Raw genomic sequence first — 72,089 nt, 5'->3', positions numbered from 1 at the left:
GTCTGCTTTTGCCCTGGCGAAGTGAACTCTGTTATGTGTCGAAGAGACGGTAAGTACGCACGCACGCTTAATTTCTTGTGTTCTTCCTTCGATTAGGTTAACAATGAAGCGTTGCAGCTTCTTGTTGTTTGCTCTGTTTGGCTGGTATTGCTCATTTCTTCATTAATTAGCCTAAAGTCTGCATAATGGCATAAGATAACAGTTCTTTTTTCTGGGGCCATCCATGGTGCCCCAAAAAAGCGTGTAGAGGAAAAGGAAGAACAGTTCTTTTCAGGGGAGTCGGCATAGTTAACAATCTTGCTTTTCAGGAAGTCGGTATGCTTGTTTCTTTAATAGACATAGCAACAGAGCATTGAAGTAAATAAACAGCAAAAAGATTGTATCTCTTGGCCATTGGAGATCATAGAAGTTTCAGTCAGAGAACTGCAAAATCTGATTGATTAGCCCCTACATTAGTTCTCTTTTCTGTTTAATTACTAGCTCTCCCTATTTTATCATCCCTTTATCATTCTTCAATCAAATGACTAGATAAATATGATTCCGCGTTAGGAGATGATGGTTAAAAAGATGATGAATATCATTTTTCTCAACTCTTATAAACTAATTCCTGGTAGATAATCAACTAGCTGTGCAGAAAGGATAACAACTAGTGATATGCTACCCAATTAATCAATACTGAGAAGAGAAATGATAAACAAAAACTTTATATAATGCTTGTACTGAGCATGCAGGTGGAACCTATTGTCAGATTGATGTTGAAATTTATATAAAAAAATACCATCCTCTTCAAGTTCATGCAGGGATGAGTGTAGTTAAATATCTAGTCTTTTTCTCTGTTTATAAGTTGGAATGATACTTTAAAATTAAAAAATGAAAAGGAAAAAACAGCTGTCATCTGATGAAGAGAAAAATCTTAAGAAATCTGAATTATAAAAAATTTCCCCCTTGACGTGGTCGCATTTGTTGACTGGTCAAGATCGCCCAATCTTGTTTAATTTTGGAGCTCTAGTGGGCAGTGACGCCCTCAGATAGAGATGCTTTAATGCCTTACAGCCTAACCCTGTCAACATTCAAACAGAGGAAATGGTGAGTATTCAACATGTTTATTGCTTGAGATTGATTAGTTTGAGCTGATAATTCGTAGACAATAAATACTGTAAAGTCCGCTTCATACTTCTCTCTACCGCTTGAAATCTTTAAGTTCCAAAATATCTCTTTCCCTGTCACCTGATTAAGAAAACAACAATTGACAACATTTTTAGGTTGCTTCAACCAGAAGTAAACCGACCAATCCGGTGCACATTTCATCATCTAGATAAGTCTAGAGTCTCTAGACCATAATTTTCTCTGCTCATTTACTTTGGGGGCCTGTGAATGGAGACAAATGAGTTCTGTATTTCCTCAACTTTCTGCTCAACCAATCACAGCTTAGCCAAAAGTCATCTACTCCTATAATTTTAGCACCGCCCCAACTTGCCCGGTCCGGAAGTCCACACAAAATTGGAGGGGTCATGGCCTCCTCAGACTTTCTGAGATTGATTCACCATATTCATTATTGGTTCCCCCCCTTCTTATTTTTTAGGAGATTCCCAATCCGTTTTATTCAACTTTTGCCCATTCTCAAGGCAATTATGACATTTTGATGTTATATGATTGTTTTATGTTTATGTATGTATGTATGTATATACTGACACCATATCATATCATCATGATGTCACCATTGAGAGGATGGTTTCTTTTGCCCAAATTTATTTCTTAGCATAGAGTCCAAAATTGTCCATATCAATGGAAAATTACAACCTATAAAAAGAATACAGATTTAGATTTCTTTTGGTAAGAATGATGTGAAATTGACTGAGACATTCAAAAAATTAGACAAGTTATATAGTAAAATAGCAACAATTCTTTTAGTATTTAAATGTAACATAGGGTGAGGATCTTCTTAGGGAGTTGTTGAAGGAGCATATCTTTTTGCTGATGCTTGAAACTTTCTTTTGTCTTTTCCACCAGATTCAAATTCAATCATAAACCAAAAACAAAAACAAAAGGGAAACCATGGAATTTTCATCCAAATGCTTCCTTCCTTTTCTCTGTTCTCCTTTGCTTCTTGCTTCCTTCCACCACAAATGAACCTCCAAAACTTTCTTTATGTCCTAAAATCCTTCTCATATATGCATTTTTTCTTCTTCTTCACCACTTTTAGTCTATCACTCACATCCCTGACATAAAATTTCAAGCCTGCCTACCTCGTACTTGTGGCAATGACCCAAATAAAATGTCAACTTCACAGGCTTGTTGGAAATGAATCATACTGAAATTCTAAAGATGGGTTTCTTGCTGTTTGTGACTAGAAAATGACATAATTACCTTGATGTTGGAATGTCTGATTGGTTTAGCATTTCATTGATTCTGCAGAGTCTGCTGCTTCATCTTCCAGTGGTCGTTTAGTTTTTCTGTCTAGTCTACCTTCAGTCAGGTCAAAAAAGTGGAAATCAAATCACTTCCTAGAAAATGAAACATTTAGCTTTGGAAGACTTAAATGCACCATTAAGTCGACGACTAAGAAAACAAGCATTTATTTTTCTTTGTGGGCAACTATTTCTAATGACTGCTAGATGTCTAGTCCTACCTGTCTCCAGTTTCAAAGTCAATGTTTGAAATAAGAATTAGTATGACTTAGAGGGGTGAGAAATCATGATGATGCAAGGCGGATATTAAGCTATAATAGAAAAAAAGAGGACCTGTTGAGGAAGTTAATGTAGAGTCGTCCTGTTTCTGGAGTGTTCAATAAATTGAATAGTTAGTAAATGGGCAGATATTCTTTCATACTCTTTATACCCGTAGCTTTGGTAACTGAACAAAGTTTCTTTGGAAAACAGAATTTTTAGCACAGAAAATGGTGGGTTTTGGGTTTGACAGGTTTCTCCTTTTTTCCTTTTTGTCAGCCTTTCTCCAACCCATCCCACCCCATCTCTTTCCTCTTTTACATTTAGTAGAAAATATATTCTACCTGTCTTATAGTTGATGCCTCTACTACTTTTGATCTTACAACTCATCTTCCTTCTTTGCTTTATGCTTCTTTCCTTTCAAGTATTCGTATATTGATTTCATCGTTTACTGTTGCAGATCGGAAAAAGGATTGGTGGCTGCAGGCTGGAATAGGTAATGCATGCATCCATTTTCATCCTTTACCTGTCCTCCCATCTGTAGTGTATCACAGCATTTCTGCATTTTGGTCATCAACCTGAGCTTTTTGGCACTCCTTTTTATCCAGGTGCTGGCACAGCTGCTGTAACCGTGGTTATAATTATGTGTATAATCTTCTGTATCTATCAACAACGCAAAAAGAATAAATATGTGCCCTCATCCTTGAGATCTCCAAACACCTCTTCTCATCCATCTTCAACAGTAGGTTCTGAGATGGGAAGTACCTACTTTGGAGTTCATCTCTTTAGCTACACCGAGCTTGAGGAAGCCACCAACAATTTTGATTCAGACAAAGAACTCGGAGATGGTGGATTTGGTACCGTATACTATGGTAAGACGCCCTCCCTTCCTCGCTAAACACATACAAACCGATTACATATTATCCAAAAATCTAATTATTAACACAGGACTAAATACGCACTGATGTAGAAGTCAGCCACAATTTAACATAAACATCATGTTTTAAGTTTTTTTATATAAAGTTCTGCGATAAATGATGTATTTATGCACTGATTTGGCATTTTTTTGAGTAGGCAAGCTTCGAGATGGGCGTGCTGTTGCTGTCAAGCGTTTGTATGAAAACAACTGGAAGAGAGCCGAGCAATTCATGAACGAAGTTGTCATCCTCACTCGCCTACGCCACCAAAATCTCGTCTCCCTTTACGGTTGCACCTCTCACCGCAGCCGTGAACTCGTGCTTGTCTATGAATACATTCCCAATGGCACTGTCGCCGATCATCTTCACGGCGAACGAGCAAAACCCGGTGCACTGCCCTGGTCTACACGAATGAACATCGCCATAGAGACAGCAAGCGCTTTGGTATATCTACATGCATCTGACATCATCCACCGCGACGTGAAAACAAACAATATTCTCCTCGACAACAATTTTTGTGTCAAAGTTGCAGATTTTGGACTGTCTCGTCTCTTTCCAACACATGCCACCCATGTTTCTACTGCTCCACAAGGGACTCCTGGATATGTCGACCCAGAGTACAACGAATGCTACCGGCTTACAGACAAGAGTGATGTCTTTAGCTTCGGGGTGGTCTTGATCGAGCTTATTTCATCCATGCCTGCAGTTGACATCACACGACATCGACAGGAAATCAATCTGTCAAACATGGCTATCAACAAGATCCAAAACCACACTTTACACGAGATTGTCGATCCATCTCTTGGGTTTGAATCAGATTACAGTGTAAGAAGAATGATATTTGCTGTGGCGGAGTTGGCATTTCAGTGTCTGCAACATGCCAAGGAAATGAGACCATCCATGGCAAAGTTGCTGGAAACACTAAAAGAGATACAAAATACGGATTACATTAAACATGACAAGGTGGAAGACCAGTTAGATATATCTGCAGATGATGAAATTGTGTTGTTGAAGAGGCATCATTCGCTGCCAGTTTCTCCAGATTCTGCTCTGAATTGGATTAGCACCTCTTCAGGATCAACTGGCAGTATTTAAATTACACTCCACTTTTCAGGAAAAAGAAAAAAGGTTCTGCACAAGTAAATCTGCTGAAAAATGATATCTTGATGGAGAGTAAGAGATGTAGATATATATATATATATATATATATATTATGTAAGAGCTGTCATGGGTTTATTTGGGTCCATGTTTTCGCAAGTAGATTGATTTATTCTTTTCTGCTAACAAAGAGAAAGAGTGCCAATAGAACATATCCTATTTTGTTTTATTATTTCGATTGTGCGCTGTAATTAAGAAATTATGAGCCATTTTTCTGGAATTTGTAGTACTCTAGTCCACATGAACCTGGATCACCTCGTATTAATCTGTATCAAACAATTGAGATTCAACTCAAGATATGGGACAATGAAGTTTGTGTAGAATAATAAGGGACAATGAAGTTGATACCCTCTCTTTTATATATATAAAAAAAACATGTACTTAAAAAATCTCGTTTTCAATGGGCTCTAACATCCTCAAACGAGAAATCAGGATTCTCTACAAATTTTTTAACTCGAATTTTTATGGGTGGAAAAGATATGTAAACCCCTACTCTATTTAGTGATGAAATCACATTATTTATAGAAAATATTTAATATTGTGGGAACTACAAATAATGTCTAAACCTCTTCAAAAAACTTGCTTTTTATGTGAATAATAATGATTCTCCCCATGTGTTTTAAAGGCAAGGGAAGTGTTATTATTATTATTTTTAATATGATAGTACTCTAAATTTTAATGAATGCACTCACTCATTACAAAGGAAAATCATGGTTACACCTGGATACCTAGAGTTACTGATTGTCTCAAAATTAGACAAGGGAAGTGCTTCACCCACAAAGTGTTCTCGTAAAGTAAATTCATAAACTGATATAATTTAATATAATATATTAAATTATAAAATTATTTTTATTAAAAAGTAAATTTATATTTGACGTAGCATATTAATTTTGTTTTTTGTTTTTTTAAAATCTGCCATTTTCAAAACTCACTAGTTTGAGGAAATAGTTGTATAGTGTACAGCCTCAACTGGACTAACAAGGAAACAAGCAAAGACCAAATTAGACTGACCTTTAAGTGGGTCATGCCCTCTCTCTCTCTCTCTCTCTCTCTCTCTCTCTCTCTCTCTCTCTATATATATATATAATATAACGGCTAAACACTAAATGAAAAAAATATATGAAAAAGAATGAACAAACTTTTGTTACATTGCTTTCTTTTCAAACTGATTTGACAATTCACTAATATATAGATATTAATTAATTTACAGAACCTGCGGCTGATTGAATACTAAACTATAAAAATGCGCAAGGCATGTGCACTTTGGGGGTTCCCTTTGCACCTAAACTAATTAATTAACAACATGATCACACCTCATTATTGGGTGCTATATATATATTATATATTGCCTATATATGTATATTTTTTATACACACATACATGCACCTGAGATCTATGCATATAATCTATCTATATATATATCTTCAACAGTAACTGAAGAAAGACTTTGGATTCATTACTTCTCCATCTGATGATTCTGAGATATTGCTATAGTTCGTGATAATGGGATTTTCAATTGGCATGTTATAGTCTATTGCCGAGTCATGACTGCACCCACTCTGTACTGATCCACTGCCTAACCCGCCGTACATGACCATAGGATGATCAACAGGTCTTTCGGGAAGGAAGCTATACCCCGTGTCATGGTGAAATGGTCTCAGTACTTCTACTTGATGGTTGGGATATTGCTCGATCGTTTCACCTGTATATAATTTTTCATTTGTTTGTTATTAGAGAGATATTAAACGTTCTTCATCTTATATTTTATCATCTCAAATCGCATATTTATATATATATATATATATGTAAGACATTTTTTAAGTAACTTACACATGAAATCACTCAAATTATGTCATATCAGTCATATCAGTAAGTGTGACTAAGGATAACAAAATTTAGGATAAAGAAAAGAATTGCTAGATTAAAGAGAATGCAGATACTTGTAAAGACAATTGAATATATATATACCTTGCGTTAGTAAGTTAGCAGTCTCATCCACCTCTTGCAAGGAACTCCAATTTTCATACGCTACCCTTGTCAAGCTCTCAATATTGGCCTGCAAATACCAACAACAACAACATCATAAACATTGATTTTAGGCCATTAATTAGCTTGCCACTATTTGAGATTTGCATGCATGCATGAACATGATGATGATGATGCTTGCAAAACAAAAGACTTGGAAAAAATGATAAACCATAAATGAAATAGATCATATATCGATCAAATATACCCTGTTGATGTTTATGTTCAAATCCCTCGACGTTGGGTATATAAGTTGCCCATCAATTTCAGCCTTAACAACTTCGCATATAGGATTCAAGAAGATGGCAAAGTTGTTTTCCCTTAGAGCGTACAATTTGTTGCCCAAAACGCATGTCCTAGCATGCTTTAGTGTTGCATCCCACATTTTATCAGACATTCCAGCACCCAAAATCTGTTGGCAAAACAATATTCATTCATCATGAGTAAAAATAAGTTCATTATTTGGAAGCATGCACGAAGGTTTTAAATATACTTCTTTCGATTTAACTTAGGATAAATATGAAACATACGCTTCTAAGTTTTTGGGGGTCGACAACGGACAATTTCAGGAAGTCTTGTACATTGTTAATTCCCTCAGATTGCAGCTTCTTATGGAAAGCTCCCTCTTTCCCAATCTTCTGTAGGCGCCAAACTTCATCCGCCAACTTTGGTGGATGATGCTTCTTGTACACTTCAAAACAGATTAACATTTCATCAGTTCATGCCTTTATATTTTATGTCTATTCATTTTAAATTATCTTACTGATGTGACACATTTTAAATGTTTTTATACGATAATCACTTAAAAAATATATATACAATGTTAATAAGACAAAAAAAGAGACCTAAGATAATTAAGTATTAATGTTACCAAACACAACAGACTGCCGGCTAAACGTGCATGTAAAGAAATGAAATTACAAGAGCAAACTAAATGACAAGGCAAGGTTTCTTATATTGCATCGGATGGCTTTGATTGATCAACAACAGATGGTGTCTTATATATCTATGGTTTGAAACATTGCAACTTGGGCAATTGTGAGTTGGGACCATATGTCGAGCATCGATCTTTCCCGACAAATATATAATTTAGAAGTATTAAACGCAAAACTATTGGCTTTATGTTGACAGAAAGTCCTTGTTTGGTTTGGAGGAGTGAAAGTTTCCGTTGTCTTTTATGATTGAAACATATACAGCTAATTAATGGTGACTTTGAAATGCATGGAAAAGCAAAGGAAGTCATGTCTTCTATATTTTCATATCCTGAACTAAAATTATTGTAAGAAATAAACGATAATTAAGAAACTTACATTCTCCACGATGATCTTTGACGACAAAAGCTTCAGTCATGGCTTCATAAATTCTAACACCTTGAGAGTTGCTTCCCGGAGCAACTTTTGCACCGATCCTGAATTTCCGGCTCCGGATCCAGCTTGAGTTGTCTGTGAACTCTATATCTCCAGCAATAGTAGCGATTCCCTTCCTCATGGTGATAGTTACCTCTCCGGCAAGCAATGGCCTCTTGCCAGTTCTCTCCTTTACGATTTTGCTATCATATTCTTCAGCAGTCCAAGCATCACAATCACCAAGAGGAAAGTCCCCGTCAAGAACAACAATTTCTATTTTGATTGGGTGAGGAAAATGCACAAGACCCATTTGATGATCTCCGGTAACACTTGTGTCTACGAGGAGGACTTGAAGTGGGTTGTTTTCAATGTCCACAATCTTACTTCCAGTGAATATGGGAAGTGAAAGTTTCTTACTGAAAATCAGTCGGAGACTTGATGCAGGCTCCGGTGCTTGGATTCGCAATGAAGGTGATCTGGTTATAGATAATTGAGAAAATCGGTTTAGACCATTCTCCACCTCTTCTTTCACCTGAAAATTAAGTCCATGCAATAATTGAGTAAAATCTCGCAGAATAACTTCACAAAAGGCGGCCAATTAATACTTAAAAGTATGGTTTTTCTTAATCAATGCAATATCCATTTTGGTAGGGGGTTATGTTCACCCACAAAAACTTATTCATTTTATTCATGATTAGAGCTTAGAGTTCTCCATGATAACACTATCGAAAATCTGGAAAAAAATCAATATCTCAAGTAGTTTTTACCCAAAATTTAGGGCCTGGCCTCAAGTAAAAAGAGATGAACACATGATAAATGATCTCACATCATATATTGTCGTTTATATCGATTTTTTAAGTGTTCTACTCCACGTGTTCATGCATCTCTCTCACTTGAAACTGTCATCATGATCTGAGTTTGAGGGGATGCACATGATCATTCACAGTTCCATACAGCATATATTCATGCGAGAGACATAAACGCTTTTTTAAAAATATAGAAGCAAGTTATATAATTGCACATGTAATTGGCCGGCCTCTTGTAATTGCGGTGAGCTCCTACTTAAATAAGCCGCTTGTGGAGTGTTTGTTCATTAATTTTTATATCCAAAGGTTCCCATAATATCAACAAGATTCTCACTGATACATTAGGGCCCGAGTAATTAGAATGACACATATAAATATTAGCTAAGGTCATGATCACATACCACTCTTCTGAGCAAAGGTTCCAAGCTGTTTGAGAAAAGGTTCTGCAAGGAATTCACCATTACCACCTCTCCAATAACACTGTCAAAGATCATAAACGTTAGAAGTTTCCTTTGCAGCTTTGCAACATAACTAAGAAATAACTTCCTCTGCAGCTAAACTATTATTAATCAGAACGGGAAAATTGCAAATTGTAGGTAAGAAAAGCCATATGAATATACATACGAAGCAAAAGAATATCTGGGTTTCTTCCTTTTCTCGCCAGCTGCAGCTAGCTGATCATCTTCCTTGGACGATTCGGATTCATTAAATAAGCGTTTCGCCGCCATTTTCTACAGAACTTAACTCCAAAACGAGTCAGTGAGAGAGAGAGAGAGAGAGAGAGAGAGAGAGGTTGGAGGGATGACTTTGATCAACTTGGGGAGAAGGCCATAGCTCTATATTTATATTCATAAGATGGGTGGAGTACTCAGAAGGTGAGTAATTCAATAAATAATTGATGTTTTAGGAAAAAAAAATGAAAAAAGAAAGAAGCTTCATGGAATCATGGAGGAAGGAGCTGGGTAAGAATGGCACGCAGTCACGACGTGGCCTTTTTTTCGGATGTAATGACTTTGACGTCAACCTTCTCCAAAGTCAACTTCTCTCTCTCTCTCTTCCTTTCGTTTTGTGGGGGCCTACTGATCATCGGCTTAGATTCATCCTGGACGTTGGACACTCATCCTAGCTACCAGTATACTACATCATGTGCACGTATCATGATCAGCGCGCGTGATATAAATATATATAATATATATACACATGAGAAATAGTTTAGTTAGAAAGTGATTATACAAAAATAAATTTATAAAATTACGTAATAACTTGATATAATATGTTAGATTGTAAAGTCATTTTTATCGTAAAGTAGATCTAACTAATCACATGATTACATGAAGTCACGTCAGTTTGTGAATTTACTTTTATGTAAATTTTTTATGTATCACTTATTTATGCATATATAATATATATGTGTGTATAAATGTGTGTATGTATTATATTGATTTGTTTATGTCAATTAGGTTATGGAGAGAAGTAGAAGCTAGCACACAATTGTCAAGGAGTACTTCAGTTTCTCGGAAGGGTCGACTCATGATAATATTTGTGGAATTAGTGGGGTTTCAAAACTCACCAACCCCTTTGTTTTCAACTATTTATATTAATTAATCTATAAACCTATTATTATACATATAAATTTATTTAAGTGGGGGTAATTTCAAAGATATATATATATATATATATATTTAATTAGCCTCATGTCTATGTATTAATAGAATTCAATATTATTTATGAAAAAAAAATAATTCTAAACTACTTAGTTTTTTTTTATGTTTAATTAGAAAATACATTGATACTGTCCTTATTTTTATTCTAGATTTTAACGTTATTATTTCAACATAATCACTTAACAGAAATAATGCCAAAATCTCCTTTGCTATAATTTCTCTAACTGCCATTACCTGTCATATTCTTCTTTTCACATAATTCCAAATTTAATTCTTTCTCAATATTTTGATGTTGATCTCTAATTAATTTGCTGCAGATGGGAGAATTCTGTCTTACATACGTTGAAGGGTCTCGATCAACCAACTCGGCCACTTGGTAATTCAAATAAATATTTCTTATGCCGCGTGGTCGATTGTAAGTTCTTTGATCTTTCTGGCTATGAATATTCTAAAATGCTTTCATGTCCACAAAAGAAATTCCACAAGATCAGTAAATTTACAAAATACTGATATAATCTAGTTTAATATGGTTCATTAAATTGTAAAATTATTTATATTGCAAAATAGTAAATCTAACGATGTATCATATGAAGCCATATTAATTTGTAGATTTACTTTTATAGAATCTCTAATGAATTAATATCACTTTATGAGTTTACTTATACTAAGATCACTTCTTTAACTTAAGCATCAGAATTCCACCGTCACCCTATACCATCATCTTACTTCATTATAAGTATCTGTATAGTTGGTTATGTGAAACACGTCCTTAACAAGTGGTAACAGATCAAAAGTAGAATATTGATATATGGAAATTATATTCTTAAGTTGATGAATAGAGCATACATAAGAAAGTATTTATATAGTATAATTTGATTTGGAAGATAAATTTTAAAACTTGAACGTCTTTACAAATCAAATCTTAACATTTAAATATTTTGGATAGAAGTACTTGATAAAAGAATAATTACTCTATTCTATTACAAATTACGCTACATCGCAACTAATTAATTTATCTGAAAAATACCAACAACATGAGTTACAACAGAAACAAGATCCTACTAATATCTGTATATTAATAATGCAACCAGAAATAGAAAACAAGCTAGGTGTGAATAGAGTTCGATGATCTGCAGCTAGCGCTGCACGCAGACTGCAAACGAAAGAACATTTCGAAGCAGTTTCCATGCACATTCTCAAAAGCAACGAACCGTGTGGAGATCGATCATCATGTACAGGAAAATTAATTAATTTATAACGATATCCACTTAATTCCTTAGTTTTTGATTTTTGAAGAGCTTAATTCTCATCATCATGATCATAAATGCATGAGTTTAGATCAGTAGTACTAATTCCAGTTTTGCAGTTTTCACTGCACATGATATTGATGCATATTGCGCCGCGTACTTCTCGATCGATCTCATGGCCCAAAAGCTAGCTACATGCAGGACAAAGGTAACACGGTTTATCAAAACATCATCACGGCCGAGTGGAAAAGGATGGAGAGAAGATTCCAAAAATATGGATCATACCCCACAAAAAATGTTGTTTTCTGTTGTATTTTCCATCAATCAGTAGTAGTTGTCGGAATATTGAGTTTATTAGGAAGAAAAAACGAGTCATGAAAGGAGAAGCTAATAAATCTCATATGAGGAATTAATAAGTGTTTTTTCCAAGTTTAGAGTAATTGACAAATAACGTATTATATCAAGTCGTGTCAATATCAATTTTTTTGTAACTAAAACATTTCTCGTAATAATAATTTTGTCATCCCGGCGTGCGGTGCCGCAAGAACCTGCTCATGAATTTCACAAATCATGAAATTTTGCCAGGCTTTCCAACGAGAAGGAAAGGTAGGAAGGTAGGAGGCAGGCAGGCATGCAGTTACGTAGCAGATCAAAGGAGGTTGATGTTGATAGAACTGATACTTTTCAACAAAGTGCTTCTGCTTTTCCCGGAAAAAGACCCAACAGAATCAAAGATCTTATGTATATTTTAAGGCTTAAGAAACAGGAGAAAATAAGTTGTGAGTGGGCCGGGAGAGCTCAGCAGACTGCAAATAAACGAAAGAACTGACATTTCAGAGCACAATTTCCATGCATATTCTCAACAAAACTTGCAATATTGGTTATTATTGCCATCTACGTATCAGTGTCTTGCCAATCATGTGGGATCAAATAAATCAATGAAACGCGTGCAGATCCATGTGCACCAGGCTCGAACTCATCTCGAGACTACTAGTACAATCATTAAATCTCCCTAGGTCCCGACTCACGAGGCATTGTTAATGGTGGGTCATGACTAGAGACTAATCCCACTAATTTGCACCAACTAGCGGAGAGACTGCAGGCAACTGCACGTTGTGCCGTGTTGTTCGGGGACCATGAAGATCAGCCGGTCCTATAAATGCTTTGGACTCAAAACTCAAAAAGGACAAAGGGGGACGAAAAGGGTGAGTTTTCCATTAATTAGTAACACACGGTTGCTCACGCGGTTAAGAAACATAGAGAGAAACTTCCAAATTATTATATGAATCAGATTTCCCTACAAATTAATGTCGTTTTCTGTTGTATTTTCCATAAATCACTAGTAGTTGTTGAAATGGACTACGTCTAGAATAGAAAGTGATGGACTCATTTTGAAGATCATTACTTGAAAAATGATCTAGACAACCAATTAAGTCCACAAACACCATTAAGTGCATGTTTGGGAATACGGTGGAAAATATAACTTATAATTTTAAGACTTAAAACTTATAATTTAAGTAATAAGTTCTATTATTAAAAGTTATTTACTGTTTGGTAACTATATGTTTAAAATACTTTTAAACATGTTACGTTTGTTTAGAAACAAATTAAAAAAGTACTTTACGAGGTAGAAATGACGATTATCCGAATTTTTAAAGATTATAATCATATTCTGGAAAGTTTGAAAGTTGTAATTATCTTAAATTTATATAGATATATTCATCCATTGACAGTCTTTTTAACATTCGAATTACGTTCTGCATTATCCGGAAAAGCTCGTTTGAGGAAATTGATGCTTTTCCTCAAACATACTTTTTAGTTTATTTGAGATTAAAAGTGCTTTAATATCTAACACCCAAACGACCTAATTTTTTCATTAAAGAGTTTTTAAAAATATTTAAGCAATTTTTAAGACTCCTAACGCAATCCCAAACAGGCCTTAAGAGTACATTGAAAGAAGAGTAATTGTGTGTGTGTGTGTGTGTGTGTGTATATATATATATATATAATTTTATACACCATACTACCATCTCACTTGTATCCCACTAAGTAAGATGTGACACATTTACCACCATTGAATAATCATTTATTATATATTTTTTTATCATCAAATGGTAATAAATACACCACATTATACATAGTGAAATATAAGTAGAATGATGGTTTGGTGTATAGTATTACTCATATTAATACTAGTTAGCGCTAGCCTTGTTGCACATCGTGTCTTGATTGGGCTTGAAGAGTACGTACCCTTGATGGTTGCAAGTCTCTATTTTATCCTCTAATTAAATACAATATTACAAATAAAAATGATTATTTATAACAAATTATTTATAATTAAAATGAGTATTATTTACAACGAAAATGGCTGGATTTATTATGGTAGGAAGTTTTCGTTTTTGTAGCAAATGAATGACTACAAACAAGCGTTTTTTTTGTAGTACTGTATATTACTTTTCTCGTGGTTTCTCGGGTCATGACTAGTGAGAAATTATCTTCTACATTCCCTTTGAAATTAATACATCCAATAGCTAGCTAGGCTCTTAATTTTTGGTTACACCTTGTTGGTATTTTTAATTAAATAACTAAAAAATATATATGTATGCTCGCAGTTAGTAGCAATGGATGGGTAATTGGTTGGTTTTTGAGATCGAACTAAAGCATGCACGCACGTACGCTTTTGCATGCAGTCTGATGATGCATGGCGATGATAATCTTGGCAGTACCCTAGCTTGCTATTATACCAGACTTTCAAACGAAAAGGAAAAGTACATACGAGGCATGAAGCTACGTACGTCCTTGCTAGAAAGCAGAAAATGGGAGTACATGATATTGATGTTTTTAACAAATTAAAGTGCATGTTTCTATGAAAATGACCAAAACAAACAAGAATATCGTATGCATATATATTTTATAAAGCAAGCAAACGAATGAACATTTGGAAGTAGTTTCCACTCATATTCCCAGCTAAAATGGATCGAGATTTCTGATAAATTCTACATCTAAATACCTAGTACTACAACTCAAAGAGAGATAGACAGATCAGCATGTAGAAGGTACTGTTTCGGATAAAAAAATGTAGGAAATCTCAATCTAATAGCTAGCTAGATACAATATGGAGATCTCATTATATTGAGAAATGCTTTAGTAATAAAAGAATTATATAAAAAATCTCACAAACTAATGTGATTAAATGCGATTTGTCATATTGTAAAGTTATTTTTATTATGAATAAATCTAATGAATTACATGAAACTACATATATCAATTTGTAAGATTCTTTTTATGTAATCTCTCTATTGCTATAGTACTCATCTATATTTAATGTTGGTATTGGCCAATATGTATTATTCACAGAAAATTAATAAGTAATGCTACATACAGTCGTCGAATGTGCAAACGCCATCCAATTAATTGCTTTAAAAAAGAGTATGGTCCAAGATTAAAAAGTTAATTTTTTTTTCATGTGAGTCTCCTATTAATTTATTTTTTTTAAAAAGACTGCATACTACTTGCACAACTACAACTATAAATATCATTTATCTTTATAATATAGCATGGAAATATTGGCATACAGCTCATATGATCATTATCATTATAAAAATTGCAGACTAGACAATATTGCGCGCATGTGTCGCGTTCTCGAGGACCAAGAGCGCGCCACCTCGACCTACGGTTTGGACTCAAAAGGTTGGGGGGACCAAAAGGGTGAGACTGTGAGTTCCAATGTGCATATATAAACCCTATTAACCATTGTTTAAATATTCATTTATATATATATATATATATATATATATTATATACACAAAGCATTCTAACACACGGTTAAGCTTAGAAAACAGACCCACCGAAGTTCAAGAAGTAACAATAAAATATAGATCGGAGAAGAATGGAGAGAAATTTTCAAAGATGGAGACCCATAAAATGTCTCTGTCTCTAGTATTTTCCAAGAATCATTAGTTGTCGGAATGGATTTACTAGGAAGAAGATGATGGCCGATTTAGTCATGCGAAGACTATTAATTACTTGAAAAATCACACCTAGTACTAAAGTACTTATATTGTAGAGCACACCTAGTACTAAATTATTTTCTCAAACCTGTATATTGTAGAGCACATGACCAAGTACTAAATTACTTATATGACATAATTTAATTTAAAAAATAAACTTTAAATTTTATAAATTAAATCTTATAATTTAAATAATATAGATAGTATACTTTGTACACCAAGAGAGAGTAACTTTTTTCTCTGTGTACCTTTTAGATCGGTTGTTACGTGTCGTCATTAGATTCAAAGGCCCCTAATAATGGTAAACATATGCTTTGCCCGGCCTTTTAATTAATGGACAATGCTAGGATGCACTCCAAATATGCATATGATCATTGTAAATGATTTTTTTTTTCTTTTATATATTTTTTAAACATTCTTAACCATTAAAAAAATAAAAAATACAAATTCACTAATAGTCATTTTTTTAATTATTAAGAAAAATAAAAACAATATGATGAGTGGGTACATTTAGTAGGCACATTTGAGAGTTATACTAGCATATTCCTTAATTAATAATATATTATTTTTCACCGGATTTTGTATGCAAATTGACACTGTTGAATGAGAAATTACCCTTTTTATCTTTCCTTTGAAAATTTGTCTAACAGTCTCTCTTGACCTTGCCTTTTCTATATTGGACTAATTACACCATAATCTCTTTTATTTGGTTTGACCATATTTAATTTGGGCTAAATCATATCCATATTTAGTACCATCGTCTTTTAATAAGGTTTTCGCTTCCCAAATATGTTTTCACCCCTCTTTATTATTGTCGTAACTAATTTGAGAAATGAGATTCTTCTCTCGTAATATAGAAAAATTTTAATTAATCACCTTAAAATACTAAAAAGATAATCATGACATGTAATATAAGAGAAGTGTTACAGTTACAAAAAGATCTCATTTACATAAATAAATTTATAAATGAATATTATTTCGCATAATCCGTTAGATTATTTTTATAGTAAAAATAACTTATTACATTAAGTCACGTCAATTTAAAAATTTAATTATATAAAAAAAATTTTGTGAATAAAACATTTCTCTTGAGACAAACTTAAGTAGTAAGAAATTAACTCCATCTAAACTTTTAAAAGGGACAAAATTAGTAAATCTAAATTAAAATGCCCTTACCATAACAAGGCAGACAGTAGCTCATTGTGTGATGATGACTGCACTCAATGAGCCAAAATAAAAAAATAATCATGACAATGTGTATGGTACATAAAGTCTTGTCATCGAGTGGGCACAAATGTAGCCTTGGCCCCAATTGTAGCGCTCTTGATGCAGAAAAAAGGCCCGAGGAAGTAATAAATCTTTGGACAGAAGTTGAACCTTGGATCACTGATTAATTAAGATGAGATCCATCTTCACTTCTATCTGCAGGAAAATGGTAGTGTGCATGTTAAATGTGCACATTAAATATACACATAAGTATAAATGGTTTTTCTTAAATATTTTATTAAATATCGACAATTTTTAAGAAAAAATTAAAAATATATATATAAATTTACTAATAGTCACTTCTTTAACCATTTAAAAAAAATTAAGAAATTATAAATACTCTCCTGCGCTCCTTCGACTATCTTCACTTCCTTTACCTCGTGCTTTAACTCCCGCGCGTAGCATTCCCAGGCCAGTACCTGCTCACCGTGGACTTTGCACAGTCCCAAGTTCCTTGCCCATGGGAAACTTCATCTTGAGGTATTATGTGGACATCATCACCCTCAAGCTGCTATTCAAAGTTGAGCGGCCCAATATTACGTTGTACAATGAGGGGGCCTTTACTACCAGGAAGTCAACCATCGTTGCTGAAGTGCTAAAGGACTTTCCAGCCAAGACTAACAGGATGATGGCCCCCATCGGTTGGACAATATCTCCCATGAAACCCTTGAGCAGCATTAGGGCCAACACAGTCAATTAGGGCTTATCCTCATTCTAATAAAGGCCTCCCAAAACAGGATGTCTGTCGTGCTGCCGTTTTCAATCAAGACTCTCCACGTTGTCAATCAAGACTCTTTGCATTGTGAAGTTGGCAATCTATACGGCTACTACCAAGTCATCATCATGGGGGTGAATGATGCCTTTTTCGTCTATGTTATTGAAAGTTATGGCTGTTTCCCCCATGTGTTTCCTAGTACTGGCAATGACCCTCCTCGTGGCAAACACTTCCTCATAACGGGCTATTCAAGCATGGGCCCTCTAAGCCGACGAGGTGGAGCCTCCCCCCACATATCCTTCTACGATCATGTAGATCTCTCCTACTAGGCTATTTGCCCACACTAGACTCTTGCGCCGCGGGCTGTCAACTTCCACTTTTGGCCCTTTGTCCCCTAGGGTTTTCACTCTGCCGGGCTATTTGCCCCATTCATCTGCCTGGCGTCAATGGTCTAGTAGACTTCCAAGCTTTTCCATCCTTCATTTTAGTATATAGCAGTACTCGGTAAGGTGCCAATCTGACCAATGGTAGGTGTAGTACTTGCGATTCTCTTAATCTCGCAAGGGTTCCTCCCGCGGGCTATGGGTTCGATTGTATTCCACAGCCATACTTGTATGCGCACGTGGTCAACCACACGCTTAAGTCGGTGCTTCATTCCTCGACTTAACTTCTAGTTTTACCTTTTTGTTTGATTCATGGTTTGCTCCGCCTTTCTGCCCTTCAACCTTCTTGTTTGCCTATTCTAGCTCAGTTCTTCGGGGGGCTGTTAGGGCTCGGATGGTATCCGCAACGTTGATAAAGCCATTGGTCTGATCTATGAACTCTCTCAACATCATGGGGGTCTTCTGTGCTATTTTGGTCATGAATGGGTTCCACGGCCAGATTCACCCCATTAGGGCTGCCAGGGTGATCTTTTCATTATAGTCATTCATGGTCATGCGCTCCTGATTGAATCGAGAGAGGTATGACTTTAGACTCTCACCATCACACTATTTAACCTTTAGGAGGTAGGAGGTCAAGCTCCTCCTCTTCCGATCATAAATTGCATCAGGAAGAGGCAGGCCAACTCATTAAAGCTATCTATGGACCCTGACGACAAGGACCCGAATCAGGCCCTCAACGCCACTTTTTGCGTTAGTGGGAAGGCTCGGCACGCGACCTCTCCAGGGAACCCATGAAGAGTCATATGCACCTTGAATGTCTTTAAAACGGGTCCCTAAATCCATTGTACGCTTCCATCTGGGGGACTTTAAATTTGGGCGGGAGAGGAACGACCATGACTCCCACATTGTATGATAGATCCGTGCTAATGATCAACTAATCCACAAAGGATGATGCACCCATTCATTTGGCCATTTCTGCGTACTTATCTCTGAGCTCTCGAAGCTCAAGATGCATCCTGCGTTTGTCTTCTTTGGCCATGGCGATTTTGGGAATGCACCGTGATTCAGTATGCTCGTTGTGGCTGCGTTCTGTCCCTCACACCAGCTCTTCATTGGCTCGCCTTAGAATTGAGTTTTCTTGTTGGAGCATTCCCACCTCCTCCATCAACTTCTTTATTGTGTCTCCCATTTTGATGAGTCTTGCTTCCATCACTTTGAGCTGTTGTTCTTGCCTTTGCGTGGTTTGGGACCGCATCATTGTTGGCATACGAAGGACACGCTTCTATATGAAAAATTCCATAGATGACACCACTGTTGATGTCATGTTTCGCTACCCAACCTACACCTGCAACTATGGAGAAATGAAGGCTTTGGGGTGGTGAGAAGCATCTCCTATGCTTAAGTCAGTATGTAGTTCTCTGTCTGATTGAATTATATGAGCTCTAGTGTGGAAAGTATCTAGAGAGTTTTTTCCCTTCACAAAGGGGGTTGTATATATACTTGATAAGTATGGACCCTGACAAGCTAATCGCAGGGGTGTCGTTCTGTATTCAAGTCGCATTTCCCTTGCCAACTTCTTACTGTGCAACTGATCGTCCAGATCTGATCGTGGTGACTACTAGTAGTCCAGAAGGGTGCTTCATTAAATGCGGCGTGGTCTCACATTGTGGCATGCTCGTCTCCGTCCTCTATTAATGTGGCATGGCCTTGATCAAGTACGCCCACCCTTCAAGCCTATCCAGCCGCTGGGGTTCGAGGACAATGGTTGTCCCTGACTTAGCGTATAGGGATTCTCAACCAGTAGTGTGTTAGGCATTCTAACTCTCAACCCCTAACTAGCACGTGTCGCTTAGTCGCCTCCTTCTGGGCCCGGTCTGTCCTATCCTCTCGAGCTAGTTTAGCCCTATTGGGCTACCCTTAGACCTATCAAGACCCTGCAGGCTGAGCCTGTTTAGCTCGGCCCAACACCTGGGATGACTCCCCTAACAATATATATATATATATATATATAATATACCATCTTATGCCTTATCTTGACAGCCTTTGTATAAATTTTATAGCCTTAACCCAGTGCTTGTATGTATAACTCTAGCTCACATCGAACAATTGAAAATAATAAGTATGTAGCCCTCAATTCGATTGAGAAGCAATATGGTGACAAAACCAGCTGCTCCCCCCCCCCCCCCCCCCCCCCCCCCCCCCCCCAATCCCCTCTTGCTTAAAAAACCAAGAGCTCTAGATTTGGTTTTCGCTAGAGGGAAAGGAGGTTTCGACTTTTTCCTCCTGCTCCCTCTCTTTCCTTCATTTCTCAATTCACCCACCTTGTATATCAAAGTTTCTTTTGTTTAGTTTTATTTTACTTTCTTCAAGGCTGAAAAAGACAGATTTACAACTTTCCAGCAACTCCTAAGGGACAAGCACGGCCCAAGCACATTCATAGGTCAAAAATTGTTCGACTTTGCGAAAATCACCGTGTATGTAGTCCTCACGAGCTGCCCACATCTGCATGTGGTCCTCATTCGCCACTCTTTCCGACTGCTCTTCTTGACACATGTGCCAGATCACTGAACTCACTACCACCAGACCTTTCATATCTAACATTTTTAGCTAAAAAGAGACAAGTGTGTTTCCTTCACAGATTCTGAAGTCTACTGAAATTTGTCCAAATTGTAATGTGTCTTTTTTCGCATCTATCTTACCGCTTTCTTTTTTTATTTCCTTATTATTAATTAAAATAAAAAAGAGTTCATCTCTTAAACTTTTGTAGAGGTTAATTAATTTCTTTCTATAAAGAGTAAAGTTGAATATCTTTTTAAATAAAGAGTGTTGTCTCTTGGACATTTTGCTGTAAAGAGTAACATTACTAGTGAAGACTAGATCAATCACAAATGGAAATAGTGTACTGGTGAAGCTTCAAATACATTATTTTGGTTTATAATGTCGTGTTTGATACAGAGACATCTCAGAATGTATCTGGTCATAGATATTAGTTTATTTGATAAATGAATTATGACAGTTTTCCTTTTAAAAAAAAGAAAGAAAGAAACTCTAGCTCACATCAATCTATTGATATATTGTAGACTGTCTCATTCTACCATAGACAAGTTGTGGAGCATGACCCCATTTTTTATTGAACCTTGTAAACATATTATATATAGCAAAGACATAGAGACTCGAATGGTGCTCACAAAAATTCTTGTTAGTTACTTGGTCAAATTTGATGGTCCAATTCTGAGAGATCAACAACTCATGTGGGTCCTACAATATTTAATAATATATAAGATTTTCGAGCATCATGGACCATTCATAAGCATTTAGTATTATGTCTATTCAATTCGGCCAGATAACTAGAGAAATCTTATTTATGCTTCATTTCACTGTCCGTATGAAAAATTATTAACCAAGTTAAATCATGATCTAAACAAGTAAAGTTGTGTAAAAGTAAAAATCAAAAAATCATTAGTTTTAAGATTACAGACATTCAAGTCCCCTATAAGCTGACTCTGTCCTTGTGTATTGGATGAATGTTCAACGATCATCCTATCTATGCAAATCAGAATTGAATTGCATAAGCTTTGGAGCAGATCTCAACAGCTTATCCAAAGCATGGAGAGTGAACTTCCTTGCAAACAAATGGCAGATGTATTGGTTCTCTTCCCATTGTGTACTCACATCGGCTACCACTCCTTTACCTCTCCTAAATATTAATGGTGATCACATCTGTTGTTAGAAACCTTGCTGGGTGGGGTCCACCCTTTGACCAGTCAATTTACTGACACATGTATTATTTACGGATAATTTGTAATAGATTACTGCTCCATCTATAAAAAAATATATAAAATAATTTCATATATTAACGTGATTTTATCTATATATTATATCTATTTTAATAAAATAATTTTATAATCTGATAAATTATATTAAATTATATAAATTTATAAAATTATTTTTATATAATTTATTTTATGAATAAAGTATTTCATATAGTGGGAATATTGGCAAACTCATTTGATTATAATTATAAGATTGAAGACTGGGCGTCGTCACACCGCGTTGTCGCGTTCTCGAGGACCAAGAGCCGGCTTGACCTATGGTTTGGACCCAAAGGGGGACCAAAGGGTGAGTTCCAATGTGCATCTAAACCCTATTCACCATTGTTTAATATTCACTTATATATATATATATATATATATATATAAGCTTTCTAACACACGGTTAAGCTCAGAAAACAGACCCACCCACTTTCAAGAAGTAATAATAAAATATAGATCGGAGAAGTATGGAGAGAAATTTCCAAAGATTGAAACCCACAAAATGTCCCTATCTTTAGTATTTTCCAAGAATCATTAGTTGTCGGAATGGATTTACGAGGAAGAAGATGATGGCCCATTTAGTGTGAAGATTATTAATTACTTGAAAAATCAGCTCATAAACTTTTATCCAATAGAGCCCACAAACACCAAAGAGTTGATCTGTCCTCCATATATACATATATATATATATATATATATATTTTTTTTTTTTGAGAAAATATATTCTCAAGCCTATAAAGCACATCTAGTACTAAGGTATTTACATAACATAATTTGATTTAAAAGATAAATTTTAAAATTTAAATCTGATATATCAAATCTTATAATTTAAATAATATAAATAGTATACTCCGTACACCAACCTAAAAAGGAATAACTCTTTTTTTTTTTTTTATACACATAAGGGTTATTTTAGAACAGTTGTTACGTACACAACATGTCTTCATTAGATTCGAAGCCCCCAATGATAGTAACCATATGCTTCACCCTTTATTTAATAGATAATGTTAGGGTGCACCTCAAATATGTACACCAGTGTAAATGGTCTTTCTTTTCTTTTTTTTCTTTTAAGTATTTTTTAAACATCCTTAACTATTAAAAAATTAAAAAAAAATACCAATTCTCTAGTAGTCATTTTCTTAATTATTAAGAAAAAAAAAAAAATAGGAGTGAACATATTGGAGAGTGATACTAACATATTCCTAAATTAATTATTATTTTTCACCGGATTTTGTATGCAAATTGACACTGTTGAATGAGAAATTACCCTTTTATCTTTCATTTGAAAATTTGTCTTACAGGCTTTCTTGGCCTTTTCTATATTGGACTTATACCATAAACTCTTTTATATGGTTTGACTCTTCGGGCTTATTTAATTTGGGCTAAATCATATCCATATTTAATACCATCATCTATTAATACGGTTTTCGCTTCCCAAATATGTTTTCACCCCTCTTTATCATTGTCGTCAACTAATTTGACAAATGAGATTCTTCTATTGTAATATGGAAAACTTTTAATTAATTGCCTTAAAATACTAAACAGAGAATCCTGACATACAATACAGAATAAGTGCTACAGCTACAAAGAGATATCATATATATAAATAAACTTATAAACTAACATTGTTTCGCATAATACGTTAGATTTATTTTATAATAAAAGTAATTTTGTAATTTAATATATCACGTTAAGTCAGGTCAGTTTAAAATTTTATTTTTATAAAATTTTTTTGTGACTAAAATATTTTTCTTTTTGTATTGATTCAAACTTAAGTAATTAAGGAAAACAAAATAAAATTATTTAATTTCATATAATCAGTACAATTTTCACAAATTCTTACACAAAATATAATAAATAATTCTATTTTTTAAAATCCTACAACAAAACTAATATTAAAAAATTATATTATAACAATATTTTATTTAATTTTCAACAAAATATCTTATATTAACTTAATTGTATAACCAAACTAAACTTAAATCTACCTACACTTTTAAAAGGGATAAAAGTAGTAAATCTAAATTAAAAATCCCTTACTAAAACAAGGCGGACAGCATTGCAACCCATTGTTTGATGAGACTACTACACTCAATGAGCCAAAAATTGAAAAATAATCATGATGATGTGTATGGTACATAAAGTCTTGTCATTGAGCGGCAACAAATGTAGCCTTGGCCCCAATTGTAGCACTCTTGATGTAGAAAAAGGCCCGAGGAAGTAATAAATTTTTGGATTTTGTTACGAATGAGAAAAGTCGCGTATTAATTTACGTACTAATATTGATTTTTTCATATTTAAATTTTAAATTAGCACTGTTTTTAATAAAATTTATTTTTTGATCAATCACAATAGATTAATGTATATATTAATACATAATTGTGATTAGAACTAGATTTTTCCTAAATTTTTAGACAGAAGTTGACCCTTGGATCACTGATTAATTTAGATGAGATATATGTTCATTATTATCTTTATGGAAAATGGTAGGTTGCACATCAAATAAGCGTCTCAAATGTTTATATTAGTGTAAATAATTTTTCTCTTTTAAATATTTTTTAAATATCTTTAAAAGTATATATATTTTCTAATAATTATTTCTTAAAAAATATAAATAAATTAAATAAAAATATATAAATAAGCATATTCGGGAAGCATATTCGAAAATCGTACTAACATTTTCTGTGTCTGAAAGGGTATGTCCACTTTTGTCACTGTCTAGGTAACTTTGAGATCGATGATACTATTGCCAATTATGGAAATATGATAACTTAATTACAAGTTGGAGATCATGTCATAACTAATTGATTTTCCAAGGCAAGTCTCAGTGTATTTTTTATGGCCTAAACGCAATGCTGGTATACTCAATATAAATGGAGGCCTAAGATAAAATTTGAGTGAGTTATTTATGATTATAATATAATAAAATATAAATTATTATATGAAATGTTTTCAAAACTTTAAATAAAATGAGATTTTATTTAAAATACTTAAATAAATTGTTTTTGAATTTATATTTAATACAACTTAAAATGAGGTCTCAATATAAATTTTGTATCTCAAATTAGCAAAATCTTAAAAAAGTTATTTAAAAATATAAATAATTCATTGTATTAAATAATAAATTTAGTATTATGGAGACTTGCACACATTTAAAAATAAAAAAATTATTTAAAATTTTCTTAAATGAAATGGCTTTTATTTTTATTTTTTTAAAATTAGAGAAAAAAGCACCTCACTTTTATTTTTGTATCCCTTGCATAGGTTGGGACCTTAGGTAATGGCCTATATGGCCTTATCATTGAGCCGTGATCGGTGGTCGCATGTATAACTCTAGCTCGCACCAGTCTATTGATATCTTCTAGACTCTCTCTCATTCTACCATAGACAAGTTGTACAGCATGACTTCTTTTTTTATTAAATCTAGCTTGTAAACATATATATAGCAAAGAACATAGAGTACTCTTGAATAATGCTGATCATAAAATTTGATCAAATTTGATGGTCCAATTCTAGAGAGAGACCATCAATAACTCAGGTGGCTCTTATAGTATTTAATGTTATGTAAGTAGGGCTATAAATAAACCAGTCTGTTCGATAGCCTGCTCTGTACTCATTCGGTTAAATTCGAATCGAACTCGACTCGTGAAAAAAAAAAAAAAAAAAAAAAAAAAAAAAAAAAAAAAAAAAAAACCGTTCATGAAAGTAGATACCCACTCAATTTGTAAATGATACACACCCAACAAAATTCAACTCGATTCAGCTAAGACTCATTAAGGCCCGCTCATTTATACTCGAGTCGACTCGTTAACTCGACTCGATTAAAATTCATTTATATATTGATAAATATATACATATACTATATATATGTACATATATATATATATATATATATATGTATTAGCTAATAATATAAACATACCACTTTTATAATTAAAATATATAATATGTAATCAAATTACATATGTCTATATAGTGAATATACTTCATAGGTCTATTTTATAATTTGTATAATAATTAGTCGATAAAATTTAATAATTTCATATGGTAGTATGTGGAAATTATATATGAAATAGATATATGCTATTATATTAAGTGTATGTATTAATAATATATTGTTATTTTGGATAAATATTAACTAGTTATATATTAATTATTTATAAATTTTTTAAAATTTTATAATTTAATAAAGGTTTTACTTGTTAGTTGTATAAATTCAATATTAAATTTTTTATTTTTTTATTTAATTTATTAATGATTAAATCGGATTGAAAAAATTAAAAAAAATAAAAAACAATTCGAGCTTGAGCTCGAGTTTAGTTTGACTTGAATTCATTTGTGGGACGAGCTTGAGCTCGAGCTTTATTTAAGAGTTTAGCTTATCGAGTCGAGCTCGAACGAAAAATTAAAAAAAAAAATCTCGAGCTCCAAATTCAAACTTGAGTATTTTGAGTCGAGCCAAACTTGGCAAGTCAAAGACAGGCTCAACTCGACTCGATTACAACCCTATATGTAAGATTTTCGAGTAATATGGTTTGGATGGTGAAATGAGAATTTGTTTAGTTTAGATTAAGTTGAAAGTTTAATAAAATATAATTTTTTAATATTATTATTGTTTTGAGATTTGAAAAAGTTGAATTAGAATTTAAAAAAGTTAAATTATTTATTATCTTTTATGTGAAAGTTTGAAAAAGTTGTAATGATGATATGAGAATTTTGTATCACATCTTATTAGCTACCAAACCCGCCTTAATGTTGTGTCTATCAAATTCCATCAAATAACTAGAGAAATCTTATTTAAGCTGTCTGTATGCACAATTATTAACCAAGTTAAATCATGATCTAAACAAGTATAGTAGCGTAAAAAGTAACAATCAAAAAATCATTAGTACAAACATTTTAAGGCACTTCTTTTTGTGCCCTAAAAACTGACTATGTCTGTGTGTATTTGATGAATGTTGTTCAAAGATCATCCTATCTATGCCATTATCAACTGAATTGCATAACCTTTGGAGCAAATCTCAACAGCCTATCCAAAGCATGGAGAGTGAACTTCCTTGCAAACAAATGGCAGATATTGGTTCTCTTCCCATTGTACTCACATTGGCTACCATTCCTTAACCTCTCCAAAGAATCAATGGTCACATCTGTTCTTATAAACCTTGCTGGGTGGGGTCCACCCTTTGACCAGTCAACCCAAGTCAAAGTCCTATTTGAATTCCTCTTCCAAAAATGGATGCTAACAAATGTGGGCAAGTAATGCTCATCCGAATAACAAGCGTTCTTGCAATGCCTTCCAAATATTGGAAAATATCTTTTATCCGAAATTACTTCAATGGCAAGCTCACGGTCCATCTCAAACCATTGGGCGCCTTTCCGCCATTGCTCGAGAGTGATCGTGGGACTCATTTTAGGGCTATATCGGCCTTGGCCCACTGGGCCTGGTAAATCATAGGCCTCCACGAAGGTTGTTTTCGAGCCTACGAGATAGTTGTAGATCGTCGAGAAATTAAACAGAGGAATGCATGACTCCGAGAGAAGCACGAAACGTTGGTTCGACATGTCCAGAAGCGCATTGGCTAGCAGGCGGCGCTCCGCCTCCAACATGTTAAAATCTCCCCATCTCACGGCCTGAATAATTGAAATTAGACATTAATGGTAATTACTTGTGGTGCCAAAACTTAAAAGCAATACAAAAAGCCCTAAAGTACCAAAACCATATGAAAAATAAACTAACAATCAAGCCCAAGTTTAAATTCCAAAAAAGCCCAATTAAACATCTCATGTTTAGAACTTGAAAGAACTTGCAAGTTATTTTCTATTTTTTTTTCTATTTTCTTTTTTTTTTTTAATTTTTGGGTAAGAAATTTGCTTTATATACTTTACGGTTGCATTTGGATAGTGAGGTAATATCATATATTCTGTGAATGGTAGTAAAAAAAAATAATAATAAAATATTAAATAATAGTAAATAGTAATAAAAAATAGTGAAAAATAATAATAAAATAATAAATAATAGTTGAGTCTTCTCAGAATACTCCACTACCCAAACTAGCCGTAAGTCTCACCGCTCAATAGAACTTTAATTAATTTGCAGCACATGAGGGATGGAATGAAGAAAAGAATCTAGAAAAGTTGGTTAATTTTCAAAACAGAAAGGCAAGGAATAGGAATTATGAGGATAATGAAGGAAATTTTCCTTTCCAATTGCAAAAAGAGTAGAATCAAAGTAATGAATGAAACATATAGCTATCACAGAATATCATAAAGGCAAAATGACCAACTCATGACCATGCTTAAGTGGATTTGGATAATCGATTGATAATCTAATAATCTATCGATTATCGATTAGAGTAAAATCGATCCTCTCAATTTCACTAGAAATTTAAATGCAGAGAAGGAATATCAATATTAAACTTGATGGGAAGATATGTTACTTTCTCATATCTCATACATAGAAGTTATTCTATTTGACCAAAAAAATATATTATAATATATGGTTAAGTATGTCAACTACATAGAATACATACACATGATCTGCAGTGTCACATATGCTGTATAAGGTTAATTAAGCCTATGAATTTTCAGATTCATGTAATTGCCGAGCTCATGTTCACCTTTTACTTGATGTCAACATCCAAACTTCCAAAGAATAAAAAATAAAAAATAGAAAACCTGCCTTTTCTCTTTAATATGAAAAGCTTTGCACTCTCATGGTAAAAGAAATGACAAAAATAATGCCTGCATGCTAACATTGTTTGTAACTAAGAATTGCTCCTTACACCAATACAACCTAAAAATGTCTGGCCTTGTTGCTCCATATTATATGCTAGCTGTTCATCAGTAACACGTATGCACCTATATTTTTGTAAGATTCTTGTTACTGATCATACACACACACACACACACACACACTATTGATTAATGCTATCTTTAAGGTACTAATTACAAAGAATTTTAGTATGATAAAGGAAATCAAAAGATGAAAATATGAGGTTATTTGTGTATACGTTTCTGTTTTGGTTAAGTCATGCAACTAAAATGAATTGCCTGATGCTTTCCTCCTCTCGTGTTACAAGAAAAATGCTTATTTGTAATTAGTTATTTGCTACAAATTATTTTATGTCAAAATAAATATATTCTAATCGCAAATAACTATTCATAAATGCTCGATATTTTTTTGCCATCGATCGATCGATAGAAACTATTTACCCTTTTATTTTCGTTGAACATTATTCTTTAATGATTAGAATATATGCATCAGTCAGACAGACAATACGCAGGTTTCACATAAAATGTTAGAAAAAGGAAGAAGAAAATCATGCAGAAAAAGAATATATATATATATATATATATACACACACTGACCTTGCTCGGGATCCTCCGGCCATGAAAGACAGAGCCTTGGGGCACTGTTCCATTGAAAGAAGGATTTGGGTGCACATATATAGAATACAGACCTTCATGTACTCCTTTAAAGAACAGCTCCCAGAGTGGAGCCAACAGCACAGGCCCTTTTGTCAAAAACATGAATGCAACTTTTGGGGTGCGCTTGAATGGGTATTCAAGAATCCTAGGAACCATCGAAGCCCTCCAAAGCAACTCTTTGTCTTCCATGTCGTGCATAACATGATGGGGTGGTTTCAAAAACTCTGTCAACCCAACGCGGCTGCTGAGATTCGTGTTGGCAGTTTTGAATGAGAGGAAAGGAGAAGATGATGACATTTTAGGAGATATTGGAAGAAGGAGCTGGTTGAGTTTCAGGTTGAAGGAGAAATCTCTGAGGTAGAAACTGAGAGTAAGTCCGAGGGCTAAACCGGAGCAAAAGATAAGAAAACAGGTGACAAGGTTTTGCAGATGCGCCATCTGAGCATTGAATTGCAGTTTTGGGTGTGAAGAAATTGCTGGTGAACTTTGTACAAGTTTGTTCTTCATCGCATGAGAGAGAGAGAGAGAGAGAGAGAGAGAGAGAGAGAGAGAGAGAGAGATTCACAAAGCTTTAGGCTCTTCACAATGATATATATTGGCGCATCTGTTTAAAAAATGTTTAATTATAAATTCTGTTTTTTTATTCTGTTCATAATTTGATTTTTTAATCATCTGGATGTGGCCCTTTTAATGAGTATATATATATATATATGGAAAAAAAATTAAAATGAATTTTCTAGAACTTTTAAATTTTCAACTTGCTTGATGATCAAATGATCTTAAATTTTCAACTTGCTTGATGATCAAATGATCTTTAAGATTACTTTTTATTATTAGAGATGTTCGGAAAATTGCGGCCTCACATCTCAACCCACCTGATGAGAAAATATAGATTTAATTTTATTAATTTAAAATATTTTTTAAAACAAAAATAGAGTTGAGAGTTGAGACTCAACCAAAAAAATGAGAAGATTGATAAAGAAAAAGTTGGAAGGCTCTTAAAAGACACCAAAATCATGAGTTGGGCAGTTATAACTTAATAATTGAGTAGTGGCTATAAAGATTCATGCTTTAAACAACATGTTCCCTCTGTGGCTTAATTCCATTTATATTTTCCTTCTTATTATATCATCTGTCACACAAAACCAAAATCATGCCCTTTTTTACAACTATTTATATAATCATATTTTAAAATGAAGGTATTTATATTAAGTAATGGTGCGTTTATTTCATAAAAATATACATCATTTAAAATATAGTTATAAAAATAATTGTGTCTTTATTATTTTCTAAATGAGAAATAATTTTAAAAAATAAACTCATAAAATGACGAGATTTAATATAATATATTATATTATAAAGTTATTTTTATTATAAAATAAAAATAAAATTATATCAATTTATAAATTTATATTTATATAATTATTTTACATCTATAATACTTCTATTTCTATATATCACGTACCCTAAAAGAAATAATATATATATATATATATATTTCTTGTCAGTTTTGTGCGGCTTGCAGTAAGCCTTACGCCTGCTGGCTGCTCAATTGCGTACAGGGGTTTTAAACGCAGCCAACCACTCTTTTTTTCAAGTACTACAGCTGTCTTTCTTCTCTCCATTAGTTTCGGCAGCTTGAGATCAACGGAAAGTTAAGAACAAAAAATTAAATAAAATATTAATTTTCTGCCGTCCTAATGATTTTTTTTTTTTTTTTTTTTTTTTGGTGTATGTTTTACTGTTTTCATGTGCAAGATAACAACTATATTAAAATAAAAGAAAATACATGCAAATATTATTTCTCTTTTTAACATTCTAGTCAAAGGTTTGACATAAAATGGGACATGCGCCGATGAAAAGGAGAATATGGGCGAAGTAGAGGTGGGTGGACTGCAGGGATTTTAGTACTCTTCCGGAGTGGTGTATAGTCGGTAGAGCGGAACAAATCCAGATTCCAAAGTCTTTGAAAAAACCAGAAAGATAAGAGTGGAGAGAAATGGTGGTGGTGCAAAAATAGTTTAGATCACGCCAACGATAGCAACATTTTGGGTTCACATGCACCCATGCGGAGGCGTGTGTGCTGCACATGAGGCAAAAGGGGCGATGTGCAAGAGTTTCAGGTAGATTGGCAGAAAGGATTCCAATGGTGGTGGCCCTGTGGGTTGATGAGAAATGGAAGCTGGTCGCTCTAATGAATCTCGATTGATTGAAATCAATGAGAAGCATGGAGGATGAGTAGAGAGAAAAATGATGTTTATAGTAAAAGAATGGAGGGTGAAATAATGATAGGAAGGAAGAAAGTGATCTCTCCCAAGGGTAATGCGTGTTCGGAGGGTCTATCAAATTGGGTGACCGCCCTTTTGGTCCAAAGAAAAAACACACTACATGTTGCCTTATTCCCACTATCAACTTTCATGCGAAGTTATAATGGTATGACCACCCTTTAATCTACCATATCACATGAAGTGTTAAGAGTTATAGAGATATTTCAAAAAAATAAACTCACAAATTATAAACCGACATGACCTCATACAAGTTAAATCTACTTTACATGAAGTGTTCGGAGGGTCTATCAAATTGGGTGACCGCCCTTTTGGCCCAAAGAAAAAACACACTACATGTTGCCTTATTCCCACTATCAACTTTTATGCGAAGTTATAATGGTATGACCACCCTTTGATCTACCATATCACATGAAGTGTTAAGAGTCATAGAGATATTTCAAAAAAATAAACTCACAAACTATAAACCGACATGACTTCATACAAGTTAAATCTACTTTGCAATAAAAATAACTTTACAACTTAATGTACTAAATCAAATCGCATCAATTTATAAATTTACTTTTATAAGATCTCTTTATGACTAAAGTGCAACATATTCAACGCAAATGGTACCCAAGCGCCACCTAACTTGGTTGCATCTCCAAGGAATTTCTTTCCTCTCCAAAAGACATTTACCTATCCTCTGTTTTGCAATGAAAATTTTCTTTTGCTTCCTTTCTCGAGGATACAGAGGATGAATAAATAGAAAGATCTCCAAACGCTTGGAAACATTCAAGTCCACTGCTAAATTACTTGTTGCGCCTTTTAGACCCAATATCGTTATCCATACTGGCAAAAACCAACATATACGGTAGTTGCTTCCTCAACTCTACAGTGAGACATGAATTCGGAATAAACTTTCACTACATTTTTCGTTTGTTAGTTTCAATTCTAAGCATTGTACCTGTTGTAAGAGGACATTAACCGTCTCTATTCTGTTGTGTATTTGGAGTGATTTATGTTCTGCATAGTGTTTTTGGTACCGTACCGTACCGGCCGACACATTCCTTACCGATCACCAGGCCGGTACAGGTAAGGTACATGTTTCGTACCGGTTGAAATACCGGCTGGTATTTAGGCCTTTATGTTTTTTTTTTTTTTTCATTTTTTAAAGTTATAATCTCATTTTTTGACCCCAATTCATATCAAACTATTTATAATTTATATATACATATGTATTCATGTATAATTTATTCATATATAGATTATTATTTTGAAATATAATTTATATATATATTTTTATATATAATTTATTTATATATCGACTATCCCGAAACGGTACCGGTACCGAAATATTTCGTTCCATTGCCTTGACCGATATGCCATCCGGTACGGTATTCAAAACATTGATTTTGCATTTCTAACAAGAAAAATGATTTGAACAAGTCTCAAATAAAAAAGTATTGCACAAGAATTGGATCCCACTTTGAAAAAGTGTAAAAAAAAAAAAAAAAACTATTTTTTATTGGTGGGACTCATTTTATTTTAAAGAACTTGCACGAAGCTTGCTTATTTGAAGCTTGCACCTAACTTTACTCTTCTAACAAAGTCGGAAGAGTATGGGCAAGTTTAGTTTGAAAGCTATGTCATAACAAAATTCAGCAAGCTATAATTCCAGATCCGCCATGCATCCATCTGAAGGGATGAATATTATCACTGTTAGTTATGCCTTGTTAAAACATTCTGTGATTTCAAACCCAGACTTTAGCTAGATGTGATGCACCCTATGCAGTAAACAACCCCACTGAAAAAACAAAAGACAAAAAAAGCAAGCAGAACACTGGGTCCAAGTCAACTTTATCCAACCATGCCTTAACCCCAAGTGATTGGGTTAACTATTTGAAACCATTTTCCAAACTAATTGATCAAAATAAAAGGGAGAGACAAAGATTACAGTTCAATACAGGCAAGAAAAAGTTTGGGTTTAGGCCTCATCAGGAAAGCAAAGCAAGAATTTGAAATTGAACTTATCATTTATTGTCTTATCTCTCTTTCTCTCCCTCCTCTTCTCTGAATTAAGCAATCATAAAAATAAATAACAAGTACCTCATCAGCAAAACAAACAAGAATTGCAAGAGCACCTCAAACTATAAGCATAATGACAAAGAAACTCAAGAAGTTAAAAGCTCATAAAGAATGCTTCCACACTACTGTTATACAGGAGCGAAGCAACCTTACATTTGAAATTTGAATTTGATGAGATTCATTTTGTGTAAGACGGGAAAACCAATTCCACATATTTAAGAGAATTGCGAGCCCTCACCAGATAATAAAGTTTGTAAAATCTATAAAGAACTCACCTTATCATACAAAGCGATCGAATACAGGGAACAATAAAGTTCTCCGTAGCATCTGATGGCAGATAATGAGTCATGATCTTTAATGCTACAAAAGAAAATCTGGGATTACGGGTGTTTGTGAAACCACATTCAAGGGTGCATCAGCTCTATGCGAAGCTTTGTGCCTAGCGTGCCGATGACTACTTTTTTGCTTCCCTTTCTGACCATTTTCTTCTCCTTCTTCACCAATCTTTCCTGTACTCTTATGCCTTCTCTCTTTACCATTAATAGAGTGTTTGTTTTTTCTTGAACTTGGATTTTCATGTTTAAGCTTTTCTGAATCACCCAGATTTTCTTTCAATTCGGAACAATCAACATTTAGCTTTTCCTTCCCTTTTCTCTTGCTTCTCTTACTGGATGACTTATCAGATGGATTCCTTTGTGATGTAGCAGTTCGGGTGTCACTTCCTACAAGCACTTCCCGCACAGCACCAGAGACCAAATCATCCTTTGTTTCTGGCCTTTTGGCTGTAATAGTTACTAAATCTCCTTCATCCAATTTCACCACTACAGGCCTAGTCTTTGCATGGTTTGGCTTTTTGTTGGTAGCAAGTGATTGCACTGTAAGCTTAACCAGATCCTCTGTATCATTCTTAGGATTAACCTGAAGCTTGGGCTCATTAGCAGGTGGATAATCATTTCCTACAATTTCATTTTTCTCTGGAGCTAGATAGTATAATCCGTGTAGCTTACGGTGTTCTGTGAGCAGAGATGTGGCCTCATTAGATGGTTCTGACTCTTCTTTGTTCTGTAGGCCAAAGGGAGAAACACCAACCTCCTCTCCATAATAAGGACTTCCAAGAGAGAATAAATTTGATGCAGGTACTTGAAAATCAGCACAGATTGTCTCCAAATCATCAAGATTCTCCTTAAGTAGTAACCCTTCTGGTATAGGAACCCTTTGCTGAGCACTAACTGAGACTGGACCAAGCTCCTCGGAGAAGGCATCAGATATCAGTTTGATGATTTTGGAAGCTTTCATTTCTTCACTTTCCAATGTTTTCCCCTTCTGTACTAAGCATTCAGTTATTTCTCCTTTAATCAACTCAATGAAACATAATATATGCCGCGTTCTCTCAAATACTTCTGCATCATGGCTTCCTGTAAACGGGCCCAAAGCCAATTCAACTTGATTTATCAGGTTAATAATAGAATCATATGTGAAAATGTTCTCTGAAAAAGCAGGTGTGGATGTTTGGCCGTGATTAATAGTTCTATCCCCACCATTTTCTATTGAAAGATCTTCATATGACTGGTTGCTTGGGTTGAAGCCTTCACTACAATGAGCAGAAGGAGCTTCACATGTTGTCAAATCAGAACCCTCTAGCATGTTCCTTTTCAACACTAATTCTGAAACCCCCAACACCAAATTATCAGGAAATGAAGATGTCATACTCTCACTTTGCAAGATGTAAGAGTGCAGACAAAAGATTAGGACTTTAAAGGCAGAATGGATATAAACTGCTCTTACTGATAGTGGCAAGAGACTTGTACGAGGTTGCAACAGAGCCTCCATAAGTTCAAATGGATTCCTCGAGAACTCAATATACTCCCCTGACACCCAAGCAGCCGCAGCTAATATCCTATGCAAGAAAGGGTTACCAAGTAATGCAGGGTCAATCAGCAGACCACGAGCAACCTGAAGAAGCTCAGGTCTAACATCCTTGACCCTCATACCCATATCAATTAGCTGATTCTCAATTTCATCCCCCTTTTGACAATGTGGAATCCTCGACATTTCTCCAAGAAGTGAAACATACCAATCAAAGTCAACAATAATCTCATACGCATTTCTAGAACACGTACATAAAATGGATCCAAGAATCTCATTGCAAAATCCTGGGTCAGATTTAAGAGAATAAGTCACCAAAACCCTGGAAATTTCCACAACATTACTCTCAGAAACCATTGCCATCACAAGACGCAAGCACTCAAGCTTGATATTAGGATCCTCATCACTCAGCCACTTAATCACAACCTCCTTGTTCTCCAACACTGCCCACAAATGCTTTGGGGCAATAACTGAAAGTGCCTGCAATCCAAGATATTTAAGATTTGGGTCATCATCAACCAGCAATTCCCGAATTTTCACTACAGCAAGCTTCACTGCGGATTCATATTCGCTGAAACTACTAACTACAGTCCTAATGCACTCAAACATCAATGACTTTGCCCCGGTCCTCCTCATATGGTCGCATATGGGCTCAACAACCCTCTTCGCCAATCTTGGCTCTAATGGAGCCAACTTGGCGAAAATCTTCAACACCTTAATCAAGACCCAATTATTCTTGGAATCGACTAAAATCCTATAAAACTCGGGTGCCAATGGAAGATACGATCCGGGGTCTTGGGAAGCTAACTCGCAAAAGACCCCCACAACCGCAGCCAAAATCTGGGGGTCCGAATTATCTAAATTCTCAACCAAACGCTTAAAACAAACTCTCACGGCATCTGGGTATTTGGCGAACACCCTCAAAACGACGCTAATGGCTTTCTTCCTAACGAAAATTTTAGTAGTCGACAAAAGAGTGAATATTTCCGGCGTTAAATCTCTAGCAAGATCAGGAGTGGAAATTCTCGAGAGACATTCGAGGGCGAGGCTTACCTCGAACTCGTTGGTGCTGGCGAGATCCTTGCGGAGCTGGTTGGTGATGAGGAGGAGGACGGGGGTGTCGTCGTGGAAGGATAGAGAGGCGGCGTGGTATCCGATCCTCTTGTGGGAGAAGCGGGAGGAAGACATGACCTCGACGACATGGAAGGCGGCCCAGGACATGTCGTGGAAGTGAAGGGAGGCGAGGTAAGAGAGCTTTTGGAGGGCGGTGGACTTGGTGTGGGGATCGGTGGACTTGACCTCGCGGCGGATCTCTTCGATGGCCTTGGAGACGAAGGCCGACTCGCCGATGAGTTGGAGGCGGAGGCCTTTGATCAGGTCCTCCAGAGTTCGTTGGAAGAGAGTCTCCATGATGGAAGAAGAATAATAAGAAGAAGAAGAAACCCCTCCCGCCATTTTCTTCGGAGAACCAAAGAAACCCACTTCCTTTCTTCGTGCACTGAATTGATTTTGATCTGCAAATTCAACCTTTATTCCTTTCTTTCTGGGCTTGTCCCAATACGAAGAGGAAGAAGAACAAGGTTGGGGTACCAGAAATTCATGATTGAAGAAAGGTTTTAGTAATATTTGTGTGGGTACCCCTTATTTTGTGCCTATGATTTGCAATGAAATTTGAGCAGTCTCACTCTCACACAAATTATTTATCCAACAAAATTAAATAAAAAAAAAAAACAAAGTGATACTACCTACAGTATTGGGATCCATAAATGGTCATGGAAAAGTATAGTTACAAGTATAACTGTGCATTAATCTATACATTAATGTGATATAATTAGTCAAAAAGTAGATTTTATTAAAAATAGTATTAATTTAAATTTTAAGTATGAATAAATCAGTGTTGATACACAGATTAGTACGCGACTGTGCTTATATGTAACAAAACTCTTTTTTTTAAATAATTACATGACACTTGCGTACTCACGACTATAAATATTATTTTTTTTAAAAAAATTAAAATATTAATCTTATAAATTAAATTTTACAATTTATTAAATTTTATAATTTAAATAATTTGAATAAGAGAAAAACTTTCCACCGGAGCTTCCTATAAACTGCATTTATCGGAGACCAATAAAATAGTGACACGTCACTCCTCTATCTCCCCTCCTCATCGCCGCGCTGCAGGGAATCAAAATACAAAAAATTATTTCCCAGTCGAGACCCGCTCCCCAAACCCCCCCTGTTCTCTCTATCGAAGCTCTGCATTTTTTCTTTGTTTCTGCTTCAAACTTTAGGCTATCCAAAGCTATGGATATATAGAAGGTTCGACCCTCGACCTCACCTTTTCGCTATCCAAAGCTACGGATATATAGAAGGTTCGACCCTCGACCTCACCTTTTCAGCAGATTAGAATATTCGCTATGGATTTATACCTCTTTTCCTACCATATGGAAAAGGGCATTTTGTATGCTTTATCTGTCCCAAATTCCTATTCCTAAACTCCATAACTAGCTAGTACCATATATATCTCACCAACTTGCAGAGCCGAGAGCATCATCTTTTTTTCAAAATCTGGAAAGCTCGATCAGTTTTGATGCAAAGACTAGTCAAAGATTGATTGTTACACATATGCAGTATGGTTACTGCAATCATTGATCAGGAGTGGAATGCATATGAAAGATTAGCATGAATTGATTCACTTATCTTAATTAATAATAAACTCCAACATAATAATTGAAAGATGTCCTCACGTACGTACCCTTTAGATGCAAAGGTTGAATGATATGATTTCTTGGGTCCCTCTTTGCAGATGGGGTTTGCATTTATGGAATCTAGAAAACACCTACCTTTTTTTCCCATACCGAAGTACCAGGCTTTAGTTTTAAACTAGTTCCAGTAGTCTTATTCAAACTTCAAAGCAGCATATGTATGCTGTATGCAGAGAGGATTCATGAATATGTGCCAACAGTGGAAAATCGGTTTCTCAAGAGAAAATGAGGGCAGAGAGGGGGAAGGAGAGAGAGAGAGGTTAGAGATTTCAGCCTGAGAGATAATGAGAGCAGAGAGAGGGGAGAGAGAGGGACGGGGAGAGAGAGAGAAGGAGAGAGAAGTTAGGGATTTTTGTTTTCGAAAAATGAAACAGAGGGTGGGGTGTGTTTTCAACTCACCTGTTGCGCATTTCACCGTGAGTTTTAATAAATCTCTTACGTGGCAAGTTTCTATTGGTCTCCGATAATTAGAGGGTATAGGAGATACCTGTTAGAAGCGTTCCTCTTTGAATAATATGTTTTAAACACCAATTTAAATTTAAATTAACTTAGAACTGAATTTGTTTTTGTAAAATACACTTTCTTATATAGAATTAAAAATTTATATGTATTATTTATTCAATTATAAAAATTAATTTAAGATGATTGAGCATTACAAAGTTTTTGCTCCAAAAGCAAGTAATGATGCATCCCTCTCTCGATAAGAGATTGACACAAATATCTTTTAATATATATTTGAATAACAGTTTATAGAGCATTAGGTTAACCATTTGCCAATTCAAGTCTAAGATAAAATTAAAAATGAGAAAAACCATCCATATTAATCTAGTTAAACTAGTGAAGTTTGAGATTTACGCTACAATAAATATTAGCTCCTCGTCAAACATGACGAGGTCCTATTCAAATATCAAAATCTTATTTTATTCTTTTTTTTCCCCAATCGCTTCACTCTTTCCCTCATTTTTCTTTGTCTTCATCCCAAAACCATCTATTTCATCATTTTTTTTTCTCTCCCAAAATTCCCTTCTTTCATCCCCTTCTCCCTGTCGCCCTTTTCTTTTTCAACAAACCGTATTCTTCTTCAGCTCCATTCTTCCCCAGCCCGCAAGCGGGATATTTCTCTCTGGCTATTATTTCAATCCAATTATTCTAGTCTACTTTTCTCTCTATCTTTTGTCCAATAAGATTTTTTTAAAATATATTTTTGATACTATTTCTCCATCTTGTTGGTAGTAGAAATTTTATTTATAAATTTTTAATAATAAGGAGATTCAAATTTCAATGCTTTGGTTTTATAGTTGTGATGCAATGACATGACAAATAGGAGTTGTTTGAAAATAATTTTCATCTTATTTCATCTCATCTTGTCTCATTTTATCCCATTTATTTCCTTTTCAAGTATCACTCAAACACAAACACTTCCAACTAATCATTACAATTTTTCTAAATTAATCATTACAACTCCAAACAAAATATAAAAAATAATTCAATTTTTTCAAATCCTAAAATAAAATTAATAGTAAAAAATTATACTCTAATAATATTTTAACTTTAAAAAAAATTTATTTATCGTCTATTTTCTTATCATCTAATGATGTAGTATTAGATGATAGGTTCACAAGTTAAATATAATAAATAGTCTCCAATCATCTATTGTCATATGAGAAGATTATGAGAATTGGATGATGAGTAGAATTCCTCTTTAATTTTATAATATTTTTTATTCAATTTCTTGTCACTTATTTTCCAAAACTCGATAAATTCTTAATTCAAACTATCTCACTGCTATTCATAAGCTATCTTACTATTATTTACAAGATATTTTTTTCATCTCATTCTCAAGACATCTCTTAACATATTTGTAACTAAAAATGAGCTAAGGATTAGAAGTTTAGAACAGTCGTAAACAAATTCAAAATATTATCTTTTTAAGATAGTTGATGTAATAAGTTTTCAGATCAATATTGTATTTATTATGTCAATTAACATATTTCTAAATAAAATTTTTGTTATATTATATTTTTTTTATAAATTTAAGTAGCTTTATGAAGTCAGATAAAATATATAACTAAATAGAATATAGATTAACATTGCTCAAAATAAAAAGCATTCCTAAAATCACAAATGGGTATTTAGGAGAAAGACACAGAAAAGCAGCACCCATTTAATTTGCTTGCAGCCATGAAATATAAATCATCCTCTTTGAGTCTTTGTTCTATCCCTTCAATGTGCTGCTAATGAGATGGCTAGGATAACCCCACACCACATACACAGTATGAGAGCTTTAAACTTTTAATTAGAAATAGAAAATGTAAAAAGAGTTATTCTATTTACGAGTAAGTGCGCAAAACATACCATTCACATCACTTATATAGTAATATTTAATTTGTAATATTTAAATTTTAAAATTTATCTTCTAAATTAAATTATTTAATATAACTTTTCAAAGAAAAATAAAAGAAATTAATTTTTTGAATGTCTTTTTAAAACATGAACCAATAAATTTTAAATATATATATATTCATTTTAATAGACTTCATTGGGAAAGTCCAAGACCTCAGCTACCCAAGGAGAGTGTCACAGTAGAATGGTGGAAAGATAGTACCAACCGGCCTAGATTTATAGGATTACAAATTCATCCAACTTTTGCTTCTTGTTGGCCAGAATGAATCAGACATGGGTCCAGCATTTCTAGAAAATTTGGGTTAAAGCAAAGACTTTTGAAATCAAGAAGTTGAAGAAGACATCAGAGGTAAAAGTCAAGTAATCCAATCCAAGCCTGGCCCCATTTAAAAAACTTCAGAAAAAACCAAGGAAATGCTCCTCCTCATCAGGTTAGTTAAGTGGCTCAAGTAAATGCAGACAAAAATTCTGGAAAGTGAAGGCATATCAACATGGATTTTTTTTATTCAATTCTATTATGATATGGTAATGTGTAATGAAGGCTTGAGTTTTTGTCAATTTAAAAAATAACAGTTAATCTAATGGTCGGTGAGTACTGTCGTATTAGAATAATGCGATGAAAGTATAGTATATAGCATAACACAAGTCCGGTAATAGATGCTTCCTTTGTCTTGATAATCAGAACATCCATTTCAAAATTTTTATGCACATAAGCACAACACATACACCAGGTTAGGGGCCTAGTAATAGGTAATCTACCTAATGAGGAAAGAAAAAGAAAGAGAACAAGAATAAGACAGCCCTAAAAGAAAGGTACTGGCTGCTGTGTCCCCTGAGCTTGACACATTTTGATATGCATGAAATTCCAAGATGCTCCTTATATCCATCTCTTCTTTATATATTTTTCTCATCATATTCCAAAAAAAAAAAAAAAGTATCTTATCTTGATACATCCTGAAGCTCAATAATGCTTTGTCCATTAGTTTCCATGTTCTTGGGCATGACAGAGATAAGCAAAGAGCACAAATCCATAACATCTTTTACAAAAATGGAGATGTAATAATTTGGTCGATGACAAAATACAAATGAAAATCACTTCTTGCTCCTTTTATCTTTCCTGTCGCGTAAAAAGGAACCCAAACCAAAGAGATTTTCAGTTCTTTTAGAGATGTAGGAAGGTGGTACAATATTCAATACAGGACTGATCCGAGCAGTACCATTAAAAGATCCTCCATAATTCTTCTTTAATGGAGGCTTCTGCTGCAGTATTGCAGAAGCAGGTGAAGAAGATGAAAACCTTGGCATGGAAATAGACCCTTGTTTCTGTGAGTTGTGCTTGTGAACATCCTTTGATGTTGTTCTCTTTGAATTTGAGACGGAACCTATTGAATTGCTTCTTGACAAAAGTGGTAAAGAGAATAACAAGCTTCTCTTGCAGTCAGAGTTGAGACTAGAGCTTCTCCTGAAGCCCCAGAAAGACTTGAATGCTTGCTTTTTCTCTAAATTATCTGAGTTTCTAAGCAACAATTCTTTCACACTTTGTTTCTTTGATGAGCTCTCACAAGGAAGAGGAGGAAGTTGAGCACTAGGCCGAGGCTCACATGAACTACGGATTTCTTTTGGGGAAACAAGAACCTTGTCTTTAACTTGGAATGGAAGAAGAACCCCATTGGAGAAAATCTCGTCTGCTGAACAAGATTCATGCTCAAAGCTGCAGCTAATGCTGAACTCAAATTCAGAATCTGGGTCCAAAAGGGACGAGTCTCTTCGATTAACTGTGTGTTCTATTGGCACAACTTCTGCTTGGCCAAGATCATGGGAGAAAGATAGTCTAGGAGGACTTGTTTCTGAGCACATATCAATACCAATCTGAGAATCTCTGATCCTCACTGAGGAAATACGATGAAAAAGGGTAGAAACTAGAGGGAGATGGGGATTATTAGTAAGAATACTTACAAAAACTCGAATAGTTCAACAGCATGATGGCGTGTCGCTTGAAGAAATTAAGGATCAGCAGGTGTAAAAGACTTAAACATCAGGGCCTGCAACTGGAAGCCGAAAAGTGGGTGCAGAGAAATTTGTGAACTGTGAGGACAGTGGACAAAGAAGCAGCAGCTTTTTCCAAGTTCCAAGTACGATCGATGGGATTCTAAGAAAATTATAATATCAGAGGTGGAATGTTTTCTCTGGCAATTTGGCAGAAGTGAGTTGTCTGTTGATGTGAGAGGAAAGAACAAAATAAGGAGAGGAAATAGTACATATATGAATCAGAAGATCTAACAAGTCTTGGGCACAAATCTATGGCAGGGGTCTTTATGGGAGAAACAAAGTGGTCAGAGATCTGTGGTGAACTTGATTTAGGATCAGAGACAGTAAGAAAGATGGGATATGAGGCCAGAGAATCAATAACATGGCGAGAGAGAGAGAGAGAGAGAGAGAGAGAGGCTAATGTAAAAAATCTTCAGAGTTACCTTCTTTCAAAAGGCAAGGAAAAAATTGCCCAGAGGGAAGAAGTAAGAGTTGCAATAAAAAATGAAAAACAGGAGCTGAGAGTGGCAATATATATAGTGAAGGGATGTGACTGCAAGAGAGAGAGAAAGATGCTGTAAACTTGTACAGAGGGTCTTTTGTCTGTTGGTAACATAGGGGTTAGAGGTTAATCCAAACAAAAGATTTGACTCTTTGGTAGGATCTAAACCACCTGTTTGGGAAATTGTTCTTTTGCAAATGTCTCCAAGGTTTCTTCCTTGGTATGGAAGTAGAACAGCAAGTCTTCCATGTCCTATGTTTCTTTTCTTCTTTTGGTGGGAGAAGGGTTTGAATTAACAGAAACTAACAAGGAACAGCAGCCAAAAAGTGCATCCATTACAATAATTTTATTTTTTTAGTGAAAAGCATTTGAGCAAAAACTCACTTAAAAACACATTTTGCAGCAAACAAAGTTTTTCACCAAATACAAGAGAAACCTAATTTCAATAATGAAAAATAATAAACTTGTAACTATTTTACATCTCCATTTTAAATGGACGGTAGTTATGTAAAATCAAAAATTATTTTTTATGAAGCTGTACAATTTCATTAGTTGCTCGCAGATGAGTCATAAAATAGTTATGTAAAACAGTTGTTCGTATATTACTCATTTTATTTATAAGCGGATGTAGAGGCCGATACACTATCAATTCTATTGGGACAGTACGATTTGACTTATAAAATTAAAATTGATAAAATTCTCTTACAAATCAATTCGTGTCATATAAAAGTATGAAAAACGTATCATCTACAGTGACTTGAAAATAAGATAATTTTATCATGACTAACAAGACTTATAGGAAAACAAAAAATATAAAAGTATGAAAAATGTATCATCTACAACAACTTGAAAATAAGATAATTTTGTCGTGACTAACAAGACTTATAGGAAAACAAAAAATTGCAACATTTTATTGTGAAGATCTTGGAAGATGGAAAGAGTTAAATGACTTAAATCTGTTGATGTTTTGAATCACGTTCATATTTCATTGAATATCCTTTTCAATTAGGTTGGAGCTCAATTTCAACATTGATTAGTGATGAAGACCTTTTAAGTACTTTCATCCCTTTGTCATCTTCTCTAATGCTAAAACAAGCTCCAAGATGCTCTTCTTATCAACATGATTAATTATGTGTGATATTGTATATACTTGGATTAATACTATTTTCCATCACTTAAAAACTTTAGACCAATTACCAACAAAAAAAAAAAACTTTAGGGCAAGGTAATTAAAATATCAAAATTATTGGGTTCAAGCTGTGACCTCTGTGTCTCTTAGCCATCCTACTACTACTACTCTCTCTCTCTCTCTCTCTCTCTCTCTCTCTCTCTCTCTCTCTCTCTCTCTCTCTCTCTCTCTCTCTCTCTCATATGCCTCAATTACGCAGTAACATCAATACAAAAGAACTTGGGACCGCGTACGTACCTAGTGTACATGCTTCTTTTTAATGCTTTTTAACAGTAAAATGCAATATCAAAAGCTCTTCGGAGTCATATATATATTTATATATACACACACAGACAATATCAAAATCTCATTTGGAGTTCATACTACTAAAAAATTATAAAAAAAACTAGCATTAAATGTTCTTGGATTCGCATGTTGTGTTTATCTCTTTCTAGAATTAAATCATCCAATTTGATCCAATAATTCAAGAGAATATCTACTTTAAAATGTAAGGGTAGTGTAAAGAAGACCACAGCGAATTGCCCCACAATTAGTAGAAAGTTCGAGCTTATTCCTAAGTTTAATGAGTTCTTTTTTTTCTTTGATTGAATGTTTTAATGACAAACCTAATGAGCTTCTCCTGGTTTGACCCAAATTAAGGACAAAATTAAGTGCAGATACCTCTATCATAAGTGAAGGCTCGTTAATAAATTTACAGGACATTATCTTTCTCTTTGAAAAAAACCATAATTAAGGGTACCTATGAATATGAGTAATGATATATATGGTCGTAGAGTGTGCAAGTGTTGTATAGTCTCTTTGAAAAAGATTGAGTTTTATTATTAAAAAATTATTTTTTTTATGTGAGTCTCATATTTATTATTTTTTTAAAAAATAATTATATAACGCTTACACATTCATAACTACAACTATCATTCCGTTTATGTGTGGCACAATGACACCTTTTCCAATGGTGTCCCATCCCAAATGAGTTGTCAACCTGTATAGTATATATATAGCTCAAGTTATTATTATTATTACTACTATTACTCTTGTTATTATTTTGTTACGTAGCTCAAATTATTTATGCAATAGAGTTTGAGATTGGGATTCCAACTTTGAGTGATTTAATAGTAATTAATGAGTAGCTGTCTAAGTAATTTATTAATTATTATAGATTGGTACAAGTCGTGGCATCACGAAATGCTAGTGGAAAATATTATATGAAAACTCATTGTATTACTAAGGATAATAAAATAAATAAATAAATAAATAGAAAATAAATAAGAGAGATGTATAAGAAATACAAAAGGTTATTTCGATTATTATTAAATGGTAATAATTAAAATTAAGTTATTTAATTTGAAAAGAATGATTAAGATTTAAGAATTCTATGTAATAGAATAACCTAAAAATTATAATATTTTCAGCAAATTAATAAAAGATATCTCCTTTTGTTTATAGTTTAATTGTTGAACACTTATCATTTCCACAATTAATTAATTATAAAATCTATGCAGAACCGTATTTATTTTGAAAGCAATGTTGCTTATAATTTGATTAGTAAGAAAAATTTAAAATTATATATTTTTATCAATCTAATAATTTCAGTGCAGAAATATTTTTTTAATTGGTATTTAAATATAATTTTTCTTATTTTGAAGTCCAATGTCATTTATGATAATAAGATGATATTTGCGGTTTATAGTTAGCAAGTCTCACGCATTATTTTTAAAAAAAATTAAATAAATTTATACCTTATATGAAAAAATTATTTTTTTAATAATGAATCTTATTTTATTTTTAAAAAATACTCAAGATTTACACGCTTTTAAACTATGTAAGGAAATATTTTAGCCATAAAGAGATTATATAAAAATAAAATTATAAACTGACGTGACTTAATTTGATACATCAAATTATAAAATTATTTTATTTTAAAATAGATATAACCGGGGGTAGAACCAGAAAATATGGTTTGGGGGGACCAAGTTACAAAAAAATCATTTTTGAGAATCAAATACTAATTTTCATCTAATCTACTTTATAAAAACATCTTGTAAAATTTAATTTTTATCAAATTTTGAAAATTTTGGAGGTGCCCAATCCCTCAAGCACCTTAGTAGTTGAGCCCTTAGATATAATGAATTTTATGAAACTACGTTATTTTATAAATTTATTTTTATATAATTTTTTTGTGTAATAGCAGTTCTTAATCTAATAAGTTAGGTTCGGACATAAAAAAATATTTTATCTCATCTCATCTCATCTCATCTCATTTCATATTATCTAATCATTACAATTTTTTTAAATTTTAACACAAAATATAATAAACGATTTAACTTTTTTAAATCTTAAAATAATAATAAAATCTAAATTTTTTAACTTTATCCAAACCGACCGTTACTATTGTGTGATAATCGGCATGCATGCAAATCCTTTAACTTTCAGACGAAGTCATGGAAAACGAGCAAAAGATTCCCTAAATTTTTCTCAAGAAAAGGAAAAAGATCCCCAAAGTTTAGGTTAATTATTGCAAAAATGGTGATGTTGCAGCTGATGAAAGGACACTCCAACCATAATTTAAGATATTGTACATAATAATCCAAAGTTCAGAAGTACTGATCTACAGTCTAAAGTCTAAGCTCAGCCCTCCAATAATGGCTACTTGTAGCAATGGCGGGTTCATGAAGTATTAATATAGTAATTAATCCCTATTACTTCGTGGTAGTCTCATCACATTTTACACTAAAAACATTTTGGCTTTTTTTTTTTTTTTTTTTTTTTTTTTTTTTTTTTTTTTTTTTTTTGGGTCTTAAAGTTTAGAATTAAATACGAGATCAATCCATAAATTTTTATGTTTTTAAAAATTGAGACCACAATTTTCAAATTTTACAACATTATTCTTATTTAGAATTTAGACTGAATTGATATAATTTTAATTTTAAACGGAATCTAATATTCTCTTAAATTACTAAACTCTTCTCAGTTTAAAATCTCTTTTCATGTAAGACTCATAACTTTTTTCAACTCAATGTATTTTTACACGCTAGAGCCACAACTATTTTTAACTTTCTATAAATACATATAAACTAATCTTAACATCTAAATACGTCTAAACTTATCTTAGATTGACTCCATAAACTTATTCTACTATCTCAACTTATTATTATTTATAAAGAATTCAACTCAAATCAACTTCTAAACAAATATTTAAATTTAAAAAAAAATTAAAATTAGATACTTCTATCAATCTTGAATAGGATATAATGAAATAATTATCGTATGCCATCAGTTTGCATTGTGTCAGTCTTTGATTGGCAAACATGGCATGTCGGTAACGTTGTCTCATCCAATTGAGGAATGCCACTTGGTAAATCATCTCATTATATATTTTTTTGAAGTTAAAAGTATCAATAGTGCGAAAGCTTATAAATGTAGCATTGATTTATAAAAATATGAAAAATCTAGATATTGATTTAATAATTAATTAACCATAAATTTAATTATATTAATTGAGGTGTCGTATTTTAAATAATTATTCATTTACGTAATTAATATATCAAAGTACTTAAAATACATCACACTAATTAATTAGTGCGATTAAATATGATAAAATTCATTTAAAAATAAAGAATATCAATGATATATAAGCTTGGCAGTGTAGCACACGTTTGACATTTGCATCATAAATAATTACAACCTTTCTTGTTCGATCTGATGGATGTGATACTTATATGTGTGATATATATTAACTTATACGTAACAATAATTTATTTTTGGGGTCTTTGAAGATTGAATATGGCATGTCAGTCTCTCTGAATTGGGACCCTTTTCCAATTGTGGGGTAATTACACAACCTAACTACATCCTCTTTCTCATCTTACTAACTTTTTTTTTTTTTTTTCTCTCCAAAAGACGTTATCTCCGGCCAACTTCCAAGATTTACTCCTCTTCACTTGGCAAAGGGGATTCGGAGCTTTGGCTCCGTCCACCTCCTCCCCTAACCGATCCCAGAGGTATCACTAGTTTTATGCTTTTCTGTTTGTCTGTTTCCGTTAGTTTTTTTTTTTAGTTTTCTCTTCGTAGCATTGACCATTGCCGATCTCTTACTTTCTGGCAATTTCCATTCAAGCCTCTACAATCACCGATCTTCATGTTCGCGAAAGAAAATTGCAATTACATGCGGTGTGTTCATTGCACACGCAGCCCCACCGGCTTTAGAGGTCTCAAATCCTTCAGATCTACCCTTTCGTTCCTCTTCTCAGGTGGTATGTGTATTGCACGCGCCACCATTGACTATGTTGGCCCTTCGCTGGTGACTCGGCTCAGAGTCGGGCTACTATATTATGTTACCATTTTTCCTAAACCATGATCTTGCAAGAGGGATCGTGGACTCCTCCAAAAATCATCTTAAGACAAGAAGTAAAAGTGCATCCACCATCTTCACCACTTCCAGCAGAGGTTCCACCGCCACAAGCAGTGGTTCCACTATTCACTTTTATGTGAACACCTTAATCCCGTCTTTTTATAAGATGGGGTTCTCTTGTAGGACATGAGTAGGGATCAAGAAATTAGTCTCAAATAAACCCTCATTTTTTCTTTTTCCACCACTATACATTGTTATTTATTACTTTGGAGTGCTTTAGATTAATAAAGTTAAGCTTGCTTTAAAAAAACAAAAAAACTACATCCTCTCTCTCTCTCTCTCTATATATATATATTATGAAAAATAGACTTCATTTCATTTAATGAAATCAAAGTTATAATTGCGACTGATAAATACAGGAAAAAATCATAATTACAAGCCAAACTACTGATTTGTTTGGGGCTTTCCCTCACACAAATTTTTTTTTTTGTGATAGACATTGTTTTAGTTTCTATAAACTCTCTAATAACAAATCCTTCTAAGATATAAGATTCTGTAAAAAAAAATAAAGATTCCAATCTCAATTGCTCTGAGAATATAACACTCTATAAAAATAGAGATAATCATCTCCCGCCCTCCAAGGGGAAAAGGGTAACCAACCCCATCCTTCTATATTAATATAATATAATATCATTTAACATAAAAACATGAAATTTATCTTCAAAATGATTTTTATAGTCTAGAAAGTACAAGTTTCACACACTATATTTAAAAAAAGCAGGCAAAAAGATCCACGTAAAAAAATCTATTATTTAATAGATGTAGGCTCTGTTAATAAAAAGAAAAAAAAAAGTCTATATAATTTATACACTTTAAAACTGTTTCTAATACTATATTTTTCAAATAAAGAAATGATATGTACAATCGCTAACTAACAAGTCCCGTGTAAACTCTTTGTAAAAAAAATAATCCCATCATGGAAAAGTGTTAGAAAAAATGTCTTTAAACGTGATCCATATTTTTATAAAATATCTATACAAGACTTAACCATTTAAAACTTATACATGATATTACTCTTATCAAACGTCCATCTCCAAATGAATTGAAAGTTATCCTCTACATTCTTCTAGGAGTGCGGCATCTTCTAGTTTCTCTTATTTTTGTTTTCAAAATATTAGTCTCACACGCCCTCGACTATTTTATTTGGTTTGACTATTTGAAATTATTTAATTGGACTGGGTCCGATTGAGTTAGGTGACTACCATAATGAAACACCACTAATTAGACGTTTTAATTTAAAAATTTGTTAGCGTGCATTGTATTTAAAGGCCTATGATAGAGTTATAACTCTTTTATAATTTATTTCACAATCAATTAATATAATTGTAACATTTTATTAAAATAAAAAATTATATTCTCAAGTCCGTATGTAGTGCACACCTAATACTCAAGTGTTTACATGTCATCCCAGTCTTCTCTCGCTTCTCTCTAAAGTAGTGAGGTGAAGTGGTGAGTCTATAATCTAGAGATTTTTTGGGTTATAGATAAGGCTGTTCTGATTGTAAAGATGGTGAAAGATATTCAAGATAAGTGAAGTAGATTGTATTTAATTGAGGAGGAAAATTTTCTTCTCGAGTTAAACGGAGATGGGGTGGCTGAAACACTAAATAATGGTGATAGAAGCTTGGTGGGAAAATATACTCTGACCGAATCATTGGAAGAGAAGTGTTAGCTTCAACTTTGACAAAAATATGGAAGATTAGCAATCCGACGCCTGTGTAAGAATGTGGGTCAAATATCTTTATTGTTACATTTGCCACACAAGATGATAAACAAAAGGTGATGGATGGAAGACCATGGCTTTTTAATAAGAACCTATTTGTGTAAAAAATTTTCGATAGTTTCTCTTCATTGAGTAAAATCCAGTTTGATAGTGAAAAATTCTGGGTCCAACTCCATAATTTATAATTTGCATACATGAACAAAGCCTATGGAAAGCAGATTGGTGACTCAACTAGGAGGGTGATTGATGTTGATACACTGGAAGATGGCACTAAATGAGACAAGTATCTCATAATCAAAATTGAATTGAAGTTACATCAGAATCTGTCTAGAGGAAGAATGATCAGTGTCAATGGAAATAAAGTACGGATACTCATAAAATATGAGAAGCTACCCCAAGTATGTTTTGCATACGGGTGCTGTCAAAATACTCAGAAAACCCAAGAGAAACTGAGAGACCTCTGGAAAATGATTCTGTGTTCGAATGGATTCACTTCATGTCGTTCATTCCATCTATACAGAAAGGTACGTGCCATACACGGTGTCTAACTGATTCCTAAAAATCAGCACCTATCCATGGTAACATAATATATACAACTAATAGCAATCTATACAACATCTAATTAATTGTAAGTCAACTAGCAACAATTTGCCAACAAGAAATTGATGTCGTTGTCGAGTCATAGCTTTGGTGAAGACATCAGCCACTTGGAGATTAGAAGAGATGTGAGGAAGAGGTATCACCCGACTTTCCAAGGTGTCTCAAATAGAATGACAATCAACCTCAATGTGCTTGGTGCATTCATGGAAAACAGGATTGGTGGCAATCTGAATAGCACTAGTGTTATCAGCATGAAGAGGGGTAGAAGTAGTCTGAGGAAACCCAAGCTCCTCAAGAAGACCGCGTAGTCATACAATTTCAGAACAAGCAGTAGACATAGCACGATACTCAGCCTCAGTAGAGGATTTAGACACACGATCTTGTTTCTTGCATCTCCAAGAAATTAAGGCATCACCTAAAAACATACACCAACCCGTAGTAGATCGACGTGTATCTGGACACCCAGCCCAATCAATATCACTATAGGCAACAAGTTGAAGTGAGGAGCCGGTAGGAAAGAATAACCCACGAGTAGGTGAACCTCGAAGATAGCGAATGATGCGTCGAACAGCAGCAAGATGGAGATGCCGAGGAGCAGACATAAACTGACTAACCTGATGAACAGCATAGGAGATATCAGGTCGAGTAGTGGTCAAGTAGATAAGACTCCCAACCAGGCACCGATAGAGAGTAGAATCATTCAGAAGGTCCCCTTCATCTTTCTTGTATTTGACATTGACCTCCATAGGAGTATCAACAGAAGAAGTGTCCTCCAAACCAGCCAAAGTGATAAGATCTTGAATATACTTATGGTGGTTCACGAAAATACCACTGGCCTGATGATGAACTTCCAATCCTAAAAAATATGTGAGCTGGCCAAGATCTTTCATATGAAAAGTTGCATGTAACAGCTGCTGAATCTTAGTAATCAAACCATAGTCAGTGCCAGTAATGATAATATCATCCACATAAACCAAGAGAATGACTATACCCGACGCAGATGCGTGGAAGAAGAGAGAAGAATCATACTGACTTTGGGTAAAACTAAATGAAAGGATTGTACTGCAAAACTTCTCAAACCAAGCCCGGGGAGCCTACTTGAGCCCATATAGAGAACGCCGTAACTTACATACATCATGAGAAGAAGAAGTAGTCATACCAGAGGAGAGCTTCATGTAAATCTCCTCTTGGAGATTACCATGAAGAAATACATTCTTCACATCCATCTGATGCAGTTGCCACGACTGTGAAGCGGCAATAGCTAAGATGGTTCGAATCGTGGTCATTTTGGAACAGGAGCAAATGTTTCCTCATAATCAACCCCGTATTCCTACTTGTTACCCAGAGCTACAAGGCGAGCTTTGTACCAATCCAAAGAGCCATTAGAGCGAAGTTTTACAGAGAAAACCCATTTACTCCCAATAGGTGTGACTGTAGGAGGACAAGGAACAATATCCCAACTGTGATTCTCCTCAAGTGCTTAAAGTTCTATTTGCATTGTATTTTGCCAACACTCGTGTTCCATGGCCTGTTTGTAGCAAGAAGGAATGGAAATAGAGGACAAAGTAGCGACAAGAGAGACAGGAGAATAGAAACCATACCAATCAGGGGGTCGAGAAGTACGAGTAGACCGATGAAGAGTGGTGGAAGCAGGAGCGGGAACAGGAGCAGAAGCGGGATCAGGCGTCGGGTCATGATCGGGAGGGGGCACTGAGGAAGTGGAACTAGATTCATGTCTACTACGTCGTCCATACATAAAACCAGGTTTAAACCTTTCCATAATTGTCGGGGAATCAGAAAAATTAGGCAGAAGAGATAAAGATGCAGATGGCGACTCAAAATAAGATGAAAAGAAATATTGATTTTCAAAGAAAACCACATTCCTAGAAACCCGTATATGACGAGCATGAGGATCATAACAAACATAACCCTTTTGAGGGATAGCATAACCAAGAAAGGCACACTTAACAGATTGAGCAGTAAGTTTATGTCGTTCATGAGCAGGAAGATGCACAAAACAAACGCAGCCAAAGGTACGAAGATCAGAATATAAAGGAGAATGACCAAACAACTTAAAGAAAGGAGAAACATGATTTAGCATAGGAGATGGTAAGCGATTGATCAAATGAACTAAAGTAGAAAGCGCTTCACACCAAAACCAAGGAGGAACAGATGATTCAAGTAAAAGGGTTCTTACCATATCAAGGAGATGACGATTTTTCCTCTCAGCAACACCGTTTTGTTGCGGTGTTGAAGGACAAGAATGCTGAGAGATGATACATTTGCTTTGGAGAAAGGTTTGAAACTCATTAGACATGTATTCACCTCCAGAATCAGATCGCAAGATCTTGATGCTGGCAGAGAATTGAGTCTCAAGAAGGGTAAGGAAGCGCTGAAAGACTGAAAAAACTTATGCCTTAGCCCGTAGAAAGTAAACCCATGTAAAACGACTAAAATCATTAATAAAAGTAACAAAGTACTTATAATGCACATGAGAAATAACAGGTGCAATCTCCCAAACATCACTATGAATAATATCGAAACATTGTGAGGCACGAGATGCATGAGAAGGAAAAGGTAGAACTTTACTTTTGCCAAGTTTGCATATTGTACAATCAAAAGAAAGATCAAGAGAAGAACATGCTTTATTGCCCAATAAACCAGAATTAAATAAGGTACGTAAAACATCTAAGTTTGGGTGGCCTAGACGTCTATGCCACATCTTATTTCCAAGACTAACAGCAGTACATGCAAAGGAAAGTAAAGGAAAACTAGGGATAGATGGGGAAGGAGAAACATCGAGAGGAATGAGTCGTCCCACTTTAGGCCCCTTCGCGATCATCTTCCCGGACACTTGATCCTGCACAACACAACCAGAACGAGAGAAATTGACATTACAATTATTATCAACCAATTGAACAATAGAAAGAAGATTTGTAGAGAGAGCAGGAGACACAAAAACATCAGTTAAGGAAGAGGAAAGATCACCAACAGCACTGATAGGCAAAGAGCTGCCATCAGCGGTGTTAATTTTCAGATTTCCATCATAATTTCGGACATTAGAAAGGGGAATAATGGTATTGGTCATATGATTAGAAGCTCCGGAGTCAAAATACCATGGTGTAGAAGAAACTTGATGATTACCTGAAAGCCCAAAAGCAGAAAAAACAGAAATGATCATTTGTTGTACCATTTCAGGAGTGAGTGTGTTCGGGTTTGCTAAGGCTGTAGAAACATGAATAGGAACAACCGGCGAGGCAGTAGGCAATGCAGCAGAACTAGAGGCACCAGTGGAGGTATGAAAAGTAGTACCCTGCTTCCGTTCAGGTCGAATGGGACAAGCAGAGATGATATGACCTTATTTCTTGCAGTAGTTATAAAACTTCTTGGGACAATCACGAGCAATATGACCAAAAGTTTTACAACTAAAACACTGGATAGCACGCACGTTTCTCCCCTTATGCCTCCTCTGTGCTGTATAAGCCACAGAAATAAGTACACTAGCAGGAGCCTGATGTGCCATGGAAGCTTGAGTGAGTAGACGCTGCTCCTCACGAAGAAGTTCACTCAAACAAGCATCCAGAGATGGGACAGGAGCACGATTCATTAGATTAGACCGTGCAATTTCAAAGTCAGGCCGTAGTTTCATCAAGAATTGATCTCGTTTGCTGGTGGCATGCATTGCTTGGACAGCAGAGAGAGCTGCAGCGGGAACATTAGCATAAACAATGTCCGAATAGTCAACCCAAAGAGTTTGAAAACCAGAAAAATATTCTTCAATTGAGAGACTTCCTTGTGTGAAATTATCCATCTCATACTCCAATTGAAAACGTCTAGCAGAGTTGTCTTGATTATAAACCATATTGAGCTAATTCCACATATCAGCAGCAGTTTTATAAGGCCTCAAATTTAGAACAAGATGAGGCTCAACCAAGCTAAGGATCCAAGTCATAACTCGAGCATCCTTAATTTGCCATTTAGACAAAGCCTCGACATCTTGAGGTGCAGGAGCACTCCCATCTATATGACTCCACAACTCTTTTCCCATAACAAATAAACGAAATTGAAATTCCCATGCAAAGTAATTTTCACCCATGAATTTCACAGCAAACGATTCAAAAGACATTATGCCGTAAATAGGAGAAAGTATAATAAAAAAAAATACATGCCCACTCTCCCACTTACTGCCGACAGAAGCACCTACACGTGCACACCAAGAATCCCCTACACGTGACTACAAAAAGTCCAAATAATGGACAGACCACGCCGATTCACTCAGCCCACAAATCAAAAAGTGCCGAAATTGCCGAGAAGAAACACAGACTGCAACCAAAATTGCCGAAAGGCACAAACAATAGAGGCGCCGAAATGCTCCCTGCAACAATAGAGGTGCTGAAACAAGATCTCAGACCAAAAACCACCACAGAGGACGTCGAAAACAAGAGCCCAAACTAGAAAACACTACAGATGGTGCCGACAGAAAGAACCGAACCAACTGCTGTGCTGAAAACTGCAAGAACCCAGACCAGACCAAAGCCGAGAATGAAGCGAATGCTGCGAGTGAGAGATGGGGGAAAGTGTCAGATCCACCAAAGTTGAACCTAGAATGTGCCGAACCAGAGAAACCCACAAATCCAAGAGAAAAAAAAAATCGAACAGACACAAATCAAGAACCTACTCTTGATACCATGTCAAAATACTCAGAAAACTCAAGAGAAACTGAGAGACCTTTCTGGAAAATGATTCTGTGTTCGAATGGATTCACTTCATGTCGTTCATTCCATCTATACACAAAGGTATGTGCCATACACGGTGTCTAACTGATTCCTAAAAATCAGCATATATACATGATAACATAATATATACAGCTAATAGCAATCTATACAGCATCTAATTAATTGTATACGGTAACAGGTGCATGGTGCAGGATGTTGTAAGGTAAAAAGTTAAGGTTAAGCCTTTCCCACTAATCAGTCTCGACAGTAGGGATCGTGGCTTAGAGCTGAACCAAAATTTATGAGGAAAGGCTAGGTCAGAGGGACTGCAAGAAAGGAAAGAATGTATGAGTATGATAGCAATGGTCCTTTTGATATGGATAAAGCTAAGGGGGACATCCATGGTGACCTTGAGGCTTGAGAGGTTGAGAAATAATACAGTGGAGAGTACTGAGCTGGGATCAGAGATGTGAGGCAGGGTTGGCAAAAATTCAAGAATAAAATCAAATTCAAAAGTGGATGAGGCTCAGGATGAAACTGTTGAAATGGATAAGGAAGGAAATCAGAAAGTAGGAACGGTTGAGGAAAATACGGCTAGCAAAAAGAGCTCCACGTTTTTTGAAAATTTAGAAGAGTTTGTGGAAAATGAATTGGGCCTAGGCCTCGACATGGGTTTGATGGCTGAGAGAAATGTTGAATTGAAAGCAAATGGGGGAAATAGGCTATGGGATGGGTAAGTGTCATAGTCCAACCTAAATAGAGGTAGTGGGTGAAGGGGGTGCTGTTACAAAGTATAGTAGTAGAAGAAGTATGACTCAGAAAACTAAAGGGAGGTGGAAGAAACTTGCAAGGGAAAGAAGTAATGCTGCTGAACTTATAATATGTTATCATTCTAAGAAGAGGGTGTTGATAGATGAAGAGGAGAGTATAGAGTGTGAGGAGGGTAGGAAGAAGATGAGAGGCAATGAGCTTGGAGAATACAATACTTAGCAGATATATTGGTAGTGTTTGCTATGCAGCACTGCGAAGAGCCATGAAAACTTTAAGTTGGAACTGCTGGGGACTTGGTAACTCCTGAGGAATTCATGATCTTTACTATATGGTGAATGAGAAGAGACCAGATGTGGTTTTCTTGGTGGAATCTAAGACAAATGCCCATAGATGGAAGTTCCTGTAGAGGAAATTCAAATTTAAGGGTGGCTTATGGTAGATCTTGTAGGTAAAAGTGATGGGTTAGTATTGATGTGGAAATAGGGAAATTGGAATGATAATTCAGTCATATTCAAGGTTTCACATCAATGCTAGGATTAGAAATGAAGAAGGAACATAAGAGTGACAGTTCACAAATTTCTAAGGCCATCCAAAAACAAGTAAAAGGCAAGAAACCTGGGATAATGCTGCTTGTATCCTTGAAGCCAACTAATAATATTGCTTAGTTTGTATATGGGGACTTCAATGAGATTCTATCACGAGATGAAAATAGAGGAGGGAGAGTACGGAGTGAATCTTAGATGATAAAGTTTAGAGAAACTGTAGAGAGGTGTGAACTGTGGGACTTGGGGTGGACTAACTTAAAGTTTATATGGAGCAATAGGCATTGTGATGATACATTTACGATGGGAAGACTAGACAGGGATAGAGGCTGGGTAGAGTAATTTGAATATGTTAAGGTGGAGTTTCTAGTAATAAGTTGCTCTGATCATAGACCATTACTGTTCACTTTCTGGCAACAGTCACTTAATGAGGGAGTTTCGTGAAAGTCATTCAGGTATGAAGTAACATGAGGCTATGAAGATGTATGCAAGGAAATAGTAGAAAAGGTATGGAAGCATGAGGGAGGTAAAGAAGGATCTTTAAAAGATGTGCAAGAAAGGTTGAAGAATAGTAGACAAGCTCTAGCTAAATGAAGTAGATTTTCTTATTCTGACTTAGAGAAACTCATCAAAGAAAAAAAAATTATTGAAGCAATTGCAAGACGATGAAAGGCAGCATAATGTGGTGGAAGTAATGAAGATAAAAATAGTTTAGTGATTTATTAAATAAAGAAGATTTAAAATAGAGGCAAAGGGCAAAACGACACTGGTATCAACAATGAGACAGGAACACCAGATTTTTTCATGCTTGTGCCACATAGAGAATGAAGCAGAATTTCATTAAAAAGGTTAAAGATACAAATGGCATTATAATGACTAAAGAGACAGATGTGGGCAATGTTTTTAAGTCTCACTTCTTGAATATATACACAACAGTAGCACCAAAGTCAGAATCTATTGAAGCATGTCCAAAAAGGCATAGGTAGGAAGGTGACAAATGATATGAATGCAAGCCTGGAGGCACCTTTACAATGGAAGAAATCCATGAAGCACTTAAGCAGATGAGATCATTCAAATCTCTAGGACCAGATGGTTTTGGAGCAAAATTCGTTCAGTAACAATGGAATGTAATGGGATCAAAGGTGTGTAAGGCAGTGCTAGAGTTCCTGGAAGGTGGAGGTATGTCTAATTAGTTAAATCATACTAATATTGTTCTTGTGCCTAACATTAGATTGCTGGTTGACGAGAGGGACATTTCGATGGCTTTAGAGTATCAAAAGGAATTGCAAAGGGCGTCCAGTGGGAAAGCAGTGAGCTTACTACAAGTGTTTATTAGGAGGAACTATGTTAGGGGTGCAGAAGAGGTTAAACAACTCAACAAGGTCGGGGAATTGGCTAACCTTTTGGAGGGGTTCCCAATTAGGAATCCTGCTTTTTTATGTAAGGGGTGTGGCGATGCGAGGTTTGTGCCGTGCCCGAATTGTAATGGCAGTCGGAAGGTGTTTGAAGATGAGGAACGGGAGTTGAGGAGGTGCCCGGATTGCAATAAGAACGGCTTGATATTGTACCCAGGTTACTGCTCATAATTCCATGAATGTGTATGGATTGATGCCAATGTCAACAATGCCAATGCTTTATTATTATTATTATTATTATTATTATTATTATTATTATTATTATTATTATTATCATTTTGCCGATATTATGTTTAGTAATCACTTTTGGAAAAACCAGCCGAGAAAAGGAAGACCTATCCTCTCTAAGAAAGAACTTGATCGTGCATTCAGTATTTTACTCATGGAATGAGTTTTGTGCATATTGATCTGCCTGTCCTGGTGCAAATATGTGTTTTATTCAATTTTCTCAAGAGAAAAGAGCTCTCACTCAACAATTCTGATTATTGGTTGCATTTACCAATTAAATTGGAAACTGTGATTTTTCATGCGTTGAGCCAAAGATGTCTACTGCAGACAAATTTTGTGCTCAAGTCTCTACTGTTCTGGTGTTCAGAAGGCAAAGATGGAATAGTGGCTATAAGGTGGTAAATGAGCTAAACAATTGGGAATTTTCTTTCTCCTAATGGCAAGTTCCAAAGAAATCATTCTCGTATGTAGGCATACAAAATAAAATAAAATAAAAATAAAAATAAAAATAAAAAAGAAAAAAAGTTCACGTATGCGGGCGTTAAAGAGTAAGCTGAAGCCTATGAAAAAAGAACCCAACTAGTAGACGGGCCATGTCTTGTTATCTCTGGATCAAAAGTCCAATAAAACAAAGATTGGATAACAATATTACAAAATACAAATCCAAAACTACCGTCCGATTAATCTGAGAAAACTCAATAGTAAGTTTATCAAAATTTACCATTCTTACAACTCGTGGAAAAAAAGTTTAGCCAGACTTGAAATTCGATCATCTTCATTTTCTACCCTTATTGCCATTTCATTTATATAGCCTTTTACCTGCTCAAGCAAAGGACCACATCAGCCTCTAGTTCAATAAAACAAACGATACAGAGCAAAAGGTTAGCGAGCCTCTTAGACCTTCATCATGTCATTCAATATGAGGTGCGAAAGCAGCAGAACAGCGTTCTTACTTCTTACTAACGGAAAGTGAAGGACCCCACAACTGGGCATACATGTTCTCGGTCCAAGGTTCTGATAGATTAGGAAACCGAACTGCCAAATCTCCCAGAGCAATAGTGCAATTGGATCGAACAATTTCTGAGGGTGAACTCTCCACAACAGTGAAGAGAAGCTGGAGATTTGCATCACTGGAAATTTTCGTTCACTAAAATGTGTAAGCATCATGTTTTGTTTTGTGTATTAGACGGGGAAAGAGAACATGAGCTCTCTCCAAAAATTTACATCAATGATCATAGATCGACATAAAGCTAGCATGCCGAAAGCTTGTAGTTCAGGATACTGAAAGAAAGCAGAAGCAGTATTAATTTACAGGAAGAGTTTAAAAATGAACAGTAAGAAGCTACATGGAAACTGCTGGGAAGTACTTGTATCAATTAAAATCTTAAACAATCATACCATGTATTATATCATCGCCAAAATAATGACATCAGCCATTCAATTTTTTCTAAAATAATACGGCTTCATGATTTTATTTAAACTCGAATAAAATCTAACTTCAAAACAGTTTTAACTATATTTCGAATTTACATCTAATGGGATGACAATCCTTTCATAGTGTTCATGAATCATAGAAGACATTGAAGGAGAAGACGAGAAAAACTGAGGCAATCACCTTTTGCATCAGACTAAAATTTCTACAAAGCTTTGACAGGAAAGATGCACAGTGTCCTCTCAAGTTCTTCTCACTGGAACCACCAGAGATAATTTCTTTTTCTGCTTTGTCAGAAAGATTATCAAGCATTGCTTCTTCCGAGGTGGCAAGACCTAGTTCAGCATTGATACTATTGTCCTGCAAGGCATTTTCAAGGGAAGAAATCGTCTATATCAGACAAAAAAAAAAAAAGCTAATAGCTTTTGCTGGTAACTAAGTTCGGAATCCAATCGCACCTTCAGTGAATCAGGTGGTATTGTGCCCTTACTATTGATATTGTGACGATCAATATCTGCCTTTTCCTTCGCAACTTTTTGTTTCTGATTCTTTTGAGCACGAGATTCGATATATACCAATTGGTTCATGGCAACATGAATATCTGCTCAGTTTGGCTACTGTCAATTTCGTTCTGCAACTCATCCCCTCCACTACAATCAAACATATAACTCAGAGATTTTTTTACCAAGTCAGCAGCTAATGTTTCTGCAATGAGATGAATCGTATATATGGCAGCCATTGCTTCACCAGCAGCAGCATCATACCATATGTTTTCAGGCAGCCAAAATCCGCTAACTAAGCTTTCTAAAATACCAAATACTCAACTGCCATTAATTAACAGAAACTTTTTCTGGTCATCTTTGGACAATCTTTGAATAGCAATGCATGCGGTTCTAGTAAGCAACGGCTCCACTTCAGCCCAACGACCAAAATCGATATCAATAATGTCTTGTAAGTGAGAGCTAAGAACCCCAGTGGATGATTGTGCTGCCATGCAAAGGACAGATAAAGCACCGCAACTTTGCTCCGCAGTGGTTCCACTAACGTTAAAGCAAAAGAAATCCCATATCGCTGATGTCTGCAAAAACCATAAGTTTATAGGGGAACTGCTGCATCTTCAAGTAATAGCAGAAACGATGCAATATAGAACAGCCATGAAGTCATGAAAGTGGACAGACTGATCCCCAGTATACTAAATAGCTCCATGAAGTCAAATCACCATCAGACTAAATTATGATAAATTTTCTCTCTTCTCATTTCCACAATTAATTCAAGTTGGAAAAAGGGTGGGCTCTAACAATAAAAAATAATTAATATAACCAAGTTTGTCTTTAAAAGAAACGGAGATCATAATCATTGATTCATTAGCACAAATATATGATTTTACACAATTTTACTGAAGATCTTCAGATATTATAGTGAAAGCTCAAGAAAGATATTGAAAAAGACTATTATTCAGATTGTAAACCTGGGAATAGAAATTCTAAATTGAACACGAAATATTTTCAGAATTTCATGGATATATTTGCCCATACTTAGATAACCCATGGTTGTTTAAGCAGACGATTTCAATGGAAGAATGGAAACCATATCTCATCTTATAAGATACTATATCTCTTTACATATTGTGGGAGTGGATTTTGAGAGGATAAAATGGTCATTATCTTATGAATGTGTTGTGTCAAAAATTCAAATTCAAGTAATGAAACAAACATATTTCGTAGAAAACTCCAAATATGAGGGAACATACCATGCTAGTAGATATATCACCTTTGAACCAAGGCCGCAATAATTAACTCCAAAGCTGCTAGATCTCCTATATTTGAATCTATTGCAAGACTCGAGATTTTTAGCAGTCTCCACTGGGTTTTTTTGTATATAAATTGTAACAAAGGCATTCTCTACAGCCTCATAGATGGATTTATCCTGAGAAAACGCCAGCAAAAGAGAGCACATATAAGGTGCTATTTTTGTTGTGGATCAAGAATAAGATATTTAGAGAGGAAGACAAAAAGAAAAATCGTCCTGAATTCCAAAGGAATTTTTGGATTGTTTCCAACTCAACCACAAATAAAAACTTACCAGTGGCAACATCTTACGGAGACAGGCTTCTGAACCATCAATCTGGAACTGTTTGCACCTCATCAGCAAGAGAAATGTGTTCTCAACATCAGAAGCAGAAGATGAAGCCATCAATTGAACTAGTGTTAGCATTGTGGCAGATACGCACTTAGAAAACCTCAAGCCTGCCTCAAGTGATGCAACCAAGGCCCTAGTCTGCTCCAAGTTACCAACATCTGGCATGGGACTACCTTTCTGAGCAATCCCTTCTTCCACATGAGTCAAACAACTATCAGTCAAACTCTCTTGCTGCTCTAGCACTTGAGTATCTATAATATGAATTTCACCATTTTCATTGCAAATGTCATTGTCAGAGGGTAGACCATCTGCAACACTTGCTGAGGGCACGTCCGGTTCAAGTTCATTCAGCTTCTTCTTATACTGCTCAAGCGTTGCTTTGAATGAAGCTATTCGAAGTTGTGGACCACATGGATTATGCTGCAACATCGTGATAAGTAAATTCAATGCAGATTTTCTTACAATTGCACTCTTATCCTCCAACCTTCCAGCAGCAACTTCTGCAACCTCATTCCACATACCGATTGAAACAGCATGCGCTTCACATAACTCAGGCCAAACCTGAAGAACTCGGCTCCTAGTATAAGCCAAAACATCTCGACAATGTTCAAGCAAAATTTCCAATATGGCTTGCTTGGTTCGGAGACGAACAGATTTAGAACTCACTGCACCCTCAACATCCTTGAATGCCTTTGCAACCAACTTTCCTAGAACCCCAACAAGTGCATTACATATCTTATAAGATTCCCCACCAAAGTGCAGGGCAAGAAGTCCAATGTTGGTCGAAATCAACTCTGGCAGCCATTCAGTGAGCTCTACCAAAAAATGGCCAATAATCTCAGCCCCAGCAGTGTCTTTCACATAGTCTTTGGGGCTAGTTTGCCCAATCTCTCTGATAATGGAGCTGGCCAGGCTTCCATCGCATCTTGCGAGTATAACTCCAGTCCCCAACAACCACAAAAATGGATACACATCTTGCATGCCTGTGTTGTAATGTCTAGTTAACTAAAATTTCTGTAGAGAATAGCAGAAAGCTTCTGAAGTGGCTGGAACTCAAAGGTAGCTACAAACAGGGCATGAAACAAAGTTACCGTTCTGAAGGTGAAGGGGATACAAGCAAGGCAACATATAAACGTAGAATTAGCATAAGAGAATGGAGGGGACTCTGGCCTGTACAGTGGAAAGATGGCACAGGATTTCCTTTTACCTTGCTACTTTTTAGTTCATTTTAACCCAAAAATCATCAGTGATGACCAATGTGTTCTCCAATACAAACAACGACAATTATTAAATGGATGCTCCCAATTAAGCATAAATTCTCCACATAACCTCTAGTATCATCAATTTCCTGCCAACATTCATGTCACAGAAAATCCCTCATCCACCATCAACTCATCGTCTGATATATATCCAACCTTTTTCATTTTTTCATGAAGACCCAGAAGTAATGAACAAATACGTTCTGATTGACTATGAGACTTATCGCCAACAACAAACACATGTGCACTATTCCCAATCTCTATCCAACTGCAACCAGGCTGTTTCTTCAATCCCTTAGCCTTCATTTTCAGCCTCACTTTAGCAGCTTCTCTCCACTTCCCAGCCGAAGCATATATGTTAGACAATAATAAATACGTGCCTGCATTCTCTGGCTCCAACTCTGAAAGCTCCTTTGCAACCAGCTTCCCCATGTCCATATCCCCGTGAACATTACATCCAGCGAGTAGAGCCCCCAAAACAGATGCTGATGGCTTAGTCCCAAGCCGCTTTATAAAATCAAATGCCTCTCTAAGCCTCCCGGCACGGCCACAAAGATCAACCAAGCATGTGTAGTGATCTTCTCTCACGATTATGGATTCATCTCTTACAAGCTCATCAAAATGCTTTAGCCCCTCGTCTACCAAACCAGCATGGCTGCATGCTGAGAGCAACCCCACATAGGTGACATCATCAGGTTGAACCCCTAATTCCCGCATTTCACGAAACAAGTTAATTGCCTCTCTGCCACATCCATGGTGTGCATAGGCTGCAATCATACCATTCCAAGAAACTAAATCCCTAAGGCTTGTCATCCCATCATCAAACATCTTCCTGGCGGTACCCAACTCCCCACACTTTGAATACATGTTTATGAGTGCTGACACCACAAATGCACAATCCTGATAGGTTGTTTTACTTATCATCTGATGAATTTGCTTTCCCTCAGTAAGACCAGCTAGGTCACTACAAGCACCCAAAACAGTCACAAAAGTTCCCTGCGTGGGTTTCACCATATCGACCGCCAGCATTTTTGAGAAAATCTTCAATGCTTCTTCACTTTGCCCATCTTGAATATACCCCGTGATAATCGCAGTCCAAGATATCACATTCTTTTGAGGCATTTCATGAAACAACTTCCATGCCCTACTTAACTCCCCATTCTGAATAAATCCCGTAATCATGGTATTCCATGATGGCATGTCCCTCTCCGGCATTCTCTGAAACAAGTCAAAAGCCTCATCCAACCTCTTATTCTGTGCATAACCTGTAATCATAGCATTCCAAGAAACTACGTTCCTTTCGGGCATCAGATCAAAAAGTACCCGTGCCTCATCAATCCTCCTATTTCTCGACAAACCTGCAACCATAGCAGTCCAAGAAATAACATCCCTTTCCGGCATCTGTTCAAAAAGCCTTCGTGCCTTGTCAATCATCCCACATTGTGCCAGTGCTGTTATAATGGTATTCCATGAAACCACATTCCTCTCCGGCATCCTCTCAAACAAATCCAAAGCCAAATCAACCTTACCATTTCTTGCATACCCATCAATCATTGTGTTCCAAGAAACCACATTCTTAACCGGCATCTCATAGAACAACCACTCCGCTTCCTTAATCCTATTTAACCTTATATACCCACTAACCAAAGCCGTCCAAGTAATCACATTCTTCTTAGCATCCACTCTACCAAACAACCTCCTTGCCTCCTCAACCATGCCACACTTTATATACCCCGTGATCACTGTCGTCCATGTGACCACATCTCTCTCGCACATACCATCAAACACCCGCTGTGCTTCTCCTATTTTACCCTCTCTGCAGAGCTTAGTAATCAGCCAATTTGACCGTGCCACATTCGAGTTTGCGCTATAATCTCTTCCAGGTGTCGCAAATCTGGCCATTCCCGTCTCATTCACTGAGTGGTAAAAATAAATTCGGCATCCATATTGAAGCTTGGGATCCGATAACAATGGTATACTACTTCGGACACAGTTCAAGATTGGTGATCTAGCAATACCGCTGCACTGTTTTACATTAATTGATACTCGAAAAGAAGCTGACATGTTCAGCAAGAATCTAGGAGTATCTTTATACGAAGTACTAGCTGGACTTCAAAGAAAGAAGAAATTGGTGAAAACCATTTTATTCAATTCATATATGTTGGAAGGATGGCAAGAGTTCACCTATCATTTCGCCGCTAGCATTTTAAAAAAACGGCTCAATACCAAAAAATTAGATATTTCTTTGGCATCTCATTGCTTATGGACGTGTTTCACCACCATTCGTATGCAATCACCTGCAACCAAAGATTGGACTTGGGAGTCTCGGAGGAGCTTTCGATGCTTAAGCTAGCAATATGGATAAATAATCTCATTTTCAATACCAATGAATTGATAAAATCAAACAGCAAAGCAATCACCTAAGCACCCGCCCGTGATTGCTACCCATTCCATTTATGTACATGAGAAATGCTACACATCATCCTACATCACACATTTTATATATTAAAATATTATTTTTTATTTTTTTTATTTTTTATTTTATTTTATTCTTATTAAACTAATTAAATTATTTTATTTATCATCCACACACTACATATTTATTATAGAAAAAATGAAAAAAAAATTAAAATAAGTGTGGTGTGTGAAGTGTGAGGATGACAAATAGATTTTTCCTATGTACATTCCATTTATATTTCATTTATGTTCGTTACGTTAGGTATGTACAGCTGTCTTTTCATTTATATATTTTTTACCTTCTCTTGTATTAGTTTCCTTACTTGTGAGTCAACTGTAATTGTTTATATAATACAAGCTCTCCTTTATCATCATTGTGTGAGACAGCTCATTCTTAATCTTTATGATATCAAAGCCTACCATAGAATTAATGGAAGTCTACACTACTTATCCTGTATAAAAATAAAAATAAAAATACTAGCCTGAATGTGAGAAAGAGTATTGAGGAATTGCTTGTAGATAATGTCTTGGACATGTTTATAAGATTGAAGCAAACCTCTCTCTTTGAACTGATTTTAAAAGATAAGTTAGACCCACAAATTTCTTCATGGTATCAAGAGCCTAAACAATGAAAATTAGAGAGAGCAATTTTTTTTTCAATGCCAAACTTGTCGTCCTCCTCATCAAATACCGAATATCCCTACCCAGTGACCCAAAATGTCACTAACTTTGTTTCTCTTCGATTCATGCCAACTAACTTCCTTCTCTAGAAGACTCAAATGCTTAACATCTTGAAGAGTTATGATCTCCAAGGCTTTGTATGTGGTGAAACATCCCAACCTCCTTCAACTGTTGAAGGTGCCAACACTGGGGTGATTCCAAACCCTACATTCTTACAGTGGCGAAAAACATATCACCTTGTTAAAGGCTGGATCACAGCCACACTCTCGGAGGAAGTACTCGGTATAGTTGTTGGCCTCAACATTGCCATGGAAGTCTGGAATGCTCGACTACATTCATTTGTGTAAAACTCATTCGATCACAGTCTTGCTCTAAAGCAAAGACTCACCTCCATTTCTCAAGACACAAATATGTTAACAGCGTATCTACATCGCTTCAAGACTATTTGTGATGATCTCTTGGCAATTGGGAAGCTAGTCTCAGATCACAAAAAATTGTGGGGGCTTCTTAATGGCCTCGACAAAGAGTATCAATTATTCACCACAACAATGATGTGTCCACCAATGCCGTCATATTCAAATCTCGTTACTTAACTCAAGAGCTACACTGAGCGTAACAAATTGGATGTCACCCCTCCCCAAATGGCATATTACACTTAGAAAAACAACAACTACAAAAGGTCCAACCAAAAATTCAATTCGAAGGGCGTGATTTTCATCAAGGTAACTCCTCTACCTCTAAACCTCCAAATGCAAATTCAAGGCATCAGTCATACTTTGCCCCAACTCAAAAAGATGCTCTCCCAGTATGCAAAATATGCAACAAGCACAATCACACAGCACTCAAGTGCTTTGACAAGTTCAATCACTCCTTTCAAGTTGACAATATCCCACAAGCCCTTGCTGCAATGAAGCTTGCTGATTCTCAAGACTCGGATTGGTTCTCGGACTCTATAGCCACTAATTATGTTACCAATAACCCAGGTAATCTTTATGACATTAAGCCTTATAATGGGTTTGATAGTCTAATGGCGGGAAATGGAGTTATTCTTCTAATAATACATACTGGGAAAGCATCCATAGGTCCTCATCTATAACTGAATGATGTTCTTGTTGTGCCTAACATCACCAAAGATTTATTGTGATTTAGCAAACTCACAATAGATTACCCACTCATTGTTGTTTTTTATAGTGATGGCTTTATGATCAAGGACAAGGCAACTCAGAGAATACTAGCAAAGGGGCATAAGCGTGGTCTATTATATGCATTTGATGGAGATCCAACTGCATGTTTTTCCTCAAGATTCCAGAAAACTAATTCTACAAGTTGGCACTCTCAGCTTGGGCATCCTCACCAACAAGTTTTGGATTTCTTGCATTCCAATAAAATGATTTCAATTTCAAAATCAAGTAGTCCTTCACTCTGTGTTAGTTGTCAACAAGGAAAATCTTGTAAACTTCCTTTCTTTCAAAAGATAAAAAAAAAATAACATCTCCTTTTCACAAGATCCATTGTGATGTTTGGGGACCTGCCCAGTTTTATCTAGAGAAAAATTTCGATTCTACGCCATCTTTGTTGATGAGTATACCAATTTTACATGGTTTTTTTCAATAAGGCATAAATCTAATCTACTTGAATGCTTTGATGTGTTCTACAAGCATATCGAGTGTCAATTTAATGGAAAAGTTTGTATCTTTCAAAGTGACGAAGGTGAAGAATTTTTATCAAATACTTTTGCATCTAATTTACAATCAAAAGGCATTATTCACCATTTGGCTTGCCCACGGACACCTAAACAAAACTGCAACGCCGAATGAAAGCATCTCAACATCACTGAACATGGACTCATAATGATGTTTCGTGCACATTTGCCTGCTCGTTTCTGGACAGATTGCTTCTCCACAGCTATTTTTCTCATTAACCAATTACCCTCCAAAACACTTGGAATGGATTCACCATTCTACCATCTTTATAAAAAATACCTAGATTATCTTAGCCTTCAAATAATGGGAACTCAATGTTTCCCTTTTCTTGGCAACTATCGAGATACCAATCTTGAACCTAAATCTCTCCCATGTGTGTTCATAAGGTACTCAAACAAGCACAAGGGATATAACTATTTGTACCCTCCAACTGGCCATATTTACATATCACAGCATGTTGTATTCGATGAGTCCGTCATCCCTTATTCATCACCAACAAATCTGTATAGCCATGCCACCATTGCTGGAGATTTCTCATCCTATTTAGATTGGGACACAAGCTCTACATCTCCTGAAGTAACTAGTTTACCACCTTCAGCAGATACATCACCAATATCTTCAACAACTTGACAATTTTCTATTTCAGAAACTCACGCAACAAAAAATAGGAATTTTATTGCCAATAATCCAACCAATGTTCTCTCCCTTGGAGCTACCACCGAAACAAATGAGACAATTTTTTCCTCTATGCAAGTGCAATCTACTCCTCATCAAATGGTGACTCGAAGCAAAGTTGGGATTTGCAAACTGAATCCAAGATATGGCAATCTACATGTTGCATTGTCTCCCTCTATTCCACTAGTGCCTAGAACAATTGTAGATGCTTAAAAGCACCCTAGTTAGCTGGCTAATATGCATGAAAAACTTGCTGCCCTTCACAAAAATAACACTTGAACACTAGTTCCAAAAGATCCAGCCATGAACATCATCGGCTGCAAATGGATTTACAAGGTAAAACTCCAACCTGATGGCTCTGTTGGATGCCTCAAGGCACATTTAGTTCCCAAAGGTTTTCATTAGGTGGATGGTGTTGATTTTCATGAAACTTTTTTCCCTGTGATTAAGCCTGCAAGCATACAAATTGTGATAACTATTGCAGATGTAAAAGGTTGGGAAATTTGCCAACTTGATGTAAGAAATGCATTTTTGCATGGGCATCTTATAACTCCAGTATATATGCAGTAGCCACCAGAATTTACAGATCCAAAAAAGCCATCACATGTATGCAAATTAAGTCGAGCTCTCTACGGCCTCAAATAAGTGTCGCTTGCTTGGTTTGATCGCCTCAGCAATTTCCTACTTCAACTCAACTTCTATTGCAATGTCTCTAACCCAAGCTTATTTGTTTGCCAGTCTGAGCATGGCATCCATATTCTTCTACTATATGTAGATGACATAGTGATTATTGGTAACTCATCCACTCGAATATAGTAGCTTATTTCACAACTCAGCAACGAGTTCTTCATTAAAGACATGGGTGAATTTTCCCACTTTCTTAGAATTAAAGTCACCCGAACCAGCAAATGACTCACACTTTCACCAGCACAATATGCTTATAAGCTACTCGATCGTGCTTCTCTAGGTGAGTGCAAACCAATAGCCACTCCAATGCCTTCTAAAGGTCAAACACCTTCATCAACAATAGCATATTGTGATCCAACTCACTATTGTAGTCTTGTAGGAGGACTATAATACTTAACCTTCACCAGACCTGATCTTTCATACAGTGTAAACTTTATATGTCAATTCATGCATGCACCAACTATGGATCACTTTAAACTTATCAAGAGAATACTACAGTACGTGCATAGCACTCTCAATCAAACCTTCAATATACTTACAACAAGCACACTCAACCTTTATGCATTTTCTTACGCCGACTAGGTAAGTTTTCCACTTACATGGCGCTCCACAACTGGATTCCACACTTTCCTTGGAGTGAACTGCATCTCTTGGAGTGCTAAAAAGTAAAAAACTATTACTCAATCAAGTGTTGAAGCAAAGTATAAGTCCAAGGCGTCAACTGCTGCTGAGCTCACTTGGCTCACCTTTATTCTATGGGACCTTCATGTACCACTTTTAAGACCACTAATACTTCAATGCAATAACTTGAGTACACTTCATTTATCTATCAATCCAGTCCTCAAAGCTAGGACCAAACACATTGAACTAGACATTCATTATGTGCTTTAACAAGTTGCACTTGGTGCTCTAGAAACTCGATTTGTAACATCTTCATCACAAGTTGCAGACATATTCAGCAATCCCTCTGCCAAATTTCCCTTTAAAATAATTCAATCCAAACTCGACCTCTACTCTGACTTCTTGAAGGGGGATGATAAGATCATATAGCAAAGCAATCACCTAAGCATCCACCCATGATTGCTGCCCATTTCATTTATGTACATTCCATCTATAATTTATTTATGTTCATTACATTAGGCATGTATAGGTATAGTTTCCGTTTATATATTTTTCACCTTCTCTTGTATTAGTTTCCTTACTTGTAAGTCAACTGTAACTATCTATATAATACTAGCTCTCCTCTATCATCATTGTGTGAGACAGTTCATTCCCAAAGTCTTTATGAATCAGATGCCCTTTACGTACCTGGACTTATTGCTTATATAGTCTGTGATATTTTGGTTATTGTAGGATAATGATCCACTTATTTGAAATTCATGTCATGGGATTAAGAGCCTATCTATATTTGAATAATTGAATAACTCTTTGCCCGGATGATTCTCAATGCATTAAGAGTAGTTATTCATTCATGTTACTGTGTGGCTGAGGAGTTTGGGTGAGGGGACTCCAAGCTTTGGAGTAGTGGCTGAGATGCATGGCTGATGAGAATTCCTTGACCACATAACCTAGGCCCACTAATTAGCCCAATAGGCCTTTAAGGGTATATCAAATCCCTTCCAGTTACCCCTCGAAATCTCATCATGCTTAGCGTGATGGGACTTATAGCACTGTATTGGATTTGTTGTCCCTTGCCAGAGCATCGTTTTGCCTTGAGGTGTAGTGCACCACCAATGAGTAATGGCCAACGAGTACTGTGTGGCAAAGGAGTAATGGCCGACAAGTATGGCCATCGAATACTATGTGGTTGAGGAGTAACAGCTAATGAGTACTGTGTGGCTGAGGAGTAATGGCTGACAAGTATTGTGTAGCTGACACGTATTGCATAGCCGACAAATATGGCCCATGAGTACTGCATGACCAAAGAGTAACGACCAAAGAGTACTGTGTGGCTAAGAAGTAGGGGCCGACAAGTGTTCCTCGCTTACTAGACAAAGTGTCCCTCACCAGTTGCTATCCCACACAGTTTTGCTCAACAATTGCTCGCTCACAAAGTGCTGCTCACCAGTTACATACCACACAGAGTGTTCCTCACCAGTTGCT

The 72,089-nt window shown here is 35.4% G+C and overlaps 7 protein-coding genes and 1 pseudogene across 8 annotated transcripts in view; 1 reads left to right on the top strand and 7 right to left on the bottom strand.

Moving 5' to 3' along the window:
• LOC122299507 (LEAF RUST 10 DISEASE-RESISTANCE LOCUS RECEPTOR-LIKE PROTEIN KINASE-like 1.2) overlaps positions 1–4,961 on the top strand; it is a 10,309-nt gene extending 5,348 nt beyond the window's left edge. Inside the window, exons 1-4 of one of the 2 annotated variants that reach the window (XM_043109859.1) lie at positions 1–49; positions 3,127–3,162; positions 3,275–3,538; positions 3,741–4,961. The exon at positions 1–49 is cut by the window's left edge and continues 1,032 nt beyond it. In XM_043109859.1, coding sequence (XP_042965793.1) covers positions 1–49; positions 3,127–3,162; positions 3,275–3,538; positions 3,741–4,678 — 1,287 coding nt within the window. In that variant the 3' untranslated portion in view covers positions 4,679–4,961. The remainder of the gene's footprint in view (positions 50–3,126; positions 3,163–3,274; positions 3,539–3,740) is intronic. The other variant, XM_043109860.1, reaches the window with a different exon arrangement.
• An 898-nt stretch (positions 4,962–5,859) lies between these two features.
• Positions 5,860–9,832, bottom strand: LOC122299508 (protein SAR DEFICIENT 1-like). Its single transcript, XM_043109862.1, has 7 exons — positions 9,543–9,832; positions 9,320–9,398; positions 8,077–8,644; positions 7,297–7,457; positions 6,975–7,178; positions 6,710–6,797; positions 5,860–6,443 (listed from the first exon to the last, which is right to left on the bottom strand). The coding sequence occupies exons 1-7, from the start codon at positions 9,644–9,646 to the stop codon at positions 6,166–6,168; spliced, it is 1,482 nt and encodes a 493-aa protein (XP_042965796.1). The 5' UTR covers positions 9,647–9,832; the 3' UTR covers positions 5,860–6,165.
• A 16,952-nt stretch (positions 9,833–26,784) lies between these two features.
• LOC122298696 (glycosyltransferase BC10-like) lies at positions 26,785–30,022 on the bottom strand. Its single transcript, XM_043108562.1, has 2 exons — positions 29,384–30,022; positions 26,785–27,646 (listed from the first exon to the last, which is right to left on the bottom strand). The coding sequence occupies exons 1-2, from the start codon at positions 29,948–29,950 to the stop codon at positions 27,005–27,007; spliced, it is 1,209 nt and encodes a 402-aa protein (XP_042964496.1). The 5' UTR covers positions 29,951–30,022; the 3' UTR covers positions 26,785–27,004.
• A 3,867-nt stretch (positions 30,023–33,889) lies between these two features.
• On the bottom strand, positions 33,890–37,331 carry LOC122299424 (AP-3 complex subunit delta-like). Its single transcript, XM_043109696.1, has one exon. It carries the CDS (start codon positions 37,114–37,116, stop codon positions 34,156–34,158), a length of 2,961 nt encoding a protein of 986 aa, XP_042965630.1. The 5' UTR covers positions 37,117–37,331; the 3' UTR covers positions 33,890–34,155.
• Positions 37,332–41,478: 4,147 nt separating this feature from the next.
• LOC122299498 lies at positions 41,479–43,354 on the bottom strand. Its single transcript, XM_043109843.1, has one exon. It carries the CDS (start codon positions 42,687–42,689, stop codon positions 41,925–41,927), a length of 765 nt encoding a protein of 254 aa, XP_042965777.1. The 5' UTR covers positions 42,690–43,354; the 3' UTR covers positions 41,479–41,924.
• Positions 43,355–51,590: 8,236 nt separating this feature from the next.
• On the bottom strand, positions 51,591–52,568 carry LOC122298933 (uncharacterized mitochondrial protein AtMg00810-like). Its single transcript, XM_043108778.1, has 2 exons — positions 52,416–52,568; positions 51,591–52,310 (listed from the first exon to the last, which is right to left on the bottom strand). The coding sequence occupies exons 1-2, from the start codon at positions 52,566–52,568 to the stop codon at positions 51,591–51,593; spliced, it is 873 nt and encodes a 290-aa protein (XP_042964712.1).
• A 6,939-nt stretch (positions 52,569–59,507) lies between these two features.
• Positions 59,508–63,505, bottom strand: LOC122299561 (annotated as a pseudogene).
• A 370-nt stretch (positions 63,506–63,875) lies between these two features.
• LOC122299562 (pentatricopeptide repeat-containing protein At2g35030, mitochondrial-like) lies at positions 63,876–66,237 on the bottom strand. The gene has a single exon (XM_043109934.1). It carries the CDS (start codon positions 65,845–65,847, stop codon positions 63,883–63,885), a length of 1,965 nt encoding a protein of 654 aa, XP_042965868.1. The 5' UTR covers positions 65,848–66,237; the 3' UTR covers positions 63,876–63,882.
• Between the last annotated feature and the right edge of the window lie 5,852 nt (positions 66,238–72,089).

The sequence above is a fragment of the Carya illinoinensis genome, chromosome 16, assembly GCF_018687715.1.
Source record: "Carya illinoinensis cultivar Pawnee chromosome 16, C.illinoinensisPawnee_v1, whole genome shotgun sequence".
Lineage (NCBI taxonomy): Eukaryota > Viridiplantae > Streptophyta > Magnoliopsida > Fagales > Juglandaceae > Carya > Carya illinoinensis.
The sequence above is the reverse complement of the archived record's forward strand: the minus strand, read 5'-3'. Positions and strand labels throughout refer to the sequence as shown.

Coding starts and splice junctions, on each gene's coding strand:
- LOC122299498 (XM_043109843.1), bottom strand. CDS start 42,689: ATGTGCTCAGAAACAAGTCCTCCTAGACTATCTTTCTCCCATGATCTT.
- LOC122299508 (XM_043109862.1), bottom strand. CDS start 9,646: ATGGCGGCGAAACGCTTATTTAATGAATCCGAATCGTCCAAGGAAGAT. Junction 9,399..9,542: donor CCCAGATATTCTTTTGCTTC/GTATGTATATTC, acceptor GATCTTTGACAG/TGTTATTGGAGAGGTGGTAA. Junction 7,179..7,296: donor ACCCCCAAAAACTTAGAAGC/GTATGTTTCATA, acceptor TTTTGCCAACAG/ATTTTGGGTGCTGGAATGTC.
- LOC122299424 (XM_043109696.1), bottom strand. CDS start 37,116: ATGGCGGGAGGGGTTTCTTCTTCTTCTTATTATTCTTCTTCCATCATG.
- LOC122298933 (XM_043108778.1), bottom strand. CDS start 52,568: ATGACCACGATTCGAACCATCTTAGCTATTGCCGCTTCACAGTCGTGG. Junction 52,311..52,415: donor CTACTTCTTCTTCTCATGAT/GTATGTAAGTTA, acceptor ACCCAAAGTCAG/TATGATTCTTCTCTCTTCTT.
- LOC122298696 (XM_043108562.1), bottom strand. CDS start 29,950: ATGAAGAACAAACTTGTACAAAGTTCACCAGCAATTTCTTCACACCCA. Junction 27,647..29,383: donor GCCGGAGGATCCCGAGCAAG/GTCAGTGTGTGT, acceptor TCAATTATTCAG/GCCGTGAGATGGGGAGATTT.
- LOC122299562 (XM_043109934.1), bottom strand. CDS start 65,847: ATGTCAGCTTCTTTTCGAGTATCAATTAATGTAAAACAGTGCAGCGGT.